The following is a 53,433-nucleotide window of genomic DNA, read 5'->3' on the forward strand; positions in this document are numbered from 1 at the left end:
CTGTTTTCTCCCTGCCTCAAGTTGAATGCTACTCTTCAAATCATAGCACTATGCTCAGACTTTGGCCTCTTGGCTCTTCAGCATGACAGCTAAGTAATTCCTGGCATTACATATTTTGAATATTAGGTAACTGTCAGGGATGAGTTGCTGGCTGAGATTCTCAAATCAATATACATTATAGGCCTTGCTGTGAAGGATGGTTGTTGGCCATACAAGGGATAAACCTGTCTTAAGTCACTAGATAAACTTTGAGTCATTCAAAAAGGCCCTTTTAATGCCTTTCTTTAGCTGATTATTCATTTATGTTAATATTTATTGGATAGTCATTATGTTTGGATACATCTCTAGGATTCTTCACCCTTGGTTTTGAGTGAAATGTTGTAACTTGAATTTCAATTGTACAGGTTGGTGTATCCCTCCAATGAAAGAATATACTTGAGGAATCACCCCTTCATTGTTAGGCTAGGCTTAGTCTGGTTAAATGAGTAATGATTTTTAGAAATTATCATAATGACTTAAGATAGTTCTGGAGATGAGAATTATGTAGCCCCCCTGTTTCCATAGGTTCATCCTTTGCCCCATTTCCCCCATCCGACCCAGCTAGGAGCTAATACAGATTTGTTGGTTTTTGACTTGGTTTGCAATTGCAACATGGTATTCAACAATAATCCTGAAGTTAGGTGACAGTGACACTTGAGCAAATTTATATCTATGGGGGCTTGATAGTACAGGAATCAAATCATCTTTGTTTCAATTTCGCATGCAGATTGTGGGCCTTTATAAAGGAGCGGTTTTCTGTAGTTGTATCTTGTCATAGAATAGTATAATGTAGAAGAAAGGCATTTAGCCCATGAAATCTTCATTGGCTCTTTGCAAGAGTAATGCAGCCCCATTTTGTGTTTGAGAGGAGTTACCATTACACCTCGCACAGTCTGCTTCCCTTTTCCCACTGCAGAATCCCCTCTGGACTTGGCATTGTCCTGAGCTTAGAATCTGGGGGCTGTTTGTAGTCCCAGTAGTGGTGGGATTGCTGTGCTGGCTGGACCTCTTCCCAGTGAGGGATGGAACTCTCATTTAATTGCTGCAGGACTGCTATCAAAAGTGTTTCAACCTTGGTAGAGCGTTAGTTGCTATTTGCAGAATTCCAATTTCAATCACCCTTTGCGTGACAGTTCCCTAATTTCACTCAAAGGTCAAGCTCTTAATTTTTCAACTCTGTTCGTGGTGCTAGATCCCTGACTAATGGAAATAATTTCTCCCCAATTGGTTCTCCTCCATACTTTGGCTGGAATTCTCTGGTTTCACACACCTGATGCAGCCAAATCTCCATTTGCAGCAGCGGGACCGGAGAATCCCCAGCTGCAGGTGAGTGCGGAGAATTCTGGCTGCCTTACCATTTTACATTTCCATCTACACTGCTTACAGTCTTTGTCATGGGCAAATTTGGATGGCTTCATATTCCACTATATTTGTCATTAATAAATAAGGTGGATTTCAGGACCCCATCTCCGACTCTGTTGGACACCATTAATTGCGTCCTGTCAACTGGAATACTTGGTCAATAAATTGCTTTTGATCCCATGAGCTTCAATTTAACTGAGTGACTTAGTTAAGGTAAAGATATGCATAAACAAAAAGCTGTCTGCTACCTTAGTCACCACTTGTTTCAATCAGCTTTGTTAGGTATGACCTACCTTAGAAATCATGCTGGTTCTTTTTGATCGGCTGAAAATTTTCAAGTTACTTTGGTAATTTTTCATAATCTAGTAATTTCCCAACAACAGGCTGACTGGTGTATGAATTATTTGCTTTCCCTCAATGAAATAGGGTGTTGCAGGTACAATCTTTGGACTGAAAGCAAAACTTTGGAAGATTATAGTTTGAGTCTAGCATTTCCCCCTTTTTAAAACTTTGGGATGAAACCATCTGGTCCTGGGAGTTCACTGCTCTTCAGCATCATTATTTATTCCATTGTTATCTTCATTTTGTTGAGTCCCTGTCTGATTCAATAGTGGTTAACTTGAAATCTCTGGCATACTGACTGCCTCCTACTGTAAAATCTGATGTAAAGCTATTCAAAGAACAATACAGCACAGGAACAGGCCCTTCGGCCCTCCAAGCCCGTGCCGCTCCCTGGTTCAAACTAGACCATTCTTTTGTATCCCTCCATTCCCACCCCGTTCATATGGCTATCTAGACAAGTCTTAAATCCATTTTATTTTCAGTAGCAACATTAATAAAAGGATCCTGGATCGAAGGGTCAAGATGTAGAATTAGTTTGGGTGGAGTAAAGGTCAGCAAACATTGAGTTTGTAGATTTAAATTAGAAATGCATATAACATGGGTAATGGCAGCTTCAATTTGGATAGACTTGGTTAACCAGATAGGACAATGTTTTGGAGGAGGAATTCCTGGAGTGTTTGAGATGGGTTACTGGAGGAGTATATTGAGCCAATTGATAGTGGGGCTATTTTGGATTAATGTTGTGTAATGAGGGCTAAGTAATCTTGCTGTCAAGAAGGCTTTGGGAAATAGTGACCATGATATGATGGGTTTGAATGCGATATATATTCTGAAACTAGGCTTTTAAATTTGAAGATATTCTAGACCCAAACTGTAATCTGTTATGGGAGGCTAGGGAAGAAATTGCGGGTCCCCTAGCAGATATTTGAATCATTGACAGCCGCAGGTGAGGTGCCTGAAGATTGGAGGTTGGCAAATGTGCCTTGTTTAAGAAGGGCTGCAGGGAAAAGCCTGGGAACTACTGGTGAGCCCAATGTCTGTAGTGCACAAGTTGTTAGGTGTTGAGGGATAGTATCTACAGGCATTTAGAGACACATGTATTGATTAGGGACAGTCAGCATGGTTTTGAGAGTGGAAAATCATGTGTCTCAAATTTGATTTGAGTTTTTTGAAGGGGTAACCAAGAAGGTAAATGAGGGCAGAGCAGTTGATGTTGTCTACATGGACTTTAGCAAGGCCTTTGGTACTGCATGGTAGGTTGTTGCATAAGGTTAAATCTCTTGGGATCCTGGGTGAGGTAGCCAATTGGATACAAAATTGGCTTGGAGGTGGAGGGTGGTTATCGAGTGGTTTTTTTTAGGCCTGTGAGCGGTGTGCCTCAGGGATCGGTGCTGGGGCCACTTATTTGTCATTTTATATTAATGATTTGGATGAGAATTTAGGAGGCATGGTTAGTAAGTTTGCAGATGACACCAAGATTGGTGGCATAGTGGACAGTGATGGTGGTTATCGAGGATTCCAACGGGACCTTGATCAATTGGGCCAGTGGGCTGATGAATGGCAGATGGAGTTTAATTTAGATAAATGTAAGGTGATACATTTTGGTAGATCAAACCAGGGGAGGAGTTACTCAGTTAATGACAGGGTGTTGGAGAGTTATAGAACAGAGGTCTTGGGGTAAATGTTCATAGCTCCTTGAAAAAGGAGTCACGGTTGGTGAAGACATTCAACAGAACATTGAATACAGGAGTTGGGATGTGTTGTTGAAGTTGTACAAGACATTGGTACGGCCACACTTGGAAAATTGTGTACGGTTCTGGTCACTATTATAGAAAGACTATTATTAAACTAGAGTGCAGAAAAGATTTACTAGGATGCTACCGGGACTTAATGGTTGAGTTGGTTGAGTTATAAGGAGAGGCTGGATAGACTGGGATTTTTTTCCCTGGAGTGTAGGAGGCTTAGGGGTGATCTTAGAGGTCTATAAAATAATGAGGGGCATAGATAAGATAGCTGGTCATATCTTTTCCCAAAGGTAGGGGAATCTAAAACTAGAGGGCATTGGTTTAAGGTGAGGGGAGAGATACAAAAGGGTCTAGAGGGGCAATTTCTTTCAGAGGGTGAGTATCTGAAATGAGCTGCCAGAGGTGGTAGTAGAGGTAAGTACAATTGGTCTTTTTAAAAGCATTTAGACAGTTACATGGGTAAGATTGGCATAGAGGGCTATGGGCCAAATGTGGGTATTGTCCTAGCTTAATGGTTAAAAACTGGGTGGCATGGACAAATTGGGCCAAAGGGCCTGTTTCCATGCTGTATGAAGGGCAGGTTGGTTATGTTGCATTGGGAAAATACATGGGTAAGGTCGCCAGTCCCAGATGACCATAAGCTGCTCTCCCCTTTTTGGGGGTGCGGAGGAGGAGAAGAGGGAACTGACTGGTGGTGGTTTCAACAGGAGGGTCAGCACACCATAGGTGAGGGGCAAGGTTGAGAACTAGAAGCAGGAGTAGGCTATTTCGCCATTCGAGCCTACCCACCATTCATTTTGATCATGGCTGATCATCAAATTCAATATCCTGATTCTCTCTCTTCTCCCTCCTGCCCCCCCCCTCCCCTCCCCAACCTCTTGATCCCTTTAGCCGCAACAGTTGTATCTAATTTCTTGAAATCCAACAATATTTTGGTCTCAACTACATTCTGTGGTAGTGAATTCCACACATTCGCCATCCTCTGGGTGAAAAACTTTCTCTTCACCTCACTTCTAAAAGGTTTATTCCTTATCTTCAATCTATGATCCCTATTTCTGCACTCCCCCACCATTGGGAACATTCTTTCTGAATCTACCCTGTCTAACCCTGTTTGAATTTTATGTTTCACTCCCTCTTCTAAACTGCAATTAATATAATCCTAACCGATTTGAGATTGAATAGGTTGGGACTTTATTCCCTGGAGTGTAGAAGATTGAGGGGAGATTTGATGGAGGTGTATTTTGATGGGTATAGATAGAGTGAATGCAAGCAGGCTTTTTCTGCTGAGGTTAGGGGAGAAAAAAACCAGAGGGCATGGGTTAAGGGTGAAAGGAGAAAAGTTTAAAGGGAATATTACGGGGGGGCTTCTTCACGCAGAGAGTGGTGGGAGTGTGGAATGAGCTGCCGGATAAAGTGGTAAACATTTAAGAAAAACTTGGGTTCATGGATGAGAGGGGTGTGGAGGGATATGGTCCAAGTGCAGGTCAGTGGGACTAGGCAAAAAATGGATCGGCACAGACAAGAAGGGCCAAAAGGCCTGTTTCTGAGCTGTAATTTTCTATGGTTCTATGATTTAGTCTCAAATTGCACACACCAATTCAGATGTGGCCTCACCAATGCCCCTATAAAACTGCAGCCAAAACATCTCTGTCCCTATACTCATTCTGAAGGCCAACATATAATTTGCCTCCTTTACTGCTTGCTGTACTTGCGCACTTTTAGTGAGTGATGCACAAGGACTCGAAGGTCTCGTTGAGTATCCACCCCTCTCTATTTACACCCATTCAAATAATGTCTTCTATTATTGCAACCAAAGTGGATAACTTCACATTTATCCACATTATACTGCATCTACCATTCAGATGCCCACACGGTCAACCTCTCCAAATTATGCTGACGCACCTCTGCATCCTCCTCACAGCCCACCCTCCTACCCAACTTTGTATTTCAAATTTGGAGAAAAGGCCTCTGATTATCCACCCTGTCTTGCCTCTCATAATTTTGTAGACCTCTATCAGGTCACTGCTCAAATACATTCAGTTCCCTCTTCCAAATCATTAATAATGTGAACAGTTGGGATCCTAGCACAGATCCCTGCAGAACCCCACTAGCCATTGACTCCCAATCAGAAAAAGACTCATTTATGCCAACTGTTTGCTTCCTAGCTGCTAACCAGCTGTCGATCCACCTCAAGACATTACCTGAGTCTCATGTGCTTTACATAGTCTGTTATGTGAGACCTTGTCAAAAGCCTTCTGAAAGTCTAGGAAATTAGGAGAGCCAGAAGGGGTCACGAGAAGGCCTTGGCAGGTAGGATTAAGGAAAACCCTAAGGCGTTCTATAAATATGTGAAGAGTAAAAAGATGAGACATGAAGGAATAGGGCCTATAAAAGGTGAAGGTGGGAAAGTCTGTATGGAACCAGTAGAAATGGCAGAGGTGCTTAATGAGTATTTTGCCTCTGTTTTCACAGAGGAGAAGGACCTGGGTGGATGTACTGCGGAATTGCGGTGGACTGAAAAGATTGAGTATGTGGACTTTAACAAAGAGGTTGTGCTGGGATCTTTGAATGGCATCAAGATAGATAAGTCGCCGGGTCTGGATGGGATGTACCCCAGGTTACTGTGGGAGGCGAGGGAAGAGATTGCAGATCCTCTGGCGATGATCTTTGTGTCGTTGATGGAGACGGGGGAGGTGCCGGAGGATTGCGGATGTGGTTCCTATTTTCAAGAAGGGGACTAGGGATAGCCCAGGAAATTACCGACCGGTGAGTCTAACCTCAGTGGTTGGTAAGCTGATGGAGAAGATCCTGAGGGACAAGATTTATGAGCATTGAGAGAGGTTTAGTATGCTCAAGAATTCTCAGCATAGCTTTGTCAAAGGCAGATCGTGCCTTACGAGCTGGTGGAGTTCTTCGAAAATGTGACTAAACACATTGACGAAGGGAAAGCGGTAGATGTGGCTATATATGGATTTTTGCAAGGCGTTTGATAAGGTCCCCCATGCAAGGCTTCTAGAAAAAGTGAGAGGGCATGGGATCCAAGGGGCTGCTGCCCTGTGGATCCAGAACTGGCTTGCCCAAAGGAGGCAGAGAGTGTGTATAGGTGGGTCTTTTTCTAAATGGAGGTCGGTCACCAGTGGTGTGCCCCAGGGATCTGTTCTGGGACCCTTGCTGTTTGTCATTTTCATAAATGACCTGGATGAGGAAGTGGAGGGATGGGTTGGTAAGTTTGCCGACGATACGAAGGTTGGTGGCGTTGTGGATAGTCTGGAGGGATGTCAGAAGTTACAGAGGGACATAGATAGGATGCAAGACTGGGCGGAGAAGTGGCAGATGGACTTCAACCCAGATAAATGCGTAGTGGTCCATTTTGGCAGGTCAAATGGGATGAAGGAGTACAACATAAAGGGAAAGACTATTAGTACTGTAGAGGATCAGAAGGACCTTGGGATCCGGGTCCATAGGACTCTAAAATCGGCCCCGCAGGTGGAGGAGGTGGTTAAGAAGGCGTATGGTGTGCTGGCCTTTATCAATCGAGGGATTGAGTTTAGGAGTCCAGGGATAATGATGCAGCTATATAAGACCCTTGTCAGACCCCACTTGGAGTACTGTGCTCAGTTCTGGTCGCCTCATTACAGGAAGGATGTGGAAAAGATTGAGAGGGTGCAGAGGAGATTTACGAGGATGTTGCCTGGATTGAGTGGCATGCCTTATGAGGATAGGCTGAGGGAGTTCGGTCTTTTCTCCTTGGAGAGACGTAGGATGAGAGGAGACCTAATAGAGGTATATAAGATGTTGAGAGGCATAGATCGGGTGGACTCTGAGGCTTTTTCCCAGGGTGGAAATGGCTGCTACGAGAGGACACAGGTTTAAGGTGCTGGGGTGTAGGTACAGGGGAGATGTTAGGGGGAAGTTTTTCACTCAGAGGGTGGTGGGCGAGTGGAATCGGCTGCCGTCAGTGGTGGTGGAGGCAAACTCAATAGGGTCTTTTAAGAGACTCCTGGAAGAGTACATGGGACTTAATAGGATGGAGGGTTATAGGTAGGCCTAAAAGGTAGGGATATGTTCGGCACAACTTGTGGGGCCGAAGGGCCTGTTTTGTGCTGTAGTTTTTCTATGTTTCTAAACCACATCCACTGATACTTCTCGGTCAACTCTACTAGTTACATCCTCAAAGAATTCCAATAGACTTGTCGAGCATGATTTCCCTTCTGTAAATCCATGCTGACTTTGTCTGATTATAACCGCTGCCTTCCAAATGCCGAGTTCTGAAATCCTTGATGATAGATTCCACCAACTTCCACAGTATTGATGTTGGGTTCGCTGGTCTATAGTTCCCTGTTTTCTCTCTAACTCCCTTTTTGAGTAGCAGGCTTACATTAACTGCCCTCCGATCCGTAGGAGCTATTCCAGAGTCTAAAGAATTTTGGAAAATAGCCACCAATGGATCTACTATTTCCAGGGCCATTTCCTTAAACACTCTGGGATGAAGATTATCAGGACCTGGAGATTTATCCACCTTCAATTCCATCAATTTCCCCAAAATAATTTCTTTCCTAGTGCTGATTTCCTGCAGCTCCTCACTAAAACATGTTTCTCTCAGCATTTTTGGTACATTATTCATATCTTTTGTGAAGAGTGAAGAAAAGTACAAATTTAATTCCTCAGCCATTTTATTCCTTTTATGAATTCTCCCATTTCTGACTGTAAGGGGCCTACATTCATTTTTGTTGCTCTCTTTCTCTTTACAAACCTATAGAAACTTTTACAGTCAGTTATGTTCCCTGCTGGCTTACTTTCATACATTTTTCCCTTCTTAATCAATCCCTTGGTCCTCCTTTGCTGAATTTTGAACTGCTCCCAATCCTCAGGCCTATTGCTTTTTCATGTCAATTTGTATGCTTCTAACTCTAATTTCCCTTATTTAACCATGGTTTGGCCACTCCAGTCAATACGGAAATTGAATCGCAAACCAGCCATCCAACCAACTGAGCTAAATCAATTTTGATGGTAGGCAATAGCTAGTATTTAAAGAAACGCTACGTGGTATACAACAAATATACATTACTATGAACACCCAAAAGGAAAGGTAAATTGTCCATGGTTAATGAAAGAAGTTAGACTGCATTAGATCAAAGAAAGTTGCTTATGACGCCAGAATAAGTGGGAACACTTTAGAACTCAGCAAAAAAAGGACCAAGGAATTGATTAAAAGAGGAAATAATATGAATATATATGAGGAACATAAAAATGGATTGTGAAAGCCTCTAGGTATGTGGAAAGGTTGGAGGACAAATGCGGGTCTGTTGTAGCTGGTGACAGAATTTATAATGGAAAATGGGAATGGCAGAGAAACTGAACAGCTGTGCTTGTCTTCATAGAAGATACAGAAAAGTTCCAACCCCCCCTGCCCCGCCCCAGAAATAGTAGGCTGACCAATGGACTTATGAAGCTGAGGAACTAAAATGAATAGGTGGTAGTACTTGAAAAGGTAACTGGGTTGAAGGTTGATAAATCCTCTGGATCAGATGAACTTCAGTCCAGAGTGTTAATGTAGGTGACTAGAGGGATAGGGGATGATGCATTGATGGTTATCTTTCAAAATTCTATAAATTCTGGAAAGGTTGCTGTGAACTGGAAAGTAGCAAATGTAACCCCACTATTTAAGAGGACGAAGAACGACAGACCTGTTTGATATCAGTAGTAGGGAAATTGTTAAAATCTATTCTAAAGGATGTGATAGCTGGACATTTCGAAAATAATGTTGCATTGGACAGAGTTAACATGGATTTTGATGTGGTAGGGACGAATTATAAAGTTCCCAAATTTGCTGATGAAGCCATAGTGGGTGGGAATGCAAGTTGAGGAGGAAGATGCAAGAGGACTTGAACATACTAAGTGAATGGACTCGAGAATGGCAGAAGGAATATAATGTGAATAAGTGTGAAGTTATTCACTGTGGTAGAAAAAACATAGCTCCGAAAGCTTGTGTGGCTTTTGCTACCAAATAAACCTGTTGGACTTTAACCTGGTGTTGTTAAACTTCTTACAGAAAAAACAAAGGCAGAGTATTTCTTAAAGATGAGGGGTTGGGAAGTGTTGATGTCTAAAGGAACCTGTTTGCCCTTGTTCATACGGCACCTGCATGTCAACTTTGTGACCCAAGCAATTAGGAAAATAAATAGTATGTTGGGGTTAAGTACAGGAGTAAAGATGTCCTGCTGCAATTGTATAGAGCTTTGATGAGACCTCACCTGGAGTATAGTGTACAGTTGCTTTATGGAGAGAAATTGGGGAGACCAGCTCTGTATTGCCTAGAGTTCCGAAGAATGGGAGACTTCAGTGAAATCTACTAAATTCTTACAGGATGTGACGGGTGGGTATAGATGAGATATTCCTCTTGACTGGTATGTTTAATAGCAAGGGATATAATCTCAGGATAAGAGGTAGGCCATTTAATATAGTTGAGGGATTTCTTCACTCAGAGTGTGGTGAATATTTGGAATACTCTACCCCAGAGGGCTGTGGAACATTTTGTTCAAAACAGAAATCGATAGATCTCTGGAGACTAATGACATCAAGTGATATGGAGATGGTTCAGGGAAGTGGTGTTGAGGTAGATGATCAGCCATAATCTAATTGAATTACACAACAAGCTCTGCCTTAGCCCTGTGCATTTATCATGGCTAATCCACCTAATCTACACATCTGGACTGTGGGAGGAAACACTCACAGATGGAGAGAATGTGCACACTGAACAGACAGCCATCCACCCGAGGCTGAAACCGAACCTGGGCCCCTGGCGCTGTGAGGTAGCAGAGCTAACCGCGGTGCCACCGTACTGTTCTAACTGCACTAGGGAAATTGCAGTTGATTATAACCAGGTAATATATTTAAATTGCCAATACTGCTAAACTTCCACTTGCCTGTACTGCATCACTGGGCTCATCAACTTTCAATTACTGAGCTTGGATGGCTCTGCGACTCTGTCTCATTAACTGGTTTCAGTCTGTCCGGAAGTTTTGGTTTCCTTAGTGACTGGGAGGGTCAGTTTCCTTTCTTGGTTTTCCTCTTCATTAACGGACTGTCTCAAAACACACAAGCTTGGTAATGAAGGATTCCATCATATGCCAATTTTCGTGTAGTTCCCAGGATTGGACACAGTACTCCAGCTGGGTTCAAACTAGGTTAGCGTAAAGTCCTGGCTTTTGCACTCAATGCATCTATTTATGAAGTTCTGAATTCCTATGCTATATTGCCTGCTTTCTTAAACTATCCTGTCCTCCAAAGACTCGTGGGCACCAGCTGATTCCCAGTCTTGCATACCCCCCCCCCATTAGCAATGATGGCACAGTGGTTAGCGCTGCTGCCTCTCAGCGCCAGGGACCCAGGTTCGATTCCTGGCTTGGGTCACTGTGTGGAGTTTGCACGTTCTCCCTGTGTCTGCATAGGCTTCCTCCGGGTGCTCCAGTTTCCTCCCACAATCCAAAAGATATGCTGGTTAGGTGCATTGGCCATGCTAAATTCTCCCTCCGTGTACCCGAGCAGGTGCCAGAGTGTGGCGACTAGGGGATTTTCACAGTAACCTCATTGCAGTGTGAATGTAAGCCTACTTGTGACTAACAAATAAACTTTTAAACTTTACTTTAAAAATGTTTGTATTGACTCCTCATTCATCCTTCCAAAACGTATCACATCACAGTTTTCTGCATTGATTTTCCTCTGTTGTGTTACTTGATTTCACTGGCCCCATCTACTTCACTGTTTAGTATACTTTCAATATTTGTGTCATTTGCAAATGTTGTTTTTGTGCCCTGTGCCCAAAGTCAGTCATTAATGTACATTAAAAACAGCAGTGGTCCTATTACTGAACCTTGGTAACATCCCTATATCCTTTCAGTCTAAAAATCAAACATTCACCATAACACTTTTCTATTCCTTAGCTAATTTTGCTAACATTCCGGATATGTGCTGCAATTGAAAGCCCAGATGCTCGTCAGTTGGATTATTCTCTCATTCACTCTGTTACATAATCAATAAACTTGAATGTTAGCGAAACATGATTTGTCCTTAAATCCATGCACATTCTGCTTTGTTATTTCAAGTGGCTGTTAATTTTCTCCTAAATTACTGTTTCTGAACCCTTTTTCACCACCAACATTGGGCGGCACGGTAGCACAGTGGTTAGCACTGCTGCTTCACAGCTCCAGGGACCTGGGTTCGATTCCCGGCTTGGGTCACTGTCTGTGTGGAGTTTGCACATTCTCCTCGTGTCTGTGTGGGTTTCCTCCGGGTGCTCCGGTTTCCTCCCACAGTCCAAAGATGTGCGGGTTAGGTTGATTGGCCGTGCTAAAATTGCCCCTTAGTGTCGAGATGGTTAGGTTAGAGGGATTAGTGGGTAAATATGTCGGGATATGGGTGTAGGGCCTGGGTGGGATTGTGGTCGGTGTAGACTCGATGGGCCGAATGGCCTCTTTCTACACTGTAGGGTTTCTATAATTCTATAATTAAACTGACTGATCTGTAATTGCTGGATTTGTTCTTCTCCCCTTGAATAAAAGTTGTAACATTTGCAGCGCTACAGTCCTCTGGCACCATATCTGTGTCTAAGGAGGCTTGGAAGATAGGGGCCATCATCTCCACAAATTCTATCCTTACTTCCTTCAGCAACATAGCATTCAGAAGAGAAATGGGTTGGCTTAAGGCTGGCTCATTGGAGTTTAGAAAAATGAGAGGCAACCTTACTGAGACATATAGGATTCTCAGAAGGCTTGATAGGGTAGATGCTGAGCGGTTGTTTTCCCCTGTAGGACAGTCTAGGACAGAGATGAGGAGAAATTTCTTTTCTCAGAAGGTAGTAAATCTGTGGAATTCTTTACTGCAGAGGGCCTCCAGGGTGGCAATCTCTGGGCTACTCCCAATGCCTAGGGCCAGTGAGGCTAGGAATAGGGAGATAGTACAATTGAACGCTTGGCTAAAGGACTGGTCCAGGAGGGAGGGCTTCATATTCCTGGATCACTGGGAAGTTTTCAAGAGAGGAGGGCACCTGTACAAGAAGGACGGGTCACAACTAAATTGGAAGAGCACGAATATCCTGGCTGGGAGTTTTGCTAGTGCAGTTCGGCTGGGTTTAAACTAATATGGCAGGGGGGTGGGGATCAAAAAATTATGTCTACAAGTGTAGAGGTTGAGGACGAGCTTGGGGCCAGGACAAGGCTGGCAAAGAAGAAGAGCACTCTGGGGGAGGATGACCTCACTGGGCCTGGAGGTCTGGAGTGCATCTACTTCAATGCAAGGAGCGTAGCAGGTAAGACAGATGAACTTAGGGCCTTAATGCTAACGAGGAATTTGGATGTGGTTGCGGTGACGGAGACTTGGTTGAAAGAGGGACAGGACTGGCAACTGAATATTCCGGGGTACAAGTGTTTTAGGCGAGACAGAGGAGGGGCCAAAAGAGGTGGGGGAGTAGCAGTATTAGTTAGAGAGCATATTACAGCGGTGCAGAGGGAGGACAATTCAGAGGGGTCATGTAACGAGTCACTGGGTGGAGCTCAGAAACAGGAAGGGTGCAGTCACTATGTTGGGGGTATACTACAGGCCCCCCAACAGCCCAAGGGAAGTGGAAGAACGGATATGTCAGGAGATAATGGATAGGTGCAGGAAAAATAGGGTTGTTGTAGTGGGAGACTTCAATTTCCCTGGTATAGACTGGAAATCGCATAGGGCTGGGAGTCTGAATGGGGAGGAATTTGTAAAATGCGTACAGGAAGGTTCTTTGGAACAATATGTAGATAGCCCGACTAGAGAGGGGGCTATACTGGACTTAGTACAGGGGAATGAGCCCGGTCAGGTCTTCAAAGTTTCGGTAGGGGAACATGTGGCAAATCGTGACCACAACTCTTAGCTTTAGGATAGTGATGGAAAAAGATGAGTGGTGTCCCAAGAGTAAGTGTTGGATTGGGGGAAGGCTAACTTTAGTGGGATTAGGCAGAAATTGGCAGCTGTTGATTGGGAGAGGCTGTTTGAGGGTAAATCCACATCTGGCATGTGGGAGTCTTTTAAGGAACAGTTGTTAGGGCTGCAGGACAGGCATGTGCCTGTAAAAAAGAAGGATAGGAAGGGTAGGATTCGAGAACCGTGGATAACCAGGGAAATTGAGGGACTGGTCAAAAAGAAAAGAGAGGCGTACGTTAGGTCCAGGCAGCTAAAAACGGAGGGAGCTCTGGAGGAATACAAAGAAAGTAGGAAAGAACTCAAACGAGGAATTAGAAGGGCAAAAAGGGGTCACGAAATGTCCTTGGCAGACAGAATTAAGGAGAATCCCAAGGCATTTTATTCATACGTTAGGAACAAAAGGGTTGTCAGGGAAAAAATCGGACCTCTCAGGGACAAACTTGGGGAATTATGCTTAGAGCCCAAAGAAGTAGGGGAGATCCTAAATGAATACTTTGCGTCGGTATTCACAAAGAAGAGGGATGTATTGACTGGGAGTGTCTCGGAGGGGAGTGTTGACCCGTTAGCGAAAATCTCCATTACAAGGGAGGAAGTGTTAGGTTTTTTAGGGAATATAAAGACTGACAAATCCCCAGGGCCTGATGGAATCTATCCAAGGCTGCTCAGGGAGACGAGAGATGAAATCGCTGGGCCTCTGACGCAAATCTTTGTCTCGTCACTGGACACAGGTGAGGTCCCAGAGAATTGGAGGATAGCTAATGTGGTCCCGTTATTTAAGAAGGGTAGGAAGGATAACCTGGGAAATTATAGGCTTGGTGAGCTTGACGTCCGTGGTAGGGAAGTTGTTGGAGAGGATTCTTAGAGAAGGATGTATGCGCATTTAGAAAGGAATAAACTCATTAACGATAGTCAGCATGGTTTTGTGAGAGGGAGGTCATGCCTCACTAACCTGGTGGAGTTTTTTGAAGAAGTGACTAGAACGGTTGACGAGGGAAGGGCCGTGGATGTCGTCGATATGGACTTTAGTAAAGCGTTTGACAAAGTCTCTCATGGTAGGTTGGTGCAAAAGGTTGGATCTCATGGGATAAAGGGGGAGGTGGCTAGATGGGTGGAGAACTGGCTTGGTCACAGAAGACAGAGGGTGGTAGTGGAAGGGTCTTTTTCCGGCTGGATGCCTGTGACTAGTGGTGTTCCGCAGGGCTCTGTATTGGGACCTCTGCTGTTTGTGATTTATATAAACGATCTGGAAGAAGGTGTAACTGGGGTGATCAGTAAGTTTGCGGAAGACACGAAAATGGCTGGACTTGCAGATAGTGAGGAACATTGTCAGAAGGATATAGATAGGCTGGAAATTTGGGCAAAGAACTGGCAGGTGGAGTTCAATCCAGATAAATGCGAAGTGATGCATTTTGGTAGAACTAATGTAGGGTGGAGCTATACGATAAATGGCAGAACCATAAAGGGTGTAGATACGCAGAGGGACCTGGGTGTGCAAGTCCACAGATCCTTGAAGGTGACGTCACAGGTGGAGAAGGTAGTGAATAAGGCATATGGCATGCTTGCCTTTATAGGACGGGGCATAGAGTATAAAAGTTGGGGTCTGATGTTGCAGTTGTATAGAACGTTGGTTCGGCCGCATTTGGAATACTGCGCCCAGTTCTGGTCGCCACACTACCAGAAGGACGTGGAGGCTTTAGGGAGAGTGCAGAGGAGGTTTACCAGGATGTTGCCTGGTATGGAAGGGCTTAGTTATGAGGAGAGATTGGGTAAACTGGGGTTGTTCTCACTAGAAAGACGGAGGATGAGGGGTGGCCTAATAGAGGTGTATAAAATTATGAAAGGCATAGATAGGGTGAACGGTGGGAAGCTTTTTCCCAGGTTGATGGTGACGTTCACGAGGGGTCATAGGTTCAAGGTGAGGGGGGGGGGAGGTTTTACACGGATATCAGAAGGATGTATTTTACACAGAGGGTGGTGGGGGCCTGGAATACGCTGCCGGGCAAGGTGGTGGAGGCGGACACACTGGGAACGTTTAAGACTTATCTAGATAGCCACATGAACGGAGTGGGAATGGAGGGATACAAAAGAATGGTCTAGTTTGGACCAGGGAGCGGCGCGGACTTGGAGGGCCGAAGGGCCTGTTCCTGTGTTGTATTGTTCTTTGTTCTTAGGGCTGTGGAGGCTGGGTTGTGAAGTGTATTCGAGGTTGGATTGTTAAGTATATTCAAGGCTGAGATCAACAGATTTTTAATTAATAAGAGAATCCAGGGTTATGGGGATATGGCAGGAAAGTGGAGTTGAGAATGATCATAACTGATTAGTCATGATCTTATTGAATGGTGGAGCAGACTCCATGGGTCAAATGGCCTACTTCTGCTTCTCCATCTTATGGTCTTAAGGCTCAAGTCACTGGAGGCTCTTTACTGGAGGAAGGTGGATATGGAATTGCCATGTGTTGCCTGATATATGGCAGTTCCATTAAGCAATGACGCAATATTGCACGTGTGATAATTGGATTCCACGGTTACTGCTAAACCTGCATCGTGCCTTGCATATCCTCAATTACTGAACACTGAATAAAGCATTGACACACAGATCTTAAATGTAGATCCTGTGGGCAGCATGGTGGCACAGTGGTTAACACTGCTGCCTCGCAGCACCAGGGACCTGGGTTCGATTCCCAGCTTGGGTCACTATCTGTGTGGAGTTTGCACGTTCTCGCCGTGTCTACGTGTGTTTCCTCCGGGTGTTCCCTCAGTGTACCTGAACAGGTGTTGGAGTGTGGCGACTCGGGGATTTTCACAGCAACTTCATTGCGGTACTTTTGACTAATAAATAAACTTTAACTTTACAGAAATGTGTTATTCTGTTATCCTCGGGTAGGAAGTAGGGTAACATACTGAGCTGTCATGGTGCGATTTGATGCTTCTGCTGTTGCAGCAGAAATCAGTTAATAGAAGATAGTGGCCTAATATCTCGCTGGTGCCTTTGTCTCAGGCATTGTTACACATGGGTAAGCTGTTAAGGATCTTTCATGCAGCACTGACAGCATAGTGCTGCCACACTACCTGTGAGAATTTGAACCCCAGTTTGATTCTGATAAATAGTTCTTCCATGTTACCTTTAATGTGAGCTGAGACTTTTGTTTGATTTGGTATAACTATATAAAAACAAACATGCTGCAATGCAGTTTAGAAGTGGCGATCATGCAATCTGGCTATTTATGTTTCTCTTTGGTGGCATGCTGTCTTGTGTTATATGTACCATAAACAGATGACATAAAAGAGCTTAAAAAGGCACAAAACTTAGCAATTTATTGAAGACATCTGAGTCATGTATGTATTCCTGTCTACAATTCCCACTTTCCTTTGTCTTTAGACTATTACACATGGAATAAATTTAATGAGTAATAGAATATGTTGTTGTAATGCTTTATCCCACTCCTAAGCCAGATCTTTTTAGCTTACCAGTAACAAATTGACTGATAAGTCCTTCCTTGTTGGTGAATTAAGAAAATGAAAGGATTTGCATTGATATAGTGCACTTTATGACCGCTGGACATCACAAAGTACTTTCCAGCCAATTAAATAGTTTGAATTGTAACAATTGTAATGTAGAAAACACTGAAGCCAATTTCTAAGGCCCCGCAAAGAGCAATAAAATAAATTGCCAGATAATTTGTTTTAGTTACATTGATTGATTAGGTCTCCAGAAATTCCCTTTAAATAGTCTCATTGGATTATAAATGTGCATAAATGTTCACCTGAGAGAGTAGATGGAACCTTGATTTAACATCTCATTTGAAAAATGCTACAGAGCCCCCTAAGTATAGTACTGAATTGATATAATAGCATATATTAGCGGGAAATAAACAAGCAGTGACGTTGCCTAATAGTGTAACTGTTTGAAATAAAATATTTCCAGATCATTATTCTATTCTTCCTGTTTACCATCACCCCTTCCTTATTCTGCATTGCTTACACCAAGAAAACTATAGAAACAATGAAGCCACTTTCACACTTTTCTTGGTTTGTTCCTACTTCAGTACACAAGTTTGGTTCATAGTTATAATGTAACCTTGCTTGCTGTTTCCTTCCTTTGCTACTCTTATTTTTCTTTGCTTCCCCATCTCTTGCCCTGTCAACCTGTGTTACAACGCTAGCAACCTGCAGTCATATATCTGGGAGGGTAAAGAGGTGGAAACTAAGATTTTATTTTAGAAAAACAGGCAGTGCATTCATCAAGTTAGGTGTTTTTTTTGCCCAGTCCAGGAAGATATCCTAGCTACGTGGGGGAACAATAGGGCTGGGAATTAGCCTTGACACCTTAGGATCTGTGCTCTTGATGACTTTGCAGTGATGCCTGCTGGAAAGTGTAATGGGCATTGAGATTGCAGTTGATCACAACTGAATAACCTGTCATAGAGTCATAGAGGTTTACAGCATGGAAACAGGTTCTTCGGCCCAACTTGTCCATGCCGCCTTTTTTTTTAACGACTAAGCTCGTCCCAATTGCCAACGTTTGGCCCATATCCCTTGATAGCCATCGTACCCATTTAACTGTCTAAATGCTTTTTAAAAGACAAAATTGTACCCGCCTCTGCTACTACTTCTGGCAGCTTGTCCCAGACACTCACCACCCTGTGTGTGAAATAATTGCCCCTCTGGACCCTTTTGTATCTCTCCCCTCTCACATTAAACCTATGCCCTCTAGTTTTAGACTCCCCTACCTTTGGGAAAAGATATTGACTATCTAGCTGATCTATGCCCATCATTATTTTGTAGACTTCTATAAAATCACCCCTAAGCCTCCTACGCTCCAGAGAAAAAAGTCCCAGTCTATGCAGCCTCTCCTTATAACTCAAACCATCAACCATCAAAGCATCCTAGTAAATCTTTTCTGCACTCTTTCTAGTTTACTAATATCCTTTCTATAATAGGATGACCAGAATGCCCTACCATTAACTGAGTATCGAGCTCACTATTTCAGTACACTTGGAGGTTTGCAGCATTCATCCACCTAGACCTCAACTATACTCCCAGCACCTTGGGAAACAACAGTTTTTGTAAAGGGTGAGGTGGAAATATGTTCTACATACATTTAAACAATATCAGTATAACCATTTGCAATTCCAGGAAGAAATAAAGTTCAAATATAAATTTCTTTATTATTCATTTGTTTTTTAAAATTTGTTGCACATAAAATGTATATCTTTACATACATATGATCGTAATGTCATTTATTTTGTTTATAGTATTTAATACATATTTCTGTAGAAGAACTGCATTATATACAAGAAAGTGAAATTGCTCCAGTAACTGTTGCATCAGTGCAAAGTAGAACGGCCTTATGTTGGGATGACACCTGTAGCAATGAGAATGATGAGGATGATGATCACAACCACAATTACCACAATGATAATGATCATTTTTGTGTTTTTCCACCACATTTTCCTTGCAATCTTTGTGGATGTCTTTTGAAAAGAATCAGCCTGAAATCAAACAGGATAGGGAGTATGTATGGGTAAGATGTTTGTGTACAATGATCCAACCAAATCCTCATCCCTCCTCTTTAAAACAAATAATTTGGAAAGTCACATTCCAACAAAAGTGTGGGGATACAGAAATCTTGCCCACTACACTTTACTCATAGTCCACTTTGTTGCTGGTGAACTGCAGGGGTCTTGCTCACAAATAATCCATATCACTGTTACAAATTCACACCTAACGTGGATACCTTCTTGGGTTCTGTGGCACCATTGCTTTCAGAAGCACTCTTACTTCCATGGAGTTTACTGACACCACCCTAGATCTACTTGTATGATAGCCGGACTCAGAGGTGCAATAATTGTGTACCTTTTGCAAGTTGGATTGGATATTCACACAATTAGGTGCATTTCTTAAATCTATCCAATGCATGTGCTTAAGATAAGGTGAAATTTGGTTTGAATTGTAAACTGCTATGTTCCACACTAAGGTGTAAAGCAGAGAGCTGATCAAAGTCACTTATTTCAAGCAGCACAACATATATTTTCATAAGGCCACTGGGTCCTTCTTTGGTGGATTGCCTTACTTAGCTTAAACAAGAAGTTTTCTAATTAATCCATCCATATTTCTAACCTCAGCCCTTCTGACTTTTCCCTTTAGAAAGACAGACCACCCTTGCAGACTTACTGTTTCAAACCTCCCCTCAGCAGGAAGTTAGATCCTTTTTCGTCTGACCCTCTCAGACTGTGGGCTGGCCAATAGAGCTACTAATCAAACCTGCCTGGATGGAGGCCCTTTGAAATTAGCTTCCCACAAAACCCAAAGGGACAATGCATTCAAATCCCTTCAGTGTGAATGAATGTTGGAAAGTATTGAGGCAACCTGGCTTCTGATTTACCTCCCAATTTGGGATTGTCTCAAAAGAAACTAGCCTTTTTTTAAAAAGAAAAAGATTCAACTTAGAAGTACATCGTAAAAATAACAAATCTACCTCCCTGCCATGAAATAACTGTCAAAACATCCATATATTTAACAGTCAAATTGTGCCCTGCCACTCATTCATGTTATTCCATGTGGAACAGTCCAAACGGAAACCACTTTCATTTCCACTGAATTAAGTAGTTTAATTCAAAATGCCTTTCCTAACTTAAAAAATTGTTGGAGTATTTTCCCTTGGCATTTTCTGGCAGTTTAATACCTTATTTCCTTCTGAATGAGGAAGCACATTGCTATTATTTTCTACTAAATATCTGACAGGATTATCTTACTTAAGGAGTCCCGAAATCCAAACCCAATGGAATCAGTTCTTTTTCTTCTCTGCTTAGGTTGATTTTCAGGTCGATGGACAGAATTTTATCAGTGGCATGTTCACAGTGGCAGAACTGGAAGTTTGAGCCATTTCTGCTCTTTTGCATTTTCCCATTTCCCACATGATTACAATTAAAGTTTAAAGCGTCAGCATTGTGCAGCAAGGTGGCACAGTGGCTAGCACTGCTGCCTCACAGTGCCAGGGACCTTAGTTCAATTCCGGCCTCGGATCACTGTCTGTGTGAAGTTTGCATGTTCTCCCCGTGTCTGCATGGGTTTCCTCCGGGTGCTCTGGTTTCCTTTTCCTCTCACAGTCCAAAGATGTGTGGGTTAGGTTCATTGGTTACTAAATTGCCCTTTAGTGTAGGGGATTAGCAAGGTAAATACATTGGGGTTATGGAGATTGGGTCTGGGTGGGATTGTGGTCGATGCAGGTTCGATGGACCAAATGGCCTCCTTCTGCACTGTAGGGAATCTATTATTCTATGATTGTGCAGGGTAACAGGTGAGATTCTGTGGCAGGGATGTTTTTCAATGGCGAAACCTGCCTGCCATCAGTTGAGAATGCTGTAGCTACAGGTGAGTTATAAAGGAGCCTCCTGGTCAAACAGGGACACTGTGCATCAAGGCCACAACTTTCCTGCGCAACTCCACTGATGTTAACATAAGACCTATTGCGAGCACAAAGGTGGCACTGGTGTTTATTCAAATTTAAATTTCACTTGTAGGTAACTTACATTATTACTTCCCATTTCACTCCTCCATACCCCCCACCCCTCCATCACTGATTCAGTCTTGCCCCTCCCGAGTCTCCATGCAAACTGCAATTCTCCTGCTCCCTTCCCTTGTGCTGTAGAGTTCAACAAAGAAAACCCCTAACCTCAGAACCAACTGCACAAAGCCACCTTTAAAGAAACATGAACCAGATGCAGGAAGATTCTCATGTTGTTATTTTAAGAAACTTTTACATTAAATGAGTAACTATGAACCCACCACAGGCAAGTGAGAGATCCGACACACTATAAACACACCACTGATTTTCTCGCAACCTGCCGTTAGGAAATCGAAATCCCACCTAATTCAGTCACCCTCCACCTCCCCCATTTTCTGCTTTTGTGGGCTCTACAAATTCCCCCCTGAAATATGGAACCAAAGAGAAGCAGTTGCAGCAAGATTTGGGCCTGCCCAGTTGCATCAGGGCTGACCCTAGAAGAACTTCTGAAACCAGCCTAACTTTCATTCTTTCAACAAGCTCCTGGCCTGCGGTGGAATTGGCAAGGGAAACATTGGCAGAAAATCATGTGCCATCAACCCTTAAAAGGTGATGGGTAACTATAAAGATCATTGACTACTTTAAGGTAAACAGTCGCATCTGGGATATAAATTGGGTTACATAGTTTCAAATCATGTGTTTGCCGCAGTGAAGTAGTAGAGTTGTTGGAAGAGGTTGTGTAAGGGGAGCTGCCCTGTTTATTCCAAAGCAACCTCCCCAAGGTAGAACTGGGCAGCACACCTGACAGCAGGTGGTAGCCAGATAGGCTCAGTAATGTCTGCATTATGCACAGAGCTTGGGAACAGATGCTGAAGAAGATGACATTGTTTAAAGCAAAACTGCCAATGTAAACCCACCCAACTGCCCCACTTCTCAGATACATAAAAGTCCTGGTTCATATGCACACTGCATATTCACCTCAGATGGACTGTAGCTTTGGCATGCCTGTCAGTGTGTGTCTGTGTGCCCCTTCAGCTTAGTAGCTGATAATCCTTCTTTGCCTCTCTAGCTTAGATGGCAGCAAATATGAAGGAATAAATCCAAACAGGAGAGCTCAGAAATGATTGAAAGAAAAGCACCCTTCTTAAAAGGTGAAGCCACAGGGTTCCACACAATAACGACCAATACTATCCATTTCTAATGACTTGTCCTCTTCTCACTCCCACCATAGGCCTACACAGACAACCATCCACGAGTGCCTTGTAATGTGAGGTGACACTTGGAATGAGCATTACAATAGCATTGAACCTGCTGGTGATTGTAAGGGTACCTTATACTTTGGAAAATGCAGCAGTGATTTTGCTTTGGGCACTCATGACCACCTCTTTTTACCACATGGCACGGTGGCACAATGGTTAGAACTCCTGCTTCACAACGCCAGGTACTCAGGTTCAATTCCCGGCTTGGGTTACTGTCTGTGCGGAATCTGCACATTCTCCTGTCTGCGTGGGCTTCCTCTGGGTGCTTCAGTTTCCTCCCACGTCCGAAAGATGTGCTGGTTAGGCGCATTGGCCATGCTAAATTTTCCCTGTGTACTTGAATGGGCGCCGGAGTGTGGCAACTAGGGGATTTTCACAGTAACTTCACTGCAGTGTTAATGTAAGCCTACTTGTGACACTAATAAATAAACTTAAAATTTACTTAGTGCATAGTGCAACTGGTGCCTCTGCAAGACTGGAAGAAAGCCCTGGTAAAAGAAAAGGTTGTAACATCCAGAACTTGGTCGCCTAAAGAGCTATTGAGGCAAAACTGAGTTTGATAGATTTTTGTCAGGCAGATGAATGAAGATATGGTACAGATCAGACATCACCTAACTGAATGGTGGAACAGGCTCAAGGTACGGAATTGTTACTCCTGTTCCTTTGTTTCTAAAGTTGAGTGTGTGAGAAACCTTGCCTGCAAATGGCAGTGGCAAGCCAATAAAGACTGCCTGCAGCTATCTTTACAAAACTGGCACAAATCAGTATTTGATTCCATGCTGATCCACAATCTAGCTGTGGAACCACATTCCCACTGTCAGCAGCAGGTAGGTGTGACAGGGACTGCTCGTGACATTATAGTTCTTCTCGTGACATTATAGTTCAGCTGTGGTATCTTCGATCTTTCAAGCTGTGCCACTGAAAACATGAAACTGAGGTGTACAACATGAATCCTTTGGTTTTCTCTTTTATTGTATCTGCTCTCCCTGAGTTAAAGTGAGGAATCTTCTCCCAGCCTCTATGAGCTTGTTGGCCATGAGCTGATTTTGGAGTTTTCACTTCATTGGCGCCCTCTTTCAGGCATAAAGGTGGTGACATGGTTGCATTGCACGTTTGAACCAAGATCCTGAGGCCGAACTGAAATTTTTATTTATTCATTCCTGGGACATGGTTGTCGCTGGCTGGCCAGCATTTATTGCCCATCCATAATTGTCCAAAGGCTGTTGCGAGTCAACCACATTGCTGTGCCTCTGGAGCCACATGTAGACCAGACCAGGTAAGGACGATAGATTTCCTTCTCTAAAGGACATTAGTGAACCAGGCGGATTATTCTGACAATCGGCAATGGTTTTATGGTTAACAGTAGATTCTTCATCCCAGATATTTTTTATTGAATTTGAATTCCACTATCTGCTGTGGTGGGATTTGAACCCAGGTCCCCAGAACATTAGCTGAGTTTCTGGATTAATAGTTTAGTGATAATACCGCTAGGCCATCGCCTCCCCTCAAGCCTCATCTAAATAATTGGGGTCAACTCCCAACATCTTCACACTTCTACAGGCAGTTCCCTCTTCTGTGTGAATGAATTTAGGGGTGTGATGCGCGATAAATCACACGGGAGGCTGGATGTACCTGGGAAATAAAGGCTTTTATTGCCAACAATAACGGAGCTACTATATACAATATACAATCCCAGACTAAAGGGTCACCAGGCAGAGCAGTGACCTTTATACCTCTCCCGGAAGGCGGAGCCAACTGGGGTGTACCATAGGACTATACTAACAGGTAGAACAGCCCAACCCTAACCCCAACAGTAACATATCTACAGACTCATAGTACTGGCCAAACCATGGCTCAGCACTCCTGGTGGTAACCAACAATGGTTCACCACAGGGTGTCTGCCTCACTCAGATTAGTGCTGTAAAGTGAAGGGTAGAGCTGTGGAACTGGACAGCAGGAAGGGGGCTGACTGCTACTGGCCAGAGTGTTTTGGGTTTCCATCCGTGGTTGGAAGTATTTCTGGTTGTTTGACTATGTGACCTTTAATCCAGTGATTTTTGATCATCTGTTGTTCAACAGAGCAATTCTGCATTTTGTGAGCCCTCTGGACAATGTAAGGAGAATTGCGAATCTGCGGAGTGCAGCAGGGCAGGAGGGACATGCCTGTGCCCCTTCGCACCACATGAATTTAAAAAGAATGACTCAAACTCAGTGTTTCAGTGGTGGCTGTTTATCAGGCTGCATTTACCACTGCACCACTTATTTGGACCAATTTTCCTGAAATGTCCTAAACTGGCATGATGCCCCTCATTTATATACAGAAGCGGCTGCTAGTGATACCTCAAAATTGTCCAACTCAATTTTTGTAAAATGACCAGGTTCAATTTCTACCCCAGCATCCCTCCACAGTAGCTCAGCTGAGAGCTGGAGACGGCAGAGCAAAATGGATGGGCTCAGTGAGGCGTTGGGGATACCCAGAGCTTCAGTTGGTTGTTTCTGGTTGTCATGGAAAAGTAATGAACATATTCATTCCAACAAACAGGTATCAGTCAGCTGCTTACTGCAAATACGAACTGCAGTCTGATTGATGTTATCAATATTCTCTATGGCAGATGGGAAGGAGCTTAAGGTGAATTCAGAATTGCAATCATCTTCACTGTAACTAGCAGAGCTGCAGACAAATGGATTAGTGTGTAGGTCTTGACACATACATCTTCTCACATATGCTGCGGTATGTGTCCCTATGGACTTTTAGAACCTTCATATTTAATTCATGTCCACCGCTGGTCTAATGTTTTATCTGCCATTCGCTGCAACTAATTAGTTTGGAATTGGTCCCTTTTCCTTTCATTTAAATTAGTTAATTTCAAGTCCAAAACTTATATCCTTATCCATTTTCAACGTTCACCTAATTAAGTTACGAAGACGATATCCCATTATTCTTCTTTCACTGAAAGCAATCTAGTATTGCACCTTCCTTGCTGAACATGCAACATTCTGATTAAGGGAATGATTTTGAGAGTGTTTTAAGAACACTCTCCCCACTTTTTGCTATAAATGTACGATTTGCTCCTTTCAATAAAGTCAGGAAATATCTACTCCTACTAATTCAAAGTTTTAATTTGTTAAAAAGGTGAACAATTCAACTGTTTGAATTATGATAACAGCTCAGGAGGTGTTCTTTGCACAATTTCAATTCAAATTAATAGATCATTCAAATTAAAAAGAGTAGACTGAACCAAATCCCTTCCAGAGTTTGTTTCTCTTCCTTTTTATTTAATGCATCCTCAACCCATCAGTCATAATCCATACACACAGCTAACATGTGCACTGTCACTCAAAACTCAAGGAAGAAATGCATTGTTTTGGATAATTAAAGAAAAACACATGCTTCACAATGGTGTCACAGGGAAAGGCAGGTGGTGGTTTGATCTCCTGGGTTGTTGAGATCACAGAACGTCAGTGTCATATCTCTTTCAGGTCGCAGTGTTGCAGTTGCTGACACTTCCTACTTTGACAGTGTCCCCGTAATGATATTGGCTGTCACTCTAGCTGACTCTGAGGACCCATCGTGCCTGTACCACACCAGCAATGCAATTTCCCTATATCTGGCTTGTTGGGATCTGCTCTACCTAAAAGTTGCATGACTGCTGGCAAACTGGGCAGCCTGACTTCAAACAGCCAGGCACATCGCTGGTGTAGAAAATGATAATGTCGTACATATGGGATTGGGGCCAAAAACACACAATAAGGCCACATGGAAGGAGTTTTACTCTGCATCCAACTGCACTACATCTGATTTGGGAATACTTATTGCTAACACTAGGTGTGACCAATATTGAGACATTCCTTAGCCCCCATAATCTTGAGGAAAATATGCAGCGAAAAATGTGAAAAAATATTAAGGAAGCTACTTCCAAGACCAAATATATAGAAGTACCTTGTTTTTTTCCCATTCATCTTTTAAATGGGTGAAATTTTCCTATAGCAGTGGGAAGAAAAGATACTTACAGTTGCTTGGAGATCGTCTGTTTTAATGATTAGGTCGTCAAGCCTTTCTCCTCTCTCCAGAACTTTTTCAATGTTCTGTGACATGATGCCCCTTACGTCATCCACCTGACCCTGCAGGTTAGATAACTTTTCAGGGCCCGGATCAACTGTGTAGCTGGCCTGAAATGAGAAAGATTTACACTTCAGAATCTGCCACGTCTCTCAGAAAACTCCCTTCACCAACAACAAATTGTTTTGAATTGAAGTCATTTCTGCTATATCGGAAAACGATCTAACTCTTTTGGGGTCAAATTTCATGTTTAAGCCTACACTCGCCAATTAAGCTGATTGGATGATTCTAAAGCCAAAGTGCCAAATCTGATCCAGAGTGGAATTCTTATGATGATGCCATAGCCAAAGTGACTCGGAAAGAATTAGATGAACTCTTTGGGCCCGATATTACCATCACATTGTGCCTGTTTTCGGGCACGAAAACTTGGGAAAGTCGGGCATGAGGCGAGTAGCGTGATCCGCACCCGCCTCCTCGCCAGTTCCCCCTTTACTAAGGCCTGAAAATGGCCACGATCGGGAGCGCACCCAAAACGGGCGTGATGGCAATTTAAATGCATTCGAACGCATTTAAATTGACTTAATGGACTGCACGCCCAACCTTACCGGTACCTCCCCCTTTACCACTGCATTCGCCCATCCAGAATTGGCACGAAACAGACATGCTCCACAAACGTCCAATTTGGGCGCTCCAGTTGGTGAAGAGGTAAATGCTGCTCTCTGCTTGAGATTGGTGAGGGCTGGGGGGTGGGGCGGGGGGCGGTGATGGGGGAAGAGGGGGTCCGCTGCCACTCTGTCTATGATCAATGAGGGAGAAGGGGGCATCTGCTGCCACTCTGTCTGTGATCAGTACAGGGGCCATCTGCTGCCACTCTGTCTGTGGTCCGCTGGCACTCTGCCTGAGATCGGTGGGGGGAGGAAGGGGGGGAGTGGCCCGTGTTCGGTCTGGGTGGCGGAGGGGGTGGGGAGATAAGGGGATCAGTAATGTTATGGGGGTAGGGCAATGGCTGTGGGGGCCGGGGGAAGGCATTATCCGGCCTGGGAGCGATGTGGCAGGGGAACCACATTCTATCTTTTTTCTCTGCACATGGACAATTGGAGGCTCCGATCGGAGCTGCAGGGTTTTGGGCGCTTTAAGCCCCACCCGCAGGCTTGTGCAGCGCGATTCGGAATTGCTGATATTTTTTCAGGCAGAGTGGGCCTCAGAACGGGTCTGAAAGTTGGATCTAAAACATTCCCAGTTTCAAGTCCGTCCAGCACTTAGAATTAAAATGGTAAAATAGGGTCCTTTGTGTCAGGCGCCGAACACAGTGAATTTGACAGTTTTAAAAACATTTTGATTGTGATTAAAGATGTCCTTGTAAGATTAATTCATTGAATAAAACATGCTACATTGGCTTAATCTGAGTTTCAGGTGCTTTTGCTCATGTTTCAAAATGATAACCACCCATATCTACACCACCAGCGGTTCAAATTTTAAACTTGCCAAATAATGCGGGTGAACATGAAATTGTCCATTTTGGCAGGAAAAACAAAAAAGAAGCGTATTATCGAAACGGTGAGAGCTCTGAGGTGCAGAATGATCTGGGTGTCCCAGTGCATGAATCACAAAAGGTACAGCATGTAATTAGGAAAGCTATTAGGATGTTATCATTTATTGTGAGGGGAATTGATTACAAAAGCAGGGAGCTTATGCTTCAATTGTACAGGGGATTGTTGGGACCACATCTGGAGCATTGTGTACAGTACTGGTCTCCTTATTTAAGGAAAGATGTAAATCCGTTAGGAACAGTTCAGAGATAGTGTACTAGACTAATTCCATGAATGGGCAGCTTGTCTTACAAGGAAGGGTTGGAGAGGTTGGTTTGTATTCACTAGAGTTTAGAAGAGTAATTGATTGAAACCTTTTAAGACCCTGACGGGTATTGACAGGGTGAATGTGGAGAGGATGTTTCCTCTTGTCTAGAACTAGGAGTCACTGTTTAAAAATAAGAGCTTGCTCATTTAAGACAGAGATGAGGAGAATTTTTTTCTCTCTGACAGTTGTTAATCTCTAGAATTCTCTTCCTCCAAAGTCGGTGGAAACAGAGTCTTTGAATATTCTGAAGGCAAGGGGGGTGAAAGGTTATCGGTGGGCAGGGATGTGGGGTTGAAGTTACAGTCAGCTCAGCCATGATCTTATTGAATGGTGGAGCAGGCTCAAGGGACCAAGCAGCCTACACCTATTCCTAATCTGTATTTTCTCAGAAGTCAACCCTTGTTTTCGGTAGGATTTTTCAAGGCTTCAGATGTCAGCTTCAATGCTGCGATCTATGGTAGTTATGATGGGAGTACTGTGAGATATGAGCATGTCAAATCCTAAACTGTGGCTCTACCCAATATTCCAGTAAGTATATTATGGAGATAAAGCAGAGCACGCAAGAGTGCAGTTTGTGCAATGATACATTTAAAAATGTTTGAGGCAACCAGTGATGACTTGTTTCCGATAGGGGTCTGGGACCATGTTCCCTACATCTTAGTCGTCATTTTTAACATTGACAGGGGTGACAAAGAACCATAACTGATCAACCTGAGGCAATTGGCAGCTACGGGATGGGATTCTCCCAAAAATATTCGAAGGGCTGAATTCGCGCAAAAACTGGAATAAATCCCATTGTTTTTTCAGCAGGATTTACAAAATGAATCTCCTACACTCTGAGCACTGAAGAGTGCCCTAGCGTAAATCCCGTTAAACATCAGTGGGCGGGGCCTATTTCTGTTGGAGAGGCCGGGAGATAGCGCTGAACGGGCCACTGCGCTTGCGCCCATCTGTCAGCACCAAGATTGGCGCATATGCAGTGGCCCCGCCTCCCAATTGCTAGCCACCTCGATCGCTGGCCAGCCCCGTGACCCCACAAGACTGCCCCTCTGACTTCCCTACCCACCGCTGCTGTTTCCTGAACATATCTGGGCCACCCCCTAATTCCCCACTCACCACCTGCCCACCTTGATCCCCCTCTCCCCACCTCCCCCAGCAGTCCTGATTTCCTGATCACCCCCCATCCCTACCGACAGCCCCAACTGCAGCCCCCCGGCAGTCCCAACAACCCCTCTGCCCCCAAAGCCCTGACCCCCACCCCAATGGCCAGCCCCGATCGCTGTCCTCCTTCCCTCTCCCTACGATCACAAATGCAGAGTGGCAGCAGGACCTCCCACCCACACTGATCTCCCCCCAGAGGCCCCACCCCTATAGTTCCTGCCCCCTTTGGCCTTGTCTCCTCTGGCTCTGCCCCCTTGGCACTGCCTGATGCCTGATGGGCAGTGCCAAGGTGCCCCTGGACATTTCCACTTTGCGCCTTGGGCAATGCTAGGGGGCCAAGTTGGCAATGCCCAGAGGGCACACCCTTCTTACTCCCGACCTCCTAGGGGCTTCCATGACCTCCCTTCACCCCAGCGGGGTTGGGCCGCCAGCTCCCCGCTAATGGGCAGCTGTTGTAAACCCCGCAGGAATGAACCACTCCTGGCAGTGGGGGAAGAGGCTAGCGAGACCAGAGACTTCAGTCCCCGGCCCGCTAATCAGATGTAAATGGCCATTTGAATAATTTATTCAGCTTTGTGCCGATTCCTGGCGCGGAGCTGACGACACCGGAAATCCGGTGGCTGGAGACGCGCAGAGGCCGTGGCACCCATGGTTTCTGCTGATGTCTCCCGGACTGTTGCGCTGCTGGAATAGCACAGCGGGCTGGAAGAATTCCCCCCCCCCCACCCCATGGTATTAGTTGAGGGAGGAATGCTGCAAAAGACATTGGGCGAATTCCCTACACTTCTTCAAAAAGTGTAATGGGATCTTTAGCATCCAACTGAACCACTGAAGCATGTACGTGGTTAACATCTCACCCAAAGGCTGGAACTTCTAACATTAATACTGAGGCCCTCCTTCGTCAATTCCCTGCTCACACTCAGTGTCTAGGCTTATGTATTAAGCAGTGAAGGCTTCCTGTAAACATCGGACTGTTCCCTGGCAAAGGAATATTTGGGAAGCCTGGGAGAAAAAAGTGGACAAATCGGAGAACACCTATCGCATTAATCAGCGGGTGGCAGGGAGGTGAAATCTTAACAGCTTTGCACAGCTTTATTGGAAAGCAAGGTCAGTGAGGTAACCTTGTGTACTTTCTTCGTAATCATTGTTTGCAGTTCATGTAATTGGGAATCTGGTACACACAGAAAATAGTGCCACTATTGTTGTGTGAGAGTCTATGTGGGACAGCCCAGTTGTAAATGTTCTTTACAAAGCGAACCAGTGTGGATGTTTTAGTGATCTGTAATCCCAAGACAGATTTCTGATAAATATGTTTTGCAGAATCAGAGCTGTATGTACCCATTAGCTTGAGGTGGTGATGCTGGTGGCAGGGCTGGTCTCAGTGAAGTTTGTGAAGAACAAACACAAGAACTCAAAACAGGAGAAGGCCATACGAGCCCTTTGAGTCTACTCCACCATTCAATGTGATCGTGGCTGATCTCCTATACTTTCCTGGTTCCTCTTATTTCCCTTAGCGTGAATGAAACTCTCTTAGTGCCCAAGAGACCCCAGTCTGCATTTAGTTTTCTCATGCTGCTTACACATGAAAAGCATACTCAATGGGAGAGGCCTATCACATTTAAAAGGGAGTGGTCAATTTGTAAGTGAACCTGGGCTGCAGAAGGATTGTCGTTGCTATGATGAGGTGTTTATATTGTTAGATTTGATAAGTTAAGTAATGAAGGCACTGGGGATCTCTCTCTCATTTCAAAAATGAGTGCTGAGATAGAAGCTCACATCAAAATTGCCAATAACCATGTTAACATCTACGAGACGGAGTACAGGAAAGAGATAGAGAATCTAGTGAAATAGTGCAATGACAATAATCTCTCCCTCAATGGAGATATTCATCGACTTTAGGAAATGTAGTGTCCTGTCTAGATCAATGGGGACAAAGCGGAGATGGTCGAGAACTTCAAGTTTCTAGATGTCCCGATCACCAAATCTCTCCCTCAATGTCAACAAAACGAAGGAGATTGTCATTGACTTCAGGAAGTGTAAAGGAGAACATGCCCCTGCCTACATCAACGGGGACGAAGTAGAAAGGGTCGAGAGCTTCAAGTTTTTAGATGTCCAGATCACCAACAACCTGTCCTGGTCCCCCCATGCCGACACCATAGTTAAAAAAGCCCACCAACGCCTCTACTTTCTCAGAAGACTTGGCATGTCAGCTACGACTCCCACCAACTTTTACAGATGCACCATAGAAAGCACTCTTTCTGGTTGTATCACGGCTTGGTATGTCTCCTGCTCTGCCCAAGACTGCAAGAAACTACAAACGGTTGTGAATGTAGTCCAATCCATCATGCAAACCAGCCTCCCATCCATTGACTCTGTCTATACTTCCCGCTGCCTCAGCAAAGCAGCCAGCATAATTAAGGACCTCACGCACCCTGGACATTCTCTCTTCCACCTTCTTCCGTCGGGAAAAAAGTAAAAAGTCTGAGGTCACATACCAATTGACTCAAGAACAGCTTCTTCCCTGCTGCCGTCAGACTTTTGAATGGACTTAACTCGCACTAAATTGATCTTTCTCTACACCCTAGCTATGACTGTAACACTACATTCTGCACTCTCTTGTTTCCTTCTTCATGAACAGTATGCTTTATCTGTATAGCGTGCAAGAAACAATACTTTTCACTGTATGCTAATACATGTGACAATAATAAATCAAACAAATCAAGGGTTGTGAATGAAGCCCAGTCCATCATGCAAACCAACCATTGACTCCGTCTACACTTCCCACTGCCTGAGGAAAGCAACCAGCATAATTAAGGACCACATACACCCGGTACATTCTCTCTTCCATCTTCTTCTGTCAAGAAAAAGATAAAGTCTGAAAACACGTACCAACCAACTCAAGAGCAGCTTCTTCCCTGCTGCCATCAGACTTTTGAATGGCCCTATCATATATTAACCTGATCTTTCTCTTCACCCTATCTGTAACTCCAGCACTATATTCTGCACCCTATTCTTTCCTTCTTCCCTATGTTCTCTATGAACGGTTTGCTTTGTCTGTATAGTGCACAAGAAACATTACTTTTCACTGTATCCCAATACATGTGACAATAATAAATCAAAATCAAATCTAATTTCTTTTTCCTGACAGATGGATAAGATTGCCTAAACATATGTTGTCCTACACAAGCAGCTGAGGAGCAAGGTGCACTAGTGGCTCACAGTGAGAACTTCCTGGGCCCCATTGCAGCTGGAGGGTGTCACAGAATCCACCCAGTGCCAGGAGCTGCTGACCAGTCAGAGGTAGGAGGCAGAGAAGGCAGCTCTCCATGAGGAACTGGAACCAGAGAAGGCAGAACTGCTGTCCCACAGCGCCAGGGACCCAGGTTCAATTCCGGCCTCGGGTCACTGTCTGTGTGGACTTTGCACGTTCTCCCGTGTTTGTGTGGGTTTCCTCCGGGTGCTCCAGTTTCCTCCCACAGTCCAAAGATGTGCGGGTTAGGTTGATTGGCCATGCTCAATTGACGCGAGTCTCAGGTGGATTAGCAGGGTGAATGTGTGGGGTTACAGGAATAAGGCCTGGGTGGGATTGTGTTCGGTACAGACTTGATGGGCTGAATGGCCTCCTTCTGCACTGTATTGGATTGGAACCTGAATTGGAACCAGAGAAGGCAGCTTTCCAGCAGAAACTGGAATCAGAGAAGGAAGCTTTCCAGCAGAGACTGCAATCAGAGAAGGCAGCTTTCCAGCAGAGACTGGAATATAGTATAAATCATGTATAAATCTCTGCTGATTTTCTTTGCTCTTCGCTCTGAGGAAGGGTAATTTAGACTTGAAACGTTGGCTCTCTTCTCTCTCTCGCAGATGCTGTCAGACCTGCTGAGATTTTCCAGCCTTTTCTGTCTTTGGTTCAGATTCCAGCTTCTGTAGTACTTTGCCTTTATATTAGAGTAATATATCTGTTTACATAGCTGTAACCCTAATGTTACGTCCACAGCTGTCTTAGTGCTGATGAATCATAAGATTAATTATTTTCCTTGTTTCCTGGTGCAGCACGAGGACCACAGCAGCCTCACACGGAGACATGTTGCTTCCTGGGACCATGTCCTTTGTAGTGACTGTCATGATGATGGAGATAAAATGTTGAATTATGTGTGGACATATTGGACATTTAAATAAGATACGTGTTTTTAAAAATGGACATACAAACCAAAGGTGGCAGAGGATGCAAATTCTGGGAATGTAAATTCCGTAACTGTCTGAATTGCTCCTCTGTGGGTGATAATAAGAGAGAGGCAATGGAATATCATACCTGGTTTTCAGGTAGGGACATATGAAAGGTATGAAAGCCATAAAGCAACTACCTGCCATTCCCTGTGGGGATAATGGAAGCTGATTAATATCACAGCAGGAATCACATCCTACAAGTGATGTCTCAGATTGGTTTGTGGATTTTCACCTTCCAGGAATATACAAAAAGCTAGGATAAAAGCCACCTGCAAAACCTGGCCAGTGTGGACTAGTGATGGGTCTGTGAGAGTATGTGACACAGAGACAAAACGTTAGCAGCAGTCATCCCTGTTCTGAGGTAGGTAGAAATACAAACTTCTCCCTCTCTCTGATTGCTGAACCAAACCAAGTCAGCAAAGCCACAGATGAAAAGGAAGCAGGACAACTTCTCAGATAAACTGCAGGACCCCTGGAATCTCAAAACCAACGACACAACTGCTGAAGTCAGTGCTATTGCAATCACAAATCTCACGTGGCTGCACCATTTCACCAACTACTCCTCATAGACAAGTCAAAGGCCAATTTGTATATTCTTTTCAAACTTATTTTTGGACTCAGTTCTTAACTCTAATCTGTGTAAGTGGATGTGCAACTTACATTTAGTAGCTAATAAAGGATGCCAGCTCATCCCTCACCCGGGGGGCATAACAATTTGGGGGTATCTCATCTGGAATTAACATATTGTCCTAGAAATGGTGGACTTTGCCTGGGGACCAGTCGTAACATGACAACCCCATCAAGATATAAGCCTATCCTGCATCGATTTTCACAGTCGGAGAGGCAAGTGCATGGAAAGAGACAATTTATATTACAATGGATGGGATGATAATGATTCCATGCTTCAGATCAAATTATTGCCTGTTCACACAGTAATCACCTTTAAAAGTGATGGACAGGCAGTGATATCTATCATCTGCATTCATGCAGCACCAGTACATGGACAGTAATGTAATCTGTGTTTATAGATCTTGCTTGTAGGCTATTGATATGTTTCTTTCTTCCCTGAAGGTTCAATTGCAGGGTGGCTTGGACAGGTTAGGAGAGTGGGCAAAGAAGTGGCAGATGGAATACAATGTGGAAAAGTGTGAGGTTATGCACTTTGGAAGGAGGAATGGAGGCATGGACTATTTTCTAAATGGGAAAATGCTTAGGAAATCAGAAGCACAAAGGGGAGTCATTGTTCAAGATTCTCTTAAGGTTAACGTGCAGGTTCAGTCGGCAGTTAGGAAGGCAAATGCAATGTTAGCGTTCATGTCGAGAGGGCTAGAATACAAGAGCAGGGATGTACTTCTGAGGCTGTATAAGGCTCTGGTCAGACCCCATTTGGAGTATTGTGAACATTTTGGGCCCCATATCTAGGGAAGGATGTACTGGCTTTGGAAAGGGTCCAGAGGAGGTTCACAAGAAAGATCCCTGGAATGAAGAGCTTGTTGTATGAGGAACGGTTGAGGACTCTGGGTCTGTACTCATTGGAGTTTAAAAGGATGAGGGGGGATCTTATTGAAACTTACAGAATACTGCGAGGCCTGGATAGAGTGGATGTGGAGAGGATGTTTCCACTAGTAGGAAAAACTAGAATCAGAGGGCACAACCTCAGGCTAAAGGGACAATCCTTTAAAACAGAGATGAGGAGGAATTTCTTCAGCCAGAGAGTGGTGAATCTGTGGAACTCTTTGTCGCAGAAGGCTGTGGAGGCCAGGTCATTGAGTGTCTTTAATACAGAGATAGATAGGTTCTTGATTAATAAGGGGATCAGGGGTTATGGGGAAAAGACAGGGAGAATGGGGATGAGAGAAATATCAGCCATGATTGAATGGCAGAGCAGACTTGATGGGCCGAGTGGCCTAATTCTGCTCCTATGTCTTATGGTCATATGACTTGGTGATCACCATTGGTAATCATTGGCCTACTTCTGCACTGTAGGATTCTATGATTCATAATAGGCAAACAGCACAGGCCAGAGGACACTTTAATTGTTAAGCTCCTGGTTACTGCTGAATGGGGGTTAGACGTGCTCAGAGACGGTCCATATATGGTCACATGTGTCCACACTTCATAAACACTGGCACACATGACACAGCAAAATCCTTGCTCTCATTTGGGAAGATGAGCACTTTCAAAAGTAGCCTTTCTCAAGCACTGCTTTTCTTAGATTGCAATCACTGCAGATGGCCATCTGTTTTAACATCTCATTCCTGGCCCGCTGTGCTGCTCAAGTAACGCAGTGGGCCAGGAAATACCGGTGGGAGGGCGTGACTTTCCTGGACCATTTTTATGGCGTAATCAGCCTCGCATGGGGAAACAGTACAAGGCTGATTACACTGGATGGTATCGTCTGGGTTCGCTAATGTTTCCCATTTAAACTGGGGGAGGTTTCCACCAGTGGCGATTAAAGTTGGTCTGATCAGTAGTGTGGGGGGGGGGGGGGGGGGGGGGGGGGTGTGTGGAACCGCTGCGCACTCTGCACAGCAATCGGGGGCCAGGGCCGGCGATCGGGGAAGGGGGGTGTGGGGTTGGGAGGGAAGTGGTGGAAGGGGAAGCCAGCGATTGAGAGCCTGGTGATGGGTGGTCAAGAGCATATGCGCTGAAGCTGACATTTTGAGCAGAATTAGGCATCCACTGCCCCCAACCCCCCCCCCCCCCCCCCCCCCACCCCCCGCCTCCGCCTCCGCCTCCAAACTGGTGTGAATCCCCCGGTGGACTCTGCAATGCACAGAGTGCCGGAAATTCAACCAACAAAGTTCGCCCAAAAGACAGGTGGGACAATCTCCCCGCTGGGTACTTAGTTTTTTTGGCAACATCATCCCCCCCCCCCCCACCCCCCCCCACCCCCAATCACTCCCTACGAAAGGTATCTCTGTTATCTCAATTGATTTGATTTGATTTATTATTGTCACACGCGTTAACATACAGTGAAAAGGATTGTTTCTTGCGCACTATACAGACAAAACATACCGTTCATAGAGAAGGAAAGGAGAGAGTGCAGAATGTAGTGTTACAGTCATAGCTAGGGTGCAGAGAGAGATCAACTTAATGCAAGGTAGGTCCATTCAAAAGTTTGACAGCAGCAGGGAAGAAGCTGTTCTTGAGTCAGTTGGTACGTGATCTCAGACTTTTGTATCTTTTTCCCAAAGGAAGAAGGTGGAAGAGAGAGCGTCCTGGGTGTGTGGGGTCCTTAATTATGCTGGCTGCTTTGCTGAGGCAGCGCAAAGTGTAGACAGAGTCAATGGGTGGGAGGCTGGTTTGCGTGATGGATTGAGCTACATTCACGACTTTTTGTAGTTCTTTGTGGTCTTGGGCAGAACAGGAGCCATACCAAGCTGTGATACAATCAGAAAGAATGCTTTCTATGGTGCATCTGTAAAATTTGGTGAGAGTCGTAGCTGACATGCCAAATTTCCTTAGTCTTCTGAGAAAGTAGAGGCGTTGGTGGGCTTTCTTAACTATAGTTTCGGCATGGGGGCGCCAGGACAGGTTTTTGATGATCTGGACACCTAAAAACCTGAAGTTCTTGACCCTTTCTACTTCGTCCCCGTTGACGAAGACAGGGGCATTTGTGATCTCAGTTCTGATTTTAAGGGTTTCAATGTGTCGGTGCTTATATTTTTCCTCTTCGCTTCTCAGCTGCAGCATGTTTTACCCATCGATTGAAGACAAAGGGGTTGAATAAGGAGGAGATCTCGAAGGAGATAAGCAGGCTGGACAATTACATCACGGAGAAAATTGTGGATCTTAACAGAAGATCAAAATGAGCCTAAAATCAATCAGCAGTGCAGTGTGGTGATAATGTGCAGTTATTAGTGTTTATTTCCTTTATCCAGCAATATGACTGGTGCAGCTTTTACTGAAACATTTATTCTCGAGGGTCAAGTCTGCCTTTTAATTATTTACAGCTGTCATTTTCTCACAATAAAATTTGCAAAGCTTTTGTGCAACTTTTTATTCTTGAGCGTCTTCATCCACACAAGTACACATTGGAAGGGGACTATGTACTTTCAATTTTGTAATCTGTTACTGCTCATTGGAAGTTCACCAGCAATAAAGACCGTTGGATAAACTGGAAAAATAACCAGTTTTGACCACTCCTAGTAATGTCACCCATGTTACTGGCAGTCTCCAATGGTCCTATGATCAGTTTTACTGGCACTTTCCACTGGAATACCAGTTCTGAACGTTTTTATTTCCCTGTTTAGAACTGGATCAAACAGGTGCCAGTATTACTGCAACTTCCTTCTGGGAGCTAAATCACAGTCTCTACTGACATTGGCAAACAAATGTGGAAAAGATTCACTGGCATAAGGAAAGATGTCTGTAGTAAGTCTGCGGAGGCAGAAATTCCTTCACCAAAATCCCTTTATTTACAACTCTAACAGCAGTACACAGAGTGCTATTTATTAGTCAGCAGTTTACCTTCAGGGGTGTCAGGGGAACTGACACTCCCAGTTAAATACAAGGCAAAGACTCCCTGGTTGGCCTATCAATTAGATTCTTAATCAGGGATATCTTTTCTTTATTACAAACAATTATTACAAAACAATTACAAAATACAAATGCAATAGTTACACTATTCAACATTACCGACAGATAACGCTATCCATTTACCAATAACCTACAAGTACTACCTTTCATTAAGAAAGGGTTGATCCTTAATCAGGGAACTCTTGTTGTGTTTAACCAAATAAACAAAATCAACTTAACTTAGGGACAACTCAAAAAGGGCAGCTCCCTAAAAGGAGGGGAACCGCCCGAAACAAAAAACAAAGTGGAAAGGAAACTTAAAACATCAAATTAAAATGTGATTAGAGGGGTCAATAATATACCCCAGTCCTTGCGGGGCCCAACAAGGATCCTTAATCAGGGAGTTCTTACTCCAATAGGCCAACCCCAATGACCTGATTGAAATCATTAGTGTCAAAATAAGCATACCCACCCTACCCACACCAGCTATGGTGTGGATCAAATCTAAATGTTCAATTGCTACACCCCTGGGCCAATATCGTGTAGATACTATTTGCTGTTTTTCTCAACAATTTTTCATTGCGTTAAAGGTTGTAGCTCACAATCCTAATATAGCACATTGCCACCTTTCACATAATAGTTCAAAACTCTGCTCAAAATGCGTATGGCCATCACAAACTGTGTGTGTGTTTGTGTGCGCTACTTTGCAATGACCTCACAAAGGAAGGGAGACACAGGGCTGGATACAGGTTGCTCTACCAGTTCTTAACATCTTCCTGTGTGCTTTGTAGACAAGGTGTTCACATAGTCACACAGCGAGAACCAGTGCAAGTGGTGGTCCAGCATGCTGAAGTGGCTGATTCAACTGGCTGGAGCTGGACTCATGAGCTGTGACTATGTGGTCGGTAATGTCAAGGCAGCAGCTATCCCAAGCAGCAGCACAGATTCCACAAGCAATGGACGGCACAGTGGCACTGGTTGAGGAGGAATAAGTGGAAGGCAAGGAACCGCAAAGAGCAAACTGGAGCACACAACATTTATCTGCAACCCAATTTAAGCTCTCAGCATCACAGCTGTGGGAAAGAAACATTCAGTTAAAGTCTGAGTTTTCAGGAGAAGCTAAAACCTTCAACTAAACTTGACTTCAATGGATGAATATAATTGAACAATAGTGAAATATTTTTAATATTTTGTTTAAACCTTTATTTTGAACACTTGCATTTTTACCACTGACAAAAGGTTACTTGATGAACAGGTTGTGTAGGTTTAGTAAACACAGGCAGAATTTTACCAGCATGTCCGCCCGAGGTTCGTACGTTCCCGCCTGAGGCCAATGGAGAATGCCATTCCCCGAGTCTTGCCCACCCTTGGAATCGGGGCAGGCATTCCTGTAAAATTCCGGCCACAGTGTACCTAATTTCCTTTGTTAATATGTCTTCAATATTATTTGATGAAAAATGAAAGGTCAAGTTTCAACAGCTTTATTGAAACAAAATGCACATGAAGAATGGCTTTAAATGGAGAGGGTGTTTTTAATAAAAGTGGGGAAAAGATCTCTTCTAATTACTCATAGCTTTTGTTTTGACATCCTATAAACATCAGAAAATGAAATAAGCTGAGCAGGGTATCAAGAGAATGTCATTGGAGTGAGAGCAAAAGATGGTTAGAGTGATTGTGTTCAGGCAAAGAGTGGTATGATAAAGATATACACTCAAAGGGAACTGGTGAGACCTCAGGAAAACTCTGTGAATCAGATCACAGTTAAACATCACATTTCAGCATTGATGTTAGTAACTCATTAACACATCAGTTAATATTTGTTATTGGTGATAAAAGGGGTGGCACAGTGGTCAACACTGCTGCCTCACAGCACCAGGGACTCAGGCTCGAATACCAGCTTTGGGTGACTGTGTGGGGTCTGCACATTCTCCCCATGTCTGCGTGGGTTTCCTCTGGGTGCTCCTGTTTCCCCCCCACACTCCAAAGATGTGCAGATTAGATTGATTGGTCATGCTAAATTGTCAGTTAGTGTCCCAAGATATGTAGGTTAGGGGGATTAGTGGGGTAAATACAGGGGATTACGGGATAGGGCTTGGGTGGGATTGTTGTCGGTGAGTTGGTGCAGATTCGATGGGCCAAATGGCCTCCTTCTGCACTGTAGGGATTTTCTAAGTAAAAGAAAAAAGGTGAGAGCTATCTCTAACCACCTCAGCACATAATCTGCTGATTGTTGTTAGAACACAGTTCGCTGAAGTTTCTGGGAACTAGGTGCCTCTAGTTGAAGAATCATTTATGGGACAGTGTGGTGTAGAATATAGGGGAGGGAAGGTGGGGATTTTTTTGCAAATTAATCATTCCAGAGAGCAGCGTTAATCTGATCCTAAAAAACAAAGTAGGAAAGAAAAATGGATCCTGCATCATTTAAAATTTTATTGCTATCAAATCATGCTAGCTAATGACAGCAAGTTTCCAGGAGGTGGCGCTGCATCTCACATGCATTGTGCTTTCTGGTGAGGACAGCACCCAGAGCAAATATCAAGGTGACAATCAGCAGGAACATCTACTTCCAGTTTCATCGATACAACTAAGCTGCAGATCACCCTTATTTATCTTATGGGAAGTCAAATACTATAATGTAAATCAAACAACTGGAACTCACTTTAAAAAGTTTTTAAAAATTACCTTTAGCAACATGAATCATAAGAGAAATGTGTGTATTAAACATGTGCGCATTGATTTGGGTCAGTCAGCTCAGTTGGATAGCTGGCTAGAGGGTGATGCAGAATGATACCAACAGTGTGGTTCAAACACCATACTGGCTGTGGTAGTTTATGGAGGCCTGATCCTCACCTTTCCCCGTGCCTAATGTGGTGTGGTGCCCCTCAAGCTGTATAACCACTCCTCTCTCTCTCTCTCTCTCCAACAGAGAGAGTTATAGCCCCTTGTGGACTATAACTAATTACCAACAAGTTTAGAGAATTTGTTAAGTCTAAACCGAGCCTGTTCTTTTGATTCTGCTGGGATAATGATAATGGTGTCACTCGACGAAGGTTCGGCAAAATGTTTTGCATTTTCTGCACAAGGATAACCAAGTTACAGAAGGGCTGGTCACTTAGGACCAAGATAAGGAGAAATTCCTTTACACAGAGGACTCTGAATCTTTGGATTTCTCTACCCCAGAGGACTGCGGAAGCTCAGTCATTGTGGATGTGGAAGGAGAGATTGATAGATTTCTGATTAATGAAAACATAAAGAGGTATGGGGATAATCTGTGTAAAAGGCATTGAAGTGTCGGATCAGCGATGATTATACTAAATGGCACAGCAAGCTTGATGGGCTGAATGGCCTACTCCTGTTCCTGTGTTTCTATAAAAGAAATAACTGAGTTGGGAATGATGGAATATACAAACATGGTTCAATGTGAGATGTCAAGAATCACATGACAATCTCTGATTAGCTATTCTTCCCATTAACTTAAAGGACAGTGGGAAACACTAGTTGGTTGGACTAAATTTTATGAATCTGGTCCCAATACTGTTCCATCATTCCAAGGCCCTGGTGAATGCTGTAGAATATTTCACTTTAGTGTGGAATGCCCTTCTGCTGCTTCTGTTTTGCATTCAAGGTGTTGTGATTGAAAATTACTCCATACCTAACTCTTGCTGATTGTGTCTGTAACTGTACTTCCGACATTGACTGTACCTGGATACCACAGCTAATGCCAGCTGGTTTTCAGTCGTAATATCTCCAGTACCACAGACCAGGGCAGTGAGTGGAAGACAGGCACAGAGCAAGTTCCAAACACAGCGCTTCAAAAACTATATCAATGGCTTAAGTTTTCAGGCATGAATTTATGCGATTGGTAGCAACAGATCTGCTATCATGCTTTGCACTTATAAGAGGTTACTTCTGCTCAGAGACCTTTCCTACATCTTGTTGCATAGTTCTTTAAACATTATGATATTTTTAATCATATCAAATGTCATATATTACTAGTTTCCTCATGTAACCAGAGATGTATTACAGAGATAAAGCACACAACTGTACCTTTTGGAGGGCGGCATAACGGCACAGTGGTTAGCACTGCTGCCTCACAGTGCTAGAGGCCCGGGTTCAATTCTTGGCTTGGGACACCATGTGGAGTCTGCATGTTCTCCCCGTGACTGCGTGGGTTTCCTCCGGGTGCTCCGGTTTCCTCCCACAGTCCAAAGATGTGCTGGCTAGTGCATTGGCCATGCTAAATTCTCCCTCAGTGTACCCAAACAGGTGTTGGAGTGTGGTGACTAGGGGATTTTCACAGTAACTTCATTGCAGTGTCAGTGTAAGCCTACTTGTGATAGTAATAGTAAATAAAGCGTTTTTACCCTATTACAGTGCTGCAGAAATACATGCATGCTTTACTTTCCCATTTTAATTTTTGTCCCATTGAAAAGATTCTTTTCTCTATTCCCTTCTGCACCTTCCATCAATTCCTGGACAGCAGGCAAGTAACCTGTTCCTTGTGGAGATTTGTTGGCAGGTTATATCCAAAAGTGGGTGGGAGTGTTAAACTCACCTGTCAGAACCAATTAGAAACATCCCTTAAACTGAGCTAGGCCTGCAGTAGACCTGACATTCTCCCGCCACTCAGCTGTGTTGGCTTACTGCAGTAATTGGTCTTTATGTGCCAATGAATACTAGGGACCCAGTTTACAACAGTATTTGTGACTTTGATATGTGCTGCTTTAGTGGTAAGGACAAACTTTGATCAGAGAAATTCAAGCATCGAGCTGTAGAAAAGATGGCCATGGATTTAATCATAGAATCATAGAAACCCGACAGTGCAGAAGGAGGCCATTCGGCCCATCGAGTCTGCACCGACCACAATCCCACCCAGGCCCTACCCCCACATATTTACCCGCTAATCCCTCTAACCTACACATTTTAGGATTCTAAGGGGCAATTTTTAACCTGGCCAATCAACCTAACCCGCACATCTTTGGACTGTGGGAGGAAACCGGAGCACCCGGAGGAAACCCACGCAGACACGAGGAGAATGTGCAAACTCCACACAGACAGTGACCCGAGCCGGGAATCGAACCCGGGACCCTGGAGCTGTGAAGCAGCAGTGCTAACCACTGCTCTACCGTGCTGCCCTTTGGAAGGCATTATCACATTCAAGAGGTTTGGAGAGAAAATGAAGAAATGGGGAGCAATTTGCAAGGACAGTCGGGTCAAGGGTTGGTTTTTTGAGATGATGGTGGCACGTTTAAATAGGAGGGGGATTGCAATTGAAAGCTAGTCTCAATAATGGTGACCATGAAACTATCATCCATTGTTGCAAAAAGCCATCTGTTTCACCATTGCCATTTAGGGAAGGAAATCTACAATACTTACCTGGTCTCGCCTGCATGTGACTCCACATCCACTTCAATGTTGTTGACTCTGAAATGGCCTAGCAAGCTATTCAGTCCAAGGACAATCTGGGATGGGCAACAATTGCTGGCCTTGCCAGTGACGCCCACTTCCCATCAAAGAATAAATAAAAACTGCGAGGAAAGAACTGTTAACAACAGAAGGGCCAAGAAAGGAAGACAGGGTAGTCAACAGGTTGGTGAAAACAAGGTCAAGGGAGCAGGAGATGGTCTCAGGGTCAAGATTGATTTGGAGAGGGTAAGAGGGGAGATAGAAGGGAACTTGAGACAGATGTGAGTTCAGGGAGAGGGCCCAGGAGGGAAGTGATCAAGGCAGCTGAACAATAAATTTCTTTAGAAGTATAGTCATTGTTACATTCACTAACCAATTAGTTCCCAGTACGGTTCCGCAAACTGCAAACGAATGATCAGATAATCTTTTTTATGGTAGTGTTGTCTGAGGGTGCAATGTTGGATAGGACAATGGCTTCTTTGTCCTTTTTCATGTGGTACCGTGATATATTTTATGTCAATGTGAGCAGATAGAGGAGGCCTTGTTTTAAGACCATAAGACATACGAGCAGAATTAGGCCACTCGGCCCAACGAATCTGCTCTGCCATTCAATCATGGCTGATTTTTTTTTCATCTCTATTCTCCTGCCTTTTCCCCATAACTCCTGATTCCCTTATTAATCAAGAACCTATCTATCTCTGTCTTAAAGACACTCAATGACCTGGCCTCCACAGCCTTCTGTGGCAAAGAGTTCCACAGATTCACCACTCTCTGGCTGAAGAAATTCCTCCTCATCTCTATTTTAAAGGATCTTCCCTTTAGCCTGAGGTTGTGCCCTCTGGTTCTAGTTTTTCCTACTAGTGGAAACATCCTCTCCACGTCCACTCTATCCAGGCCTCGCAGTATCCTGTAAATTTCAATAAGATCACCCCTCATCCTTCTAAACTCCAACGAGTACAGACCCAGAGTCCTCAACCGTTCCTGATACGACAAGTTCTTCATTCCAGGGATCATTCTTGTGAACCTCCTTTGGACCCTTTCCAAGGCCAGCACATTCTTCCTTAGATATGGGGCCCAAAACTGCTCACAATACTCCAAATGGGGTCTGACCAGAGCCTTATAGCCTCCGAAGTACATCCCTGTTCTTGTATTCTAGCCCTCTCAACATGAATGCTAACATTGCATTTGCCTTCCTAACTGCCGACTGAACCTGCACGTTAACCTTTAGAGAATCTTGAACAATGACTCCCAAGTTCCTTTGTATTTCTGATTTCCTAAGCATTTCCCCATTTAGAAAATAGTTTATGCCTCCATTCCTCCTTCCAAAGTACATAACCTCACACTTTTCCACATTATATTCCATCTGCCACCTTTTGCCCACTCTCCTAACCTGTCCAAGTCCTTCTGCAGCCCCCCTGCTTCCTCAATATTACCTGTCCCTCTACATATCTTTATATCATCTGCAAACTTAGCAACAGTGCCTTCAGTTCCTTCCTCCAAATTGTTAATATATATTGTGAAAAGTTGTGGTCCCAGCACTGACCCCTGAGGCACACCACTAGTCACCAGCTGCCATCCTGAAAAAGACCCCTTTATCCACACTCTCTGCCTTCTGCCAGTCAGCCAATCCTGCATCCATGCCAGGATCTTGCCTTTAACACCATGGACACTTAACTTATTTAACAGTCTCCTATGCGGCACCTTGTCAAAGGCCTTCTGGAAATCTAAATAAATCACGTCCACTGGCTCTCCTTTATCTAACTTCCTTGTTACCTCCTCAAAGAACTCTAACAGATTTGTCAGACATGACCTCCCCTTGACAAAGCCGTGCTGACTCAGTCCTACTTTATCATGCACTTCCAAGTACTCTGCAATCTCATCTTTAATATTGGACTCTAAAATCTTGCCAATGACCGAAGTCAGGCTAACCGGCCTATAAGTTCCCGTCTGCTGCCTCCCTCCCTTCTTAAACAGCGGTGTTACATTAGCTACTTTCCAGTCCTCTGGTACCCTCCCTGCCTCCAGTGATTCCTGAAAGATCACCACCAATGCCTCCACAATTTCCTCAGCTATCTCTTTGAGAACCCTGGGGTGTAGTCCTTCCGGTCCAGGTGATTTATCCACCTTCAGACCTTTCAGTTTCCCCAGAACCTTCTCCTTAGTGATGGCCACTACATTGCTGTTCTATCTGACATTGGCACCTCCAAACAACTGGGTCTTGAACCCACAATCTTCTAGTGCATGTCAGAGTGCTACCAACTAAACCAAAAAAATTCAAACTAACTAACGGTGATTTCTTTTTAGCATTTAAGTATTTAAATAAGGATTCTTCCACTCAGGCAGTAGCAAACAGTACTTGCTGATGCCATGTGTATATCTGGTGCACACAAATACATTATCAAACAGTTTAGAATAGACCAGTTGATCTACAACCAGTGGGGTGAAAGATCTTTTTGTACACTGTAATATCTATGATTTTATGATCTTCCATCTTGGAACAAGGCCCCAGAGCACCTGAGCATGTCACTGTAGTCACTCCCAGTGTAAGTGTCCCCTAGCAACAACGCACAGAATAAAAAGACATTCTGTAAGCCTATTAGGGAAAATGGACGGGGAAAATCTGCTATGTACAATCAATGCCTAAAGAGGTTTGATAGGTTGGATGCTGTGAATCTGCCCCAGCTGTTGATGAATGTGAATAACGTTGAAACAATAAATGGACAGCCCATTGTAAATGGATTCATCTCTTTTTAAATTTAAGAATTTGTTTTCAACAGCCTTGCTTATTTTCATTATTGCTGAATTGTTTAGCATTGTTTTGCTAAAATGTAAACATCTAGGATCTCTGAGATACCTGTGGTTGGAAAGCCTGGTTTCTGGCAGCGAGGGTGGTGGGGAATGGGCAACAGCCACACAGGATGGAACCTAATTGTACCAGGATTCTGCCCACTTGTATTTGTCCAGGGGCAGGAGGGCATCATGTGGTGCCTCACGATTGTCTAACCTTTTGGGTTTTAAACAGGAAATGAACTCGGTCCTTCATATTATGCAACCCTCTCGGTTTCTTTGAATCTGACCTCATGCAACATCCAAAAGACCTTATCCTCATAATCACTGCAAATAACAGTCCCATGTACAAATGAGAATATCTTCAACTAACAGTGACATAATCTATTGGCACATGACTCTGCGTTTCACTTCCGAGTTTAAAAATAGCAAAACCTTCCAGTAAATTGGCACTAACTGATTCACCTGCAATAATGTGCAATTTAGAGGCATACAGTACAAAAGCCAAGAAGTGTTGCTAAACCTGTATAAAACAGCATGACACCACCGTGACTATGGTTTCCAATCCTGGACACTGGAAGGATGTGAGGGAAAAGGTTAGAGGGTGGTGGTTGGGAGAATGGGGTGATAAATGGCATGGGAACAGGAGAAGCACCAGGGCCCATGATTTTTGTCCTGATGCTGTATATAAATAAAGATGCTTTCACTGATTAATTATTTTGACAAATGTATAGTTTTAAATTGGAAGTCAATTCTTCATCTGGTCAGGTTAAAATGAGATGATGTCACTTTGGTGGAAGTTAAAATCAATAATTCAGGTCATGCATGAGTATAAATAAGATCAATGTCAGGTTGGTATTTAGGATATAGGATAGTTCATGGGCGTTAGTGTAAAAGCAAAGGGTAGGATTATATTACTGCTAATGAAAGGCAGTTCAGTGACAAAACACTTGCTCAGAGGTCATAGGTTCGCTCCATGAATCCTCAAGTAGTTAGCTGCTGTTGTGAAAAGCGTCATTAAGGTTGAGAAATCTTCGCCACCCCCTTGATAGGTGTAGGGAAAAGCAAGAAGAAAAGTAAGGGTGTGTGACCAGTGGCTGCTGCTTCTTTCCTCAATGTCAGATTAACTGCAGATGATTAGATCAGACATCAGCACACCAGGCTGGGAAATGGTGGGTAGATAAAGAAGAAAAAAATGGAAGAAAGTAAGAAAGAGGGAAATCAATTAGGAGCCACGATGGCAGGTTCTGAGTGCTGCCATTTTCAACCCCAGGAATACTGAAATCTTTTATGCATTTCTCACTTGTTTCCCAATCCACCCAAGCCTCTGCTGCTAGATTTATATTGACCGATGCCAGTATTTGGAAGGAAAATGGACAGATAGACGGAGGCAATGTGAACCATCTGACTCAAGAACAGCTTCTTCCCTGCTGCCACCAGACTTTTGAATGTACCTACCTCGCACTAAGTTGATCTTTCTCTACACCCTAGCTATAACAGTAACACTACATTCTGCACTCTCTCCTTTCTTTCTCTATGAACTGTATGCTTTGTCTGTATAGCGTGCAAGAAACAATACTTTTCACTGTATACTAATGTGAAAATGATAATAAATCAAATCAACTCAAATAGTCTTATTAAGAAAGTGTTTGTTAAAGCTTTTTTTGTTTGCTCATTTACAAACACTCAAAGCAATGGCGTAAATTCTGTCAAATTGAACCATTTCATTATTACTTCATTTGGTTGTTCTCACGCTTTGAATGGAAGATTTCCCAAACAATTTTCCATAAAGAGGCTGCCTGCTTCCTCAAATGTCTCTGCACTTCAGTTGAATTCTTTATAAGATGGTTAGAACATGGTGCAGAGAACCCTTGTTTGGTTCTGTTTGAGGTGCTCATTCCTTTAGCTGTTAACATTTATTTGACTGAACAGTGTCCACGCAAGAGACTATGGCCAGAAATTATGGAGCTTGAGCTCCTCAACTTAACTAGTGTGAAATTGCGTTGGAGGGATGGCTGGACGGATGGACACGTGTCCCAACATCATGGCGCCATTGCACGGTTCTTCAGTCAGTGGCCCACATGAGAGTTGAAAGCGTGCCCGCTGACAATTGAAATGGCAATTAAACCCATTGAGCTTGCAATTGATCCTGATTTTACATGGCCGGTGTGCATTTACACTTGCCACATGGGCCATTTGGCCAGGCGATGTCATTGTTTTTTCACCATTTCTGTTCTGGCGGGGATGAAATGTCCGGGATGAAATAAAATAAGAGAGAGTGTTTGAGGGTTGATGTCTAATGTGTTATGCTGCCAGTTGCTTGATTCTGCATGACAGAGGGAGTTTGCAGCATTTCTTTGTTGCAAATGCCATTGGGGACAACGCTGGAGCTCCCTGAGGCAGCTGTTCACCCTTTAGGGAGCTTGATGGAAATGCCCGCCTGTACTGCCACTTCTCTCAGCATCTGCCCTCTTCCTGCTGTTAAACCTGATAAATTTCTCAGTAAGTACAAACCATACCAGAAGCATAAACATAAGCAGAGAGCTTTCTCAGTCACATAGACCACAGGGGCAGTTCAGTTCATGTGTTCTCTGTTCTGATCCATCTTTCCTTATCTTTCTGTCTTTCTTCTTTGATTCTACATTTATTTTTGTCTCTTCACAGTCTTTGTAAGTTAATATTTCCTGCCCTCCCTGGTGGTGCCCAGCCTTTCCGAGCGTACTTTTCACACCAGCTGGCCATTAATTGGGCAGATAGTGTGAAATCGCGCTCTGGGGCTGATCGCAGCCGGAAGTACATTTGGCGCCTGCATCCAGGCTGCCCAAGTTTGCATGCCCAATGGGTGAAAAATTCAGGCCTTGGTACTTCTACCCTCTTGCGTGAGGATGGTAACCTCCTGCCAGCACTGTACTGAAAATCCCAAACATCTTGGCCTTGAAGAATAACTAAAGGCAAGAGGTTCCTCGGAGACCAGAATATTCCAGCATTTATAGTTGTACAGGAAGTTCTCTATTAAAAGTATATAGAGCTAAGTTTTGAGTGTATTTATTAGTGTCACAAGTAGGCTTACATTAACACTGCAATGAAGTTACTGTGGAAATCTCCTAGTTGCCACACTCCGGCACCTGCTCGGACAAACTGAGGGAGAATTTAGCGTGGCCAATGCACCGAAACCAGCACGTCTTTCCGACTGCGGGAAGAAACCGGAGCACCTGGATGAAACCCACGCAGACATGGGAAGGGCGTGCAGACTCCTCACAGATAGTGACCCAAGTGTAAATTGTGCGCTTACAAAGGCTGTGAAGAGACAAAAATAAATGTAGAATCAAAGACGAAAGACAGAAAGATAAGGAAAGATGGATCAGAACAGAGAACACATGAACTGAACTGCCCCTGTGGTCTATGTAACTGAGAAAGCTCTCTGCTTATGTTTATGCTTCTGGTATGGTTTGTACTTACTGAGAAATTTATCAAGTTTAACAGCTATGACATTTAAAGAGATATTTCGGAGGGGTCTGCAAGGCCTACAGGAAGTTGACTTTTAAAAAATCAACTCTCTGTCCTTCCCTCTGCCTTTGGGGTAACTTTCCCATATACTGAGATTCTTGGTCATACTGAATAGAATAGCGTTAACGTCAGTCCATTTTCCGTCATTACCGAGCTGGTCTCAGCTGGTATTGTGTGGGGGTGGGGAAGCATTCTGGCACCAATGTCAACAGGGTGGGTGATGCAAAACAAATTATCTACAGTGCCTGCTCCTGATCGCTACTTAGTAATCCCTGCTGGAAAATATGTGTGGAATTCAGGACAGCGCAGACTCAGGGTCGAAAGTGATCCTGCCAGTGGTCAAACTGTCACCTAGAATAGTTCCCTGGACAAAGTTCTGGAGGGCTGCTGGTGTCTATGGAGTCACACCCAGTAATAACAAGCAACGTCAGGAGGAGAGGAAAGGAAAGGGGAGCAAAACTGGGGAAAGATTACAATTCCTAATGCACAAACCAATGCAACAATAACTGCTGTTGTGTTTGATGTTTATTGCATTACAATAAAGTGGAATCAATTGCGATTCAGTTGGTGTTTATGTTTGGGAGGGAGGGAGGTAGATGGGTTTGAAGTCGCAGCCAAGCTGAATAATGCATTTCCTCAGTGAGGCCTTTGCTGACCTTACTTTCCGAATTGCGTACCAAATATTTTGGGCAAGGTCCTTGAAACTTTACAATGCTGCTCTTCATACTTGTAAATACCAGTGAAAAACATGCGTTTTATCGAACCTTGCGAAGATTTAAAGCAGTTCGAGCCAAAGGCTCAAGCCTTTTTGGATTACAGTACACTCATTGTTCCCTGCTTCTCCACCTTTCATCTCACTCTTTTAGTCAAATCTTCTGCTATACACATGCACTGTACTGAAAGTCATCGGAACACTTGTGGCAAAAATAGATTTGATCAGAAATTACACATTTTGATTAAATTTAAACAAGCTTACCATTGTCATCGGTGAAACTGTTCCTACTTTTCCCGATGAGTGTAATGGAAGACAAAACGCTGAAACGACTGGTTAATATTTAACTTGGATTACAAAATTTTCATCGGGGGGCCAACCTGTAAGAAAAGCCGATGCTAGATTCTTTCCCCTCCTCCTTTCACGGAAGCTAATAGAAAAGCAGTATAGGTACTGCCTGTTACTGAGGGAAACCATAGCAACGCAGCAACAGGTGAGGTTCTTCCTGTGCTGTAGGTGTTTACTACACCTGATAGGTTTCTGAACAGGCTTCAATACGTCCTGATCCCTCCTCCCCCCCACTCAGAAAATGGCTGTGCCCGTCATTGCTGGCAACGCTGATTCTAATTGGTTATTTATTCTGTTGTGGTTCCCACCTGCCAGCAGCCAACACCTGTTAGAAATCTCCAGTGAATGGAAAGAGCTGGGCAAAGTTCACCTTCCGAATGGCAGGCAGCTAATAAACCTGAAGAAACAGAGAAATCTGTGACATAGTGCCTCTTGTACTACGGAGCTGGAAAAGTAAATAAGCAGTAAAAGTTTATCCTCAAAGTCAGATTAGATAAAGGTCATGAGTGTCAATAAGCTGCAGAGGGAATAAACTCATTTCAAGAATCTGAGGGTATAACTCTTTTTGAGCTAAAGCAAATAATGTCGATGCAAGGAAAGCAAAATTGCAAAGGCTGGAAATCTGAAATAAAAACAGAAACAGTCAAGCATATCACAGGAATGGACCTCTTGTCAGATACAGTCTCCTCTACACTGGGGTCCAAATGCAGATTAGGCATTCTCAAATACCTGCATTCTGATGGCAGAAACAACCCTGCCTTTCCTGTGGCATCAAATCCTCCTTTGCAAACCCCACTTCAGACCTCCACATCTCAATCTCCACCACTGCTTCAAACAAACACATTATACGTAGGGAGAGAAGCACAGTTCACATTGATTAATATTTGTACTGTACTAATAATTGTACCATACCTTTACTAGTAACTGTGCTAATACCTGTACTGTACTAATACCTGTACTGCACTGATGCTTGTACTGTACTAATAATTGAACTGATACCTGTACTGTATTAATACCTGTACCGTATTAATCCTAAGTGTCAATGGACTCGAAAGGTGAACCATGTTTCTCTCCCAACAGATGCTGCCAGATCTGCTGAGTTTGTCGAGCATTTTCTGTTCTTATTTTAGATTTCCAGCATCCGCAGTATTTTGCTTTTACTCATTGGAAACAGTGGAAGGGGATTTATTCGTACAATTATTAGTACAGTACAGTTATTAGTATTGTACGGGTATTAGTACAGTACAGGTATTAATATAATATACATATTAGTAGTACAGGTATCATCAGTACCGTGTAGTTATTAGTACAGTTATCAGTACAGTACACATATCTGTACAGTTCAGGTATTAGTATAGTACAGAACAATTATTAGTACAGTAGTTAGTACAATATGGGTATTAGTAAGTTATTAGTACAGTACAGGTATCAGTACAATACAGGTATCAGTACAGTGCAGGTATTAATAAGCTATTAGTACAATACAGATATTAGCACAGTACAGTTATTAGTACAGTATAGGTATCAATACAGTACAGGTATCAGTACAGTACAGTTATTAAAGTTTATTTATTAGTGTCACATGTATGCTTACATTCACACTGCAATGAAGTTACTGTGAAAATCCCCTAGTCACCACACTCTGGCACCTGGTCGGATACACTGAGGGAGAATTTAGCATGGACAATGCGCCAGCACATCTTTCGAACTGTGGGGGGAAACTGGAGCACCCGGAGGAAACCTACGCAGACACGGGGAGAATGTGCGGACCCTGCACAGACAGTGACCCAAGCCGGGAATTGAACCCAGGTCCCTGGCGCTTTGAGACAGCAGTGCTAACCACTGTGCCACCGTGCACATAAACACCGGCACACATGACAAAGCAAAATCCCTGCTCTCACCGGGAAGATGAGCACTTTCAAAGGTAGCCTTCCTCAAGCACTGCTTTTCTTAGATTGCATTCACTGCAGATGTCCATTTGTTTTAACATCTCATCTCTCCCTGTGATAAATGTCTCACTATCTCAATTGTGATCTCTGTTCTGATTTTAACGGTTTCAATGTGTCAGTGCTCATATTTTTCCTCTTCCCTTCTCATCTGCAGTATCGATTGAAGACAAAGGGATTGAATAAGGAGAAGATCACAAAGGAGATAGGCAGCCTGGACAATTACATCATGGAGAAAAATGTGGATCTTAACAGAAAATCCAAATGAGCCTAAAATCAATCAGCAGTGCAGTGTGGTGATAATGTGCAGTTATTAGTGTTTATTTCCTTTATCCAGCAATATGACTGGTGCAGCTTTTACGGAAACATTTGTCATGATGATGGAGAAAAACCCTGAATTACGTATGGCCATATTGGACTTTTAATAAGGCATGTGTTTTTTAAAAAAATGGACATACAAGCTAAAGATGGCTAACGATATAAATTCTGAGAGTGTAAATTCAGTCACTTTCTGAATTGCTCTGATGTAGGTGGTACTAAGAGAGAGACAATGGAATGTCACAAGCTGTCTCAGACTGACATATGAAAGGAAGGAGTCATGCAAACGTGAACTGCCATTTCCGTAGAGAAGCTGATTATCATCTCAGCAGGAATGATCAATATCCTATAAATTATGTCCTGGATTGGCTTGTGGTTT

The 53,433-nt window shown here is 43.7% G+C and overlaps 1 protein-coding gene across 1 annotated transcript; it reads right to left on the minus strand.

Moving 5' to 3' along the window:
- Positions 1 to 18,584: 18,584 nt before the first annotated feature.
- LOC144495931 (vesicle-associated membrane protein 8) lies at positions 18,585 to 50,838 on the minus strand. The gene is made up of 3 exons (XM_078216819.1): positions 50,707 to 50,838; positions 26,219 to 26,377; positions 18,585 to 18,933 (listed from the first exon to the last, which is right to left on the minus strand). Exons 1-3 carry the CDS (start codon positions 50,713 to 50,715, stop codon positions 18,790 to 18,792), a joined length of 312 nt encoding a protein of 103 aa, XP_078072945.1. The 5' UTR covers positions 50,716 to 50,838; the 3' UTR covers positions 18,585 to 18,789.
- Positions 50,839 to 53,433: the final 2,595 nt, after the last annotated feature.

The sequence above is a fragment of the Mustelus asterias genome, chromosome 1 (genome assembly GCF_964213995.1).
Source record: "Mustelus asterias chromosome 1, sMusAst1.hap1.1, whole genome shotgun sequence".
NCBI classification, from domain to species: Eukaryota; Metazoa; Chordata; class Chondrichthyes; order Carcharhiniformes; family Triakidae; genus Mustelus; species Mustelus asterias.

Bases quoted from the DNA above. Each gene is read 5' to 3' on its own strand.
- LOC144495931 (XM_078216819.1), bottom strand. The intron at 18,934-26,218 runs GTAAGTATCTTT...GTTTGATTTCAG, and splicing joins CAGACGATCTCCAAGCAACT to GCTGATTCTTTTCAAAAGAC.